Source organism: Lactuca sativa, chromosome 7, assembly GCF_002870075.4.
Source record: "Lactuca sativa cultivar Salinas chromosome 7, Lsat_Salinas_v11, whole genome shotgun sequence".
In the NCBI taxonomy this organism is placed as follows: Eukaryota; Viridiplantae; Streptophyta; class Magnoliopsida; order Asterales; family Asteraceae; genus Lactuca; species Lactuca sativa.
The window spans coordinates 50,682,513-50,746,474 of NC_056629.2; the positions used below are offsets into that span (position 1 = coordinate 50,682,513).

At 36.5% G+C, this 63,962-nt stretch overlaps 3 protein-coding genes and 1 pseudogene across 5 annotated transcripts in view; 3 read left to right on the forward strand and 1 right to left on the reverse strand.

The window, feature by feature from the left end:
* LOC128127236 (costunolide synthase-like) overlaps window positions 1–1,878 on the forward strand; it is a 2,040-nt gene extending 162 nt beyond the window's left edge. Inside the window, exons 2-4 of the mRNA XM_052765676.1 lie at window positions 1–157; window positions 1,285–1,362; window positions 1,618–1,878. The exon at window positions 1–157 is cut by the window's left edge and continues 30 nt beyond it. Coding sequence (XP_052621636.1) covers window positions 1–157; window positions 1,285–1,362; window positions 1,618–1,878 — 496 coding nt within the window. The remainder of the gene's footprint in view (window positions 158–1,284; window positions 1,363–1,617) is intronic.
* A 29,729-nt stretch (window positions 1,879–31,607) lies between these two features.
* Window positions 31,608–32,260, reverse strand: LOC111905859 (protein RMD5 homolog; annotated as a pseudogene).
* Window positions 32,261–32,768: 508 nt separating this feature from the next.
* LOC128127130 (uncharacterized) lies at window positions 32,769–33,673 on the forward strand. The gene has a single exon (XM_052765503.1). The coding sequence runs from the start codon at window positions 32,836–32,838 to the stop codon at window positions 33,376–33,378; it is 543 nt and encodes a 180-aa protein (XP_052621463.1). The 5' UTR covers window positions 32,769–32,835; the 3' UTR covers window positions 33,379–33,673.
* Window positions 33,674–51,751: 18,078 nt separating this feature from the next.
* On the forward strand, window positions 51,752–58,678 carry LOC111905023 (vacuolar protein sorting-associated protein 54, chloroplastic). 3 transcript variants are annotated; one of them, XM_023900722.3, is made up of 20 exons: window positions 51,754–53,026; window positions 53,611–53,673; window positions 54,752–54,831; window positions 54,910–55,027; window positions 55,100–55,174; window positions 55,253–55,409; window positions 55,537–55,625; window positions 55,717–55,958; window positions 56,046–56,217; window positions 56,295–56,378; window positions 56,455–56,631; window positions 56,702–56,790; window positions 56,877–57,030; window positions 57,111–57,192; window positions 57,326–57,405; window positions 57,506–57,667; window positions 57,757–57,824; window positions 57,933–58,013; window positions 58,147–58,357; window positions 58,458–58,678. In XM_023900722.3, the coding sequence occupies exons 1-19, from the start codon at window positions 52,232–52,234 to the stop codon at window positions 58,286–58,288; spliced, it is 2,910 nt and encodes a 969-aa protein (XP_023756490.1). In that variant the 5' UTR covers window positions 51,754–52,231; the 3' UTR covers window positions 58,289–58,357; window positions 58,458–58,678. The 3 variants fall into 3 exon arrangements, with proteins under 3 accessions (XP_023756482.1, XP_023756475.1, XP_023756490.1); XM_023900707.3 differs by having other exon boundaries at window positions 51,753–53,026; window positions 54,752–55,027; XM_023900714.3 differs by having other exon boundaries at window positions 51,752–53,026; window positions 54,752–55,027; window positions 58,147–58,678.
* The last annotated feature ends 5,284 nt before the right edge of the window (window positions 58,679–63,962 follow it).

Sequence of the window (63,962 nt, forward strand, 5' to 3'; positions counted from 1 at the left end):
TCACTCAGCAAAGCGACCACCGCTGCTTAGCCGCTTCCAAAATAACCCATCCAATCAACAACCGCCAGCAATGAAGAAAAAGTCAAGCATGAAAGCCAGATCAAAGGCGGTGATAGAGGAGGGTAAAACCAATAAAGTGGCAGTGATGACGATTGTGGTAATCGGAAGGATTGTCTTGAACTTATAAAATCAGGAGGCGGTGGAGCATAAAGAGGAGGACACATAGAGGCAGTGGAAGCGTCAAGAAGAATGGTCTGAGGTGGTGGAAACTGATGACGTAAGGTCGATAAGATGACTGTGGATGTGGTCGAGGTCGAAGTAGGGCTGCACGAAATTAGGGCCCGCTGACTTCTGCAGAGGTGGAGGCAAACTGGGCGGCGTCGGCTATGGCAGAATCATAGAAGCGAACTGAGTGATCGATCGACTGCACTCTCCGATGGTATCATTGAGGAATCGAGAACTCAGAACTCCCGTGAGTTCGATTTATGGCCTTTGAGTGTCAATTTCTTTCAAAAGAAAGAGAGGAGAAGGTTTGGAGAATTGTATGGAGCTGTGGAAGAAATAAAGTGGATCGCCAACATTCCAAGCGGTTGAAAGTTTTGTGGATTGAGAAGAAGCAGTTGATGAGAGGTTACAGTACAGTTACAGAAATATGAATATCATTGGCCGAGAAAATTTTTGTTGCAGGTGTTGTATAACACGTATCACCGACGAAACACATAGATTGGATGGAATAAGAACACGTGTCCATAAAAAATTGACACAATGACATAAATTGCCCAAAACAAATATGCTCATCAACAATTCCATAAAATAACAAACCACCATAAGCAAAGGACTGGTTTTGCCCAAATATGACGAAGTTTACTATTCCTAAGATTTGTCCCTTTTTAATATATATATATATATATATATATATATATATATATATATATATATATATATATATATATATATATATATTAGTTAGATCATCAAAAAATATCTTGTCAATATTCACATTGATGCCAAATTGATATTTTCTTTGGTTTTTAGTTTTATAAAAATAAAAAAAAATTGTTTTTCGATTTAGAAGTTATAAAAAAATATAAATAAATAATTTTTGTATAATGTAGACAAATTTATAAAGTTAAGTTTATGTATGGTCATAATACAGCCTATTAATTTTTTGTGGACTTCTAAAACTAGTTGATCATTGATGATTGGTTGCTCGAAGAATTTGAACACATCTTCATTGCTAGTCTAGTTTAACTAATATAAAAAATTGTGTTTGCATTCTCTAAGGACATGTTCGCTGCTGGAATAGACACATCATCAGCGACTATCATTTGGGCAATGGCGGAAATGATGAGAAACCAAAGAGTGCTTAGGAAAGCGCAAATAGAAATAAGGGAAACATCAAGACGAGAGACAACTAATTTCAAAGAATTTAGTACTAGTACTAACAATTATCATTACTTGAAGTTAGTGATCAAGGAAACTTAAAGGTTGCATGCACGAGTTCCACTATTAGTTCCTCGAGACTGCAGCAGCAGTGCAAGATCGATGATTATGATATACCTGCCAAAAAAAGCGGTCGATAATGCTTTTTGATGTGCCCTCGATCCCGGATATTAGAAGGACCCTGAGAGCTTCATACCAGAAAGATTTGAGAATAGTTCCATCAACTTCACTGGCAATGATTATGAGTTCATTCCATTTGGGGCGGGAAGGAGAATGTGCCCTGGGATTACTTTTGGAACTAATTCAGTTGAGTCTACCCTAGTTAATTTATTGCATCATTTCGAGTGGCAACTTCCAAATGGAATGGAACCTCAAGATATCATCAACATGGAGGAGTCTGATGGTATTACTACAACACTGAAAGCACCATTGTAGCTCATTCCTGTCACTCATAATTCATTAATAAAGATAATCAACTGAGATATGCACCATGGTGTTATCTTTCATATGCATTGTTAGACAAAGTGGAACCTTCCTCGTCAATGATGGATTAGTTCTAAACTTTTACGCTATAATTTGTTGATGTAATAAAGGGTTGTAAATGTTGGGTTTAATCTTGACAAGTTATTTTAGTTTAGTAATTGTTTGATTTATTTAGTTTGAATAAAAGGTGTTTAACTAGCTCATTGGAATGGCAAGTGGGTATACTTGGTCTCTAAAGCATCCTAGTCTTAAGGGGTAGTTAGCTAGTTTGTAGATTGTTTTTTTCGTTTGTTTCCATTGGATATTTGTAGGCTATATATAGCCCTTTTGTTTATTAATATCTAAGAAGGTTTTGAGTCCAAATTACTTCCATATCTCCATATTTTCTCTCTGCATACATATATACTTGTGAGTGTTATTTGAGAGACGACTTGAGGGCCTGTTTTCCAACATTTGGTATCAGAGCCTAGGGCTCGATTAGAAGAATTAGGTTTGAGAGTCGATGTCAAGAGAGGAGGAGCAACCCTCTGCTGCAGGGCTAGAAACAAGAAGAAAAAAAAGAATCTAGCAGCAACAACTTAGTATGTAGATATTTTTGATCGAAAGAACTACAATAGATTGACTAGAAGAAGGGCTGAAAATCAAGCAGATTTAAGAGAAAGAATCTATGTCATATGGGATCATAAAAGAAGGAAAGGCAGTCCCAAAAGTGAAAGATAGCAGCAAGAAAGAAGCATGTAGCAAGCAAACATTTTTGGTCAAGAAAGAAAGAAAAGAAGCAAGACCCGAAGCAACAGAGAAAGTAGAAATCGAAGCAAGAGACAACAAGATTCAAAGGGTGACAACAAGACCCGAAAGAGACTTTAGCAAGAATGACCGGTGGAAAGAATGTCGTAGGAGAAGAAGTATGGTAGGGGGATCAAAAGAAGTTGTGGCTCGTTAGCAAGAGCACCTAGGTTCATACTTGTTTCATAGAAAGAAAGAGAGGTCTAATTACTATGTAATTAGGTCAAAAGAAAGATAGCAAGCAGATTGTTGATCAAAAGAAAGATGCAGAAGTAGAATTTTTATTATATATTAGCAAGAATCGTAAGCAATAAATCAAGTAGCAACAAGAAAGAAGAAAAGAAAGAAGTAGCAAGAAAAGAAAGGCAAGTAGTAAGAAAAGAAAAGCTAGATGGGAAGCAAGAGGTTTGTAGCAAGTAGCAGACAATAACAAGTAGAAAGTTCCGTGTTTGTAGCAAGTAGCAAACAAGAACGATTGTAGCAAGATACAAGAAAGTTTTTTGGAACTCGAAAGTTTAGCAAGAGCAAGATATAAGAACTTTGTGTCCTTAAAGCTAGTAGCAAGATGGAATCACAATGATTTGGATAGCAAGAGAAACAAGATCAAGACTGTCAAGATTAAGGGGGTGAATGTTGGGTTTAATCTTGACAGGTTATTTTAGTTTAGTATTTGTTTGATTTATTTAGTTTGAATAAAGGGTGTTTGACTAGCTCATTGGAAGGGAACATGGGTATACTTGGTCTCTAAAGGATCCCAGTTAAGGAGTAGTTAGCTAGTTTGTAGATGGTTTTTTTCGTTTGTTTCCATTGGATATATATATATATATATATATATATATATATATATATATGTGTGTGTGTGTGTGTGTGTGTGTGTTATTTGAGAGACGACTTGAGGGCGTTTTCCAACAGTAAACCTTTATCTATGATGTAATTTTATATATATATGTAACCTCAAGTCCCATACTAGTTTAATAATTTCAGTTTTTGACAATATAATGAAGGGTTTGGTAATAATGTTATTCCTTAACCTTCCTTATTGTAGTTATTTTGTTATGATAAATTGCTAAATTAATTATCTTCGTTATCATAGTTATTGTGTTGTGATAAATTGTGATTGATTGAAAATTGCATCAAGGATATACTAAAAAAACCCTATTGTTAGGCTATCAGGGATGGGTACAACATCTCACTCCAAAAATGTTGTCACCGCATTTTCGTAGTAATCATCTCCACTTCCACACCACGTACCTAAGAAATACATTGTACTCTACCTCACTACTTTTTACATATATTAAATCTAAGAGAGGGAAAGAGATATAGGAGGAAATAAAAAGGGAAAGACGAAATAGAAAGAGAGAGAAGGCATGAAGAAGAGTGGGGCCCCCACAACCACACTTATAGGGGTGGTGTTCATTATGCTCCTAGTGTACACTTAGTTATTGATCGTTTGTAGTATCCATTTATGCCTTCCTCCATAATTTATGTATCTACATAATTAGTTTAGCTCAGATTAAACTAAACATAACAAAGTTAGAATATCACATGCATTCAATGTTCTTCATTCTTATGTAAAAATATGAAAACGTAGTTAACTAAACATAACAAAATTCACATTTTTAGGGATACAATAAATATTGATTGTTTACAAAAATGAAGACAAAGAACCACTTCTGATAATTTTGGACTTATACCGACCCAATTACGAAATCATGAAAATGAAAATGACCGATAATATGATATAAATTCGACGAATAGCTTAGACTGAGATTTACCTGATACAAGCTTGAATTTGATTTTGAGACTTGTCACTTTTAGTCACCAATCTCTCATACATTCACTCAAGTTTTTGCTAATTTTATTGGTGGATATCCTTGCTCAAATTTTCTAGAAACACAGATACATACCTACACATAAAAAGCAACATAGTTTGTAAATTATGTAAATCACTAAATGGTTTAAAGAAATCCCCTCGGGTCTAGTTTGGACGGTTTAGTGTTGTAGAGACATAGTTTGGCTTATGAAGAAGCTCTTATGATCATTTTTGTTTTTTGCTTTATCGTCTTCTAGATGCATTCTGTTAGTAATATATCTTGATGACATTGTGATTATTGGGAGTGATGAAATTGGGATCAAGAAGCTCGAAAAACATAACTCTGTCATAAATAGCGACATTCCAATCCATCTGTCAACGACTCAGCTTCCAACTGCAATCATCGAGCCAATCATAACAATCGCTTCCTTCCTGAGTCTCGTGACTCAACTGGCACAACTCGAGCAAGTCCCTATAGACCTCAAAACCATCTAACTCACCTAGGTATGCACCATTCAAACCTAAACTGACATGACCACTAAGGCCCAAATGTAACGCCCGCAGATATGGGCTAGTCAAATTAGAGGTAATAAGTGTCGAAAACGACTTTTCGACAAAAGCTTATAAATAATTTGAACCAAGTTGTGGTATATGTCACTAGGTTTCCGTACATATAAAGAACGTCGAAATCCGAGTTATAAAGAAGAAGTTATGACCCGTCGAAGTTTCGCGACAGAACCGGCTCGATATCGGGAGGCGTAAATAGTAAATTTACGATAGAGCGAGATTTAGCCTTGGCGCTCTAGATGAAAGTCGTAGAATATGTTAAACTAAGCACTTCGATAAAAAGAACGCCCAAATCTGACTTCGTATGAAAAAGTTATGATTTTTCGAAGTTTCGGATTAGTAGTGAACAGCCCGAAATTCGAATATTAGATCGAGCGATTTTTAGCCGACACGACCTGAACAAGAAGCGAAGATCTCGTTAAAAGTAGCATAACAAGAAAAAGATGGGCGAAAACGGACGTCGGATGAAGAAGTTATGAGAACTTAACGGACCAATCCTGTCCCGGCCAGTTAAAAATATAACTTTAAAAATAAAGTCAAAATTAGCCGACAGATTCTAAATGAAAGTTGTAGAGTACGTCTCCACCTACGCGTGGATATAAAGAACGTCAAAAATGGAGTTCGTATGAACGAGTTACAAATTATAATAGCATATTTACATATTAAAATAAAGTATAAATCATATATACGTACACATATATATACATATGTATATATCATTAGAAAGGTATCGACGATGCGGTCATTATAAGACTAATGTTGAGTTCTTTCGACATTAGTTTAGTGCAAATATCGTTAAATCTATTTAAAATAGTATTATAAAGGGGTGTTTAGTTGTTTATATAACTATAAGGTCATTAAGTAATTATGGATGGTAGTTTTTGTAAATTCAATTACTATAAATAAGAGGCTTGGGCTCTCATATTTCTTGCACCATTCTCTTGATTCAATAGTCTTTCTCTCCTTCTCCCTCAAGCATTTCGGTCCCTCGTGATTCGACTTCTCTTTCTGTAGTTTTAGTATAGTAAGGTGAGCGTTGAAGCGTTGCACGAATCTTTCTTAGAAAGATTCAGCGATAAAGTTCTGCCCCTACAGAGCCCGACTCCTAGCTAAAATCCCCTTGTAAGTAAGTTATGCTTACCCTATTTTAAATATAGTTTATATTTAAAATTAGTATTGTTATTATAAATTTATAATAAATATTTGAGCTATTATTATGACTTATATAAGTGTCGTTATAATATTCTTTTAACTACTCGCGGTACGGGGAATCTGGTTTAAAGGGCCACATAGGGTTGTTGGATTTCAGAAGTGCTATATGCCAAAATGGTCCTGCCCTCCGGTGTTTTATGTCTGGCCCCTGTCTTTACATAGTGGTTGGAAAGTATTGTTTAAACGCTTATATAATAATAATAATAATAATAATAATAATAATAATAACAATAATAAGACTAATAATTAGTCATGGTAAATATTAGACTAAAATCTAGTGGTAATAATACTAGGTTTCGTCGAAGGAAATTATTTTAAAGTAAACGAAGCGCTGTCTGAGTACCGAGTCACCACCTTCTCAGGTGAGTGCATAGTCTCTTTCATCTTACACATAGATATGAAGTATTTTAATATAAATTACGTGTTGTGTGTGCATATTGTTTGAATACTTGTTGTCTATGCTGGGTGAAAGATTTTTATACATGTTTTAAATGATTTAAACTGTATATGTATTTTATATCTACAAAATGTGTTGGGTAAAACATGGGTAGATGAAATAGTTGTTTTGTGATAACACGATGGGAGACATCAATGTTGTCAGTAATCCAGTCATCTAGTGGAGTATAGATGATGACCATGGGCGATACTAGACGGTCCGGTGGAACGCTAGTAAGCTCGTAACCTGTAGGTGCTTTTGAACTAGGTACTCATTAGGTATTTTGAACTGAGTGTGTTCACTACGTATCTTTGAACTGAGTGTGTTCACTAGGTATTTTGAACTAAGTGTGTTCACTAGTTACTTTTGAACTAAGTGTTTACCAGATGTTTTGGACTACGTGTTCACCAGTTGTAATCTATAAGCTTTGGTAACGATGGACTTCGTGCCGATTCCTTAGGATAATCCTTAGGAATGAATGAACGAGAAATAGTTGATTCTTAGGGTAGATCCTTAAGAGTAAAGAAGATAATGGGGATGGGTAATTGGGTTTAATTGTTTGATTGTTTAAACATAATAATTATATTATTGTGGGTTGAAAACCCTATGTACTCACCAGGTTTCCCAACCTGACCCACTTAGTTTATTTATATCACATGTGTTGATATGAAGTCACATTACACTGAGAGATTAAAGAGATGTAGATCAGTAGTGTAAATAAATGTAAGTTCTGTTTATGCTTATGTTTCTGTATTGACAATGACATCACAAATGTTTTAAAATGAATAAAATACATTTCTTCAAAAATGTTTTAATAACGTATTTATCGTGTTTTTTTGGGAACAAATTCCGCAACATTTTTATGAAAAGAAGTACTCTGACTTTTATAAAGCATAAACAAAATCGGTCTTTTATGTCCGTGAAAATGGGGATGTCATAGTTGGTATCAGAGCATTAGTTTAAGCGAACTAGGAATATGGATTTATTTCTAGACATAAACTTAGAATGCTAAGCGATGATTGTGAGGTGTGAGCACCAGCTTATTTTAGGAATGATGCCTAAATTGCTTTTATGTGCTAAATGATTTGTTATGCTATAGTTTGATCGGTTCTATGGTCTATTGCCGACCGGATCTGGAAACCTTATGTGTTTAGGATTCTAAACATTTCGGAGTGATAAGGATGATTTAAATGTCAATCCTAAATAAAGATCTAGATTCACCTTATTCGGTGTATATATCAAGATGGCAAGGACCCGTAGCGGAAACGTGAATGCAAATGAGAATAGGAACCAACCCCCAGTGGTTCAGCAAATACCTGTTGTAGAAGAAGTTGCACCTGAGCCAGTCACCATGGATGGAGTTCAAGCCATGATTCGGGCTATGTTAGCTGAACAAAGGGAAGAAATGAGGAAGATGTTGAATAGGGACGAACCTACTATGCCCATTAAGCAACCGAACTGATTCCCGAGCAATCGGAGGAAGGGAACTACAGCCACCAAGTGAGTCAAGTGGAGACTCAAGGTGAACGAAGGGATGGCTCGGAGAGGAGAAACGACAAGGATGGGTGAATGTACAAGAATTTCTTGGGTGCGAAACCACCAAGTCTCTTAGGAATCCCAAAGCCTGTTGATATTATGGATTGGATCTCCGAGATGGAGATGGTGTTTGAGAGCTGCGACTGTAGCGAGAAACAGAAGACCGTCTTCGCTATAAGACAAATGAAAACAGGAGTCTTGAGCTGGTGGAAGCTACTGGCAGATATGATGCCACGAGGAGAAGCCCTAAGGATGTCATGGGAAGAGTTTTTAGAACAGTTGAAAATGCAGTACTGCTCAGAGATAGATCAGATAGACCTGAACAACGAGTTTCAGAACCTGAAGAAAGGGAAGATGAGTGTTGATGAGTACGCCACCGCATTCACCAAGAGGATGAAGCTATTTCCCTACTTGGTTTCTACTGAACTCTCCAAGATTGATAGGTTTGCTAACGGATTACCCACTGACTTTGGCCCAATGGTCAAAATGGCAACTACCTTGAAAACAGCTGTTAGGGTAGCTAAGAACGTAGAGGCCCAGATAAGAGAAAAGGGTCTAGAAAAAGATAAGGCAAGAGAGAAGCGGAAGTTTGAAGGATCTTCAAGGTCCAACAAGGAGAGAAAATTCTCAAAGCCTGGAGGAGGAGGTGAAGCAAGATGGTGTGATAAATGCAAGAAGAAACACCTTGGAAAATGTGGCGAAGAGGTGACATGTTTCAAGTGTGGAAAGTCTGGGCATTACGCCAATGAGTGTACATCCAACAAGAGGTTGTGTTATGAATGTAAAGAAGGGTACATCTTTCAAAGAATTGCCCAAAGAAGAATGAAGCAGAAAGGCCAAACACGTCACCACGGCCAAGGGCATTTCACATGATCCTCGACGAAGCAGAAAACCATGCAAAGAATCAAGGATGAGGACTTCATATCCGAAGATCAAGTTATGCAGTAGCCATAGTATCGTATGATGTAGCCTATTAGAGGAATAGTCTAGGGTAAACTTGAACACTTATGTAATAGTTTCAAGAAATAATAAAACCTTTGTTTTGTTATCTGATGTGTTAAACTGTTATGTGATTTTCTTGTATGGTGACTTGGAAAACTGCGAGACAATACTTGGGACGAATATGAGTAGGTGTGAAAGGTAGTAGATGCATATACTACCAGAAGCACAGGACTCACGCTTGGATCAGGGAAAGTCACAAAGTTACCAAGAAGCTAGTAACTGATTTCGTTTGATTCAAGTATGTCATTACCATCGTTTCGGTAATGACTAAAACAACTGTTGATATTCTGACCCTAGTGGTCATATCAAATCGAATCCGACTACGATGAATATGTTACGTTGTTCAGAGAACCAAGTTCGATGTAGCACCGACTCAAGCCAGAAGAATTAATCAAAGCAACCAGTAGAGGTATCACGAAAAGTTGCTTGTAGCTAGAAATGCTACATTTAAAAAAATGTGATTATATCACATTAGAACATGAAGGAAGGTATAGCCTGTTTTGGAATTTAACTCTAAGAGACCTGAGTCTAAACGAGCATCACATGACGATAGGTCATGGTTTGGAGTCTAACCTGAGATAGAAAGCAGGTGCACAATCAAGTACTGCTTACAGTCAATAAGTCTAAGAGATAGACTTGAAGGAATATAGAAGTTATAACTATTACCTAGGATGAAGAGATGACGTATGGAGTCATTATACGAGCCGTGTTTCGTTGATGATTCTGGGACGTAATCATCCTAAGGGGGAGATAATTGTAACGCCCGCAGATCCGGGCTAGTCAAATTAGAGGCAATAAGTGTCGAAAACGACTTTTCGACAGAAGCTTATAAATAATTTGAACCAAGTTTTAGTATATGTCACTAGGTTTCCGTACATATAAAGAACGCCGAAATCCGAGTTATAACGAAGAAGTTATGATCCGTCGAAGTTTCGCGACAGAACCGGCTCGATACCGGGAGGCGTAAATAGTAAATTTACGATAGAGCGAGATTTCGCCTTGACGCTCTAAACGAAAGTCATAGAATATGTTAAACTAAGAACTTCGATAAAAAGAACGCCCAAATCTGACTTCGTATGAAGAAGTTATGATTTTTCGAAGTTTCGGATTAGCAGTGAACAGCCCGAAATTCGAATATTAAATCGAGCAATTTTTAGCCGACACGACCTGAACAAGAATCGAAGATCTCGTTAAAAGTAGCATAACGAGAAAAAGATGGGCGAAAACGGACGTCGGATGAAGAAGTTATGAGGATTTAATGGACCAATCCTGTCCCGGCCAGTTAAAAATAAAGTCAAAATTAGCGGACAGAGTCTAAACGAAAGTTGTAGAGTACGTCTCCGCCTACGCGTGGATATAAAGAACGTCAAAAACGGAGTTCGTATGAACGAGTTACAAATTATAATAGCATATTTACGTATTAAAATAAAGTATAAATCATATATACGTACACATATATATACATATGTATATATCATTAGAAAGGTATCGACGATGCGGTCATTATAAGACTAATGTTGAGTTCTTTCGACATTAGTTTAGTGCAAATATCGTTAAATCTATTTAAAATAGTATTATAAAGGGGTGTTTAATTGTTTATATAACTATAAGGTCATTAAGTAATTATGGAGGGTAGTTTTTGTAAATTCAATTACTATAAATAAGAGGCTTGGGCTCTCATATTTCTTGCACCATTCTCTTGATTCAATAGTCTTTCTCTCCTTATCCCCCGAGCATTTCGGTCCCTCGTGATTCGACTTCTCTTTCTGTAGTTTTAGTATAGTAAGGTGAGCGTTGAAGCGCTATCTTTCTTAGAAAGATTCAGCGACGAAGTTCTGCCCCTACAGAGCCCGACTCCTAGCTAAACTCCCCTTGTAAGTAAGTTATGCTTACCCTATTTTAAATATAGTTTATATTTAAAATTAGTATTGTTATTATAAATTTATAATAAATATTTGAGCTATTATTATGACTTATATAAGTGTCGTTATAATATCTTTTTAACTACTCGCGGTACGGGGAATCTGGTTTAAAGGGCCGCATAGGGTTGTTGGATTTCAGAAGTGTTATATGCCAAAATGGTCTTGCCCTCAGGTGTTTTATGTCTGGCCCCTGTCTGTACATAGTGATTGGAAAGTATTGTTTAAACGCTTATATAATAATAATAAGAAGACTAATAATTAGTCACGGTAAATATTAGACTAAAATCTAGTGGTAATAATATTAGGTTTCGTCGAAGGAAATTATTTTAAAGTAAACGAAGCGCTGTCTGAGTACCGAGTCACCACCTTCTCAGGTGAGTGCATAGTCTCTTTCATCTTACACATAGATATGAAGTATTTTAATATAAATTACGTGTTGTGTGTGCATATTGTCTGAATACTTGCTGTCTATGCTGGGTGAAAGATTTTTATACATGTTTTAAATGATTTAAACTGTATATGTATTTTATATCTACAAAATGTGTTGGGTAAAACATGGGTAGATGAAATAGTTGTTTTGTGATAACACGATGGGAGACATCAATGTTGTCAGTGATCCAGTCATCTAGTGGAGTATAGATGATGACCATGGGCGATACTAGACGGTCCGGTGGAACGCTAGTAAGCTCGTAACCTGTAGGTGTTTTTAAACTAGGTGCTCATTAGGTATTTTGAACTGAGTGTGTTCACTACGTATCTTTGAACTGAGTGTGTTCACTAGGTATTTTGAACTAAGTGTGTTCACTAGTTACTTTTGAACTAAGTGTTTACCAGATGTTTTGGACTACGTGTTCACCAGTTGTAATCTATAAGCTTTGGTAACGATGGACTTCGTGCCGATTCCTTAGGATAATCCTTAGGAATGAATGAACGAGAAATAGGTGATTCTTAGGGTAGATCCTTAAGAGTAAAGAAGATAATGGGGATGGGTAATTGGGTTTAATTGCTTGATTGTTTAAACATAATAATTATATTATTGTGGGTTGAAAACCCTATGTACTCACCAGGTTTCCCAACCTGACCCACTCAGTTTATTTATATCACAGGTGTTGATATGAAATCACATTACACTGAGAGATTAAAGAGATGTAGATCACTAGTGTACATAAATGTAAGTTCTATTTATGCTTATGTTTCTGTATTAACAATGACATCCCAAATGTTTTAAAATGAATAAAATACATTTCTTCGAAAATGTTTTAATAACGTATTTATCGTGTTTTTCTGGGAACAAATTCCGCAACATTTTTATGAAAAGAAGTACTCTGACTTTTATAAAGCATAAACAAAATCGGTCTTTTCTGGCCGTGAAAATGGGGATGTCACACCAAACAATCACCAGATCTAGTCTTATGCATAAACAACCATAACCAAAGACCGAAAATATGGAAACACTACCGCGAATCATGGTTTAAAACCATGTTATCTTCCCCAGTAGTTGATGGGTTTTGAGCATTCTAACACTTCCTAAGTGTACATGCAACCCTAATAACGTTAGATCTATGTTTGTCTAATTCTCATGCAAAGTTGATTTCCAAGGTTATGATCCTATCTAGCATACATGGGGAACAATTTTAACTTAAATGAATGATAGAACTACATACCTTTTTGTAGATTTTGATCCTTGAAACCTTGTGAGCTTAGCACCCCAAGTTTGATGCCTCAAATGCTTCACACAACACCAAATGCTATGGAGTAAACTTGGAGAGAAAGTGTAACACTCAAAAATCGGCTCTAGCCCTCAAACATGCATGTCATCGCCGATTTTGGGAGAAACATGAGCTTTATATAGTGTTGACACATTTAGGGTTACACCATGTAAACCCTAATGTGTCATGACTCTTCATTTCCATGACCCATGGGTTTGTAACTCCCATGGAGCCTCCATGGAGCATCCAATGGGTTCAACCCAACTTGATTATCCATGGAGCCTCTTAGCCCACTATATAAGTTATGGATGATTTACATAATCAACCCATATATTTAATTAGTTATCTTTTGATCACTTAATTAATTCTAAAATTAATTCTTGATCAAACTAATTAAATAATATTATTAATATATTAGAACTTATAATATATTAATAAACCACAAGTGTTATTTCCCTCATTTAGTCTATCCAATTGCATGGTGCCATGCAACCCAAATGGACCATGCCGGGTCGGGTCAAGTACATACCAGAAATAGTTATGGACTTAGACACCTTATCCATCAGTCTCCCACTTGGATAAGTCTAATAACTATAACTGCAAGTATGACTTCAGGAACCGATCGGCAATCGTAGCTCTTTTCAAGCTTTCTCGGAACTGAGAAGATGATGGTACACCATTTCAGATAAGGGATCATATAATCCTCTATTCTAGATATCAGCCGGAAAAACACATGGAACTTGGTCTTGCTTATTGTCCAGCAGTTTGTTTCCCAGTTTCCGATTTGTTTGACATAGAACTTAATTGAACACATCAACTTAGTTCTGACCAGGCCCGGTACATAGGTCAAAACAAAATCATCGAGGGGCCCAGATATCAGCTTCTAATCCAAGAAGGAACAGATAAACTTCGACTCATATGTTTGTTCTACCACTCATTGTATTATACACAAAAGCACGTTTTATAACATCAAGTTACCAATGCGTTTTCATACAATCAATGCATAACCAACTCGTAAGTAACAAATCATATCTCTAGGTTTGAAGACTTATATGATATTATTGTCTCGCGATCACTCAAGATAAATTCCATGAAGTGATACCAGTGAGCGTGGGTTGAATCCAATACTCAGAACTTATGAGCACTCATGAGTGTTGAGGCCATGTCCAACACCTTAGACCTCTACAACCAACTCATGACAGTCTTAATTCATATCTACTCCCGACATATGACCGACTGTGGATAATTTGAATAGTATGTAAAACCACAACATAAATATTCGGGAAGTCAAAACATGCAAAAGAAATAATAGTAAACGATTGACAAAAGATAGCAACACTTTACTCATGAATAAACACAACTTTTATTCATCATCAAATGTCAAATACATTTTACATATTTCAGAATTATCTAACTACTAAAACTTATATCATCCTTCAGCCCTATGCTCCTAGCATGTTGGAGATGCTTAACCCTACCTAGTCCCTTCGTGAGGGGATCTGCCAGGTTCTTATCTGATGATACCCTCTTTGCCACGAGGAGTCGTTCTTCTATACGATGTCTGATGAAATGATATTTTCTGTCAATGTGTCTGGATCTCCCATGATCCCTTGGTTCCTTTTCTAAGGCAACTGCACTTTCACTATCATAGAAAATCTCTATGGGCTTCGATATAGCTGGTACAACTCCAAGGTCTCCAATGAAGTTCTTTAGCCATATAGCCTCTTTTGCCACCTCGCTTGCCGCTATATACTCTGATTCGCAAGTTGAATAAGCCACTGTCTCCTGCTTGGAACTTTTCCAAGAGATTGCTCCTCCATTTAAGGTAAAGACCCAGCTCGACTGAGAGCGGAAATTATCCCTATCAGTATGGAAGCTAGCATCACTATACCCTACAACTCTCAAGTCATCACTCCCACCAAGGGTAAGGACCCAGTCCTTAGTCCTCCGTAGGTACTTGAGAATATTCTTTACCGCTGTCCAGTGAGCCTTACCAGGGTTCCCCTGATACCTGCTAACCATGCTTAAAGCAAAGGCTACATCAGGACGAGTACAGCTCATAGCATACATGATCGAGCCTACTACCGAAGCATAAGGTATACGACTCATTTCAGCTATCTCTACCTCAGTACTCGGGCTCTGAGTCTTACTCAGTCTAGTGTTACTCTGGATGGGTAACTCTCCTTTCTTGGAATCTTGCATGTTGAATCTCTTCAACACCTTATCCAAGTATGTAATCTGACTAAGTCCAATTAGTCTTTTACTCCGGTCTCTCAAGATCCTTATCCCTAGAATATAGGCAGCTTCTCCTAGATCCTTCATAGCAAAACACTTCCCAAGCCAGGACTTAACTTCCTGCAGAGTTGGGATGTCATTTCCTATGAGTAGTATGTCATCCACATACAGTTCCAAAAAGCTAACTATACTCCCACTAGCCTTAACATATAGGCAAGATTCATCTTCACTTCTCGAAAAGCCAAACTCTTTGACTTTCTCATCAAAGTAGAGATTCCATCTGTGAGGTGCTTGTTTTAATCCATAAATGGATTTTTCAAGCTTACACACTCTATTAGGGTAGTATGTGCTGACAAAACCCTCTGGCTGATTCATGTAAACATCCTCAGCCAACTTTCCATTAAGGAAAGCGGTTTTGACATCTATTTTCCATATTTCATAGTCATGAAATGCAGATATGGATAACAATACCCTAATAGACTTAATCTTGGCTACTGGTGAAAAGGTCTCATCATAATCAACTCCTGGAGTTTGAGAAAAGCCCTTTGCAACCAGTCGTGCCTTATAGGTGTGTACATTACCATCCATGTCGGTCTTCTTCTTGAAGATCCATTTGCACCCAACTGTCTTACGACCTGGTGCATTGTCAACCAAGTCCCAGACCTGATTGTCATACATGGACTGTATCTCGCTATCCATTGCCTCTTTTTATTTAGCAGACTTGGGGCCTGCCATGGCTTCCGCATAGCTATTAGGTTCATCCAGACCTATCAGTGTCTCATCACTGATAAGTGTATCACCTTCCACAGTAATATGGAATCCATAGTAATGCTCAGGTACATTCCTAACCTTGTGGAACGCCTCAGAGGTACAATTGGAGGTACAACAGGAGTTTCCTCCTCAAGTTAGATGCTACGGTTTGAGGTTCCTTCACCATTTGACTGTTGAAGTTCTTCAAGGTCAATTAGCCTCCTACTGTTTCCTTGGCTTATGAACTCTCTCTCTCTCTCTCTCTCTCTCTCTCTCTCTCTCTCTCAAGACAGCCCTCCTTGCTACAAAGACCACATTCTCACTAGGTCTGTAGAAGAGGTAACCAAAGGATTTTTGTGGGTAGCCGATGAAAATACACCTCTCACTTCGAGGTTCGAGCTTTTCATGAGTCTCGCGTCTCACGAAAGCCTCGCAGCCCCAAACCTTGATGTGGGCTAGACTAGGAACCTTTCCAGTCCACATCTCGTGAGGTGTTTTGGCAACCTTCTTTATAGGGACCGAATTAAGGATATGTGTGGTAGTCTCTAAGGCATACCCCCAAAATGAGATTGGTAGCGAAGCTCGACTCATCATGGAACGAACCATATCCAACAAGGTTCGATTATGCCTCTCAGCCACACCATTCAACTGCGGTGTCCTGGGAGGTGTCAATTGTGAGACAATCCCACATTCCCTAAGATAGTCGAGGAACTCGGTACTAAGATACTCACCACCACGATCGGATCGAAGCATCTTAATGTTCCTGCCCAATTGATTCTCGACTTCCTGTTTAAACTCTTTAAACCTTTCAAAAGTCTCTGACTTATGCTTGATTAAGTAGACATATCCATATCTATTGTAATCATCAGTAAAAGTCACATAATAACGATTAGCATCTCTTGTGGCATGTTTGAAGGGTCCACACACATCCATGTGTACAAGATCCAAAAAACCTTCACCCCTAGCACAAGAACCTGTGAAGGGTGACTTTGTTATTTTTCCAAGTAAGCATGATTCACAACTATCATCTGACTTTAGGTCAAATGATTCCAAGACTTCATCCTTTTGGAGTTGGCCTATGCGTTTCTTGCTTATATGTCCAAGACGACAATGCCATAATGATGCTTTATCCAAGTTATTATCATTAGTAGAATCAATACACAATACATTATTTCCTACATTATCTACAACAGACACAACTTCATACACACCATCACAAGGTAATGCTTTAAAATAAAACACATTATTAAAGAAAGCATTTATTCCACCAATTTCATTATCAAAAGAAAAGGTAAAACCTTGTTTATACAAAGCATGAAAGGAAATAACATTTCTTGCCATTTCTGGCGAATAACAACACTTATTCAAATCTAAAGTAAATCCACTACTAAGCAACAAAGTATAAACTCAAATCTCGGTGACAGGTGAAACTTTCCTATTCCCCATGATCAAGTTTATCTTTCCATGCTCCACATTCTTACTTCTTCTTAGTCCCTGTAATTCAGAACAAATATGAATACCGCAACCGGTATCAAGGACCCAAGAGTTAGAATAGAGTGAATTATTAGATGATATAGTGTAAATACCTGCATGGTTGGGTTTCACTTTCCCATCCTTCAAATCTTGCTGGTACTTTGGGCAGTTTCGCTTCCAGTGCGACTTTTCATGGCAATATAAGCATTCAACCTCTTTGAGAGCAGAAGAAGGTGTAATGACACCTTTCTTGGTTCCGCTAGAAGAGGAGCCATCAAGGGTCTTCCCCTTGGTACCCTTCGAGGGGTTCTTCCTCTTCTTCCCTTTCCTTTTCCCGATTGCCAGGACAGTTGAGGAGTTTGGAGTAGGAGTAGGAGTGGTCACAACCGACTTACCTTTAAGACATGATTCTGCGGTCTTTAGGAGTCCCTTAAGTTTGCAAAGTGTAACTTCCTCCTTATTCATGTGGTATGTCATGCGGAATTGATCATAACATGAAGGTAAGGAATGCAAAATAATATCTATTGCCAACTCCTCAGGGAAGTTCACATTCAACTTCATCAATCGATCCACATACCTTTGCATTTTCTGCATGTGGCTCGTGATGGGTTCACCATCTTTCATTCGGGTTGTGATCATAGAGGAGATGATTTCATATCGCTCTTGACGAGCACTCTGATGGTAGTGGTCCATCAAATCCTGGTGCATCTCAAAAGGATAGTAGTCCTCATAGGACTTTTGGAGCTTGGCTGTCATGGTGGCCATCATGATGCATGCCACTTTTGTAGCATCTCTTTCATGAACCTCATATTCAGCAAGCTCCTCAGGAGTAGCAGTTGGCTCAGGCACCTTAAGCTCCTTGTCAAGAACATATTCCTTGTTCTCGTAACGAGTGACCATCCTGATGTTTCTGATCCAGTCAGTAAAGTTGGATCCATCAAAGATGACTCTTACACAAAGGTTCATGAGAGAGAAGGAGCCAGTAGGGTTTGAGCTAGGACTAGAATTATTGGAAGACATCTGAAGAGAAGAAAGATAAGTTTAGTTTAGATATAGGGATAGTCCTTAATAAAACACCCAAATGTAATATTAAGGCTAGGATCCAATCACAATATATTATAACCTAGAAGAGGGATGTCGTAATCCAAGTTATAACATATTTGAAAGGTAGGTGAATGACGATTCAACAATTTCCACCATTAAAACGAAATATAAATTATTAGGTTTTATTTGGATTTTAGAAATTCCTAGATTCTTTGAGATTCATTGAACTTTTCAATGGCATGTTTCAATCTCGAGTGTGCCCTTCATGTTTTGTGACTGGGATACCGAGGATCACAAAACAAGGTGTGAAGTAACCATGCAAATTACTTGGTACCCTTAATGTGTTTCACTTAATCGTTGTGCCGGTAAACCACACGTGCTCCTTCCGACCTCATGAAAAACCTTAAGTCACCCTTTGCCTCCTTTGTTAAGTCCAAGTTAGTGTGTCGGTAAACCACACACGCTCCACCAACGACTTAAACAAGGTGCAAAGTGTAATTTCAGGGATTAGCACCTTATTCACATTTTCCTAAAGTAACTAAGATTGGGAATTTATAAAACATTTAGTTACTTTATAATAATCATTATACTTTTAATGAGAATTTTTAAGTCATTGTCCTGCCCATTTGGCTAACGACCCTCCACCAGTCTAGCAAGCGGTAGGTGAGAGTGGACACCCATTAAGTTGCCATTTTATAGGCAACAACCTTATACCCACCTTATAGACTGGCTTCGTGAATGAGGCGTACTAGCGGTAAGACGACTTTGATCTTATATATATATATATATATATATATATATATATATATATATATATATATATATATATATATATATATTAACTTATAATATTATAATTATAAGGGTTGAATTTTAACTTTTAAAATTCTAAGGGTTGGAACTAAAGTTTTAATATGACTTTACTTGTTCCAAAACTTGAGGGTAAGTTTTGTAAACTTTCAAAAACATTTCATTTCTCATAATTTATGAATTTAATTGAGTATTAAAATGAATACTTTTCATTTTTCTAACTCTTGTGTTCTTTTAATGGTTTTAATTCAAGTGTGACTCTTGGTTTTCCATAACTTGAGGACAAGTTATGGACTCCATTAAAACACATTATGACCAAGAAATAAACTACCAGGTAGGTTACAAGTAATTCCTATGATCATCTAAATTCATAAGATCAAGAACATGAATATCCATATCAAAGTTTCAAGACCATATGAACACATATAATCATGAAAAATTGATATTAGCCATTGTAAATGGATTAGAACAAACATTACACCATCTAAAACAAGTTTAATAACACCAAAACAGTTTAGGGTAATGTTTCTAGTCCATTTCCAGTAGCAAAAGTCGAAAAACTACATTCTGAGGCTCATACTCGTCGAGTGCACGAACCTACTCGGCGAGTAGGATGAAGATACACATGAACTCGGCGAGTCCCCCCATGGACTCGGCGATTTCATCAGGCAGATTGCACAAAATCGACTTTTTTCAACAATTTTGCATCAAGTATCAAACAAACAAGCCTAGGCTCTGATACCACTGATGGGTTTTGAGCATTCTAACACTTCCTAAGTGTACATGCAACCCTAATAACGTTGGATCTATGTTTGTCTAATTCTCATGCAAAGTTGATTTCCAAGGTTATGATCCTATCTAGCATACATGGGGAACAATTTTAACTTAAATGAAAGATAGAACTACATACCTTTTTGTAGATTTTGATCCTTGAAACCTTGTGAGCCTAGCACCCCAAGTTTGATGCCTCAAATGCTTCACACAACACCAAATGCTATGGAGTAAACTTGGAGAGAAAGTGTAACACTCAAAAATCAGCTCTAGCCCTCAAACATGCATGTCATCGCCGATTTTGGGAGAAACATGAGCTTTATATAGTGTTGACACATTTAGGGTTACACCATGTAAACCCTAATGTGTCATGACTCTTCATTTCCATGACCCATGGGTTTGTAACTCCCATGGAGCCTCCATGGAGCATCCAATGGGTTCAACCCAACTTGATTATCCATGGAGCCTCTTAGCCCACTATATAAGTTATGGATGATTTACATAATCAACCCATATATTTAATTAGTTATCTTTTGATCACTTAATTAATTCTAAAATTAATTCTTGATCAAACTAATTAAATAATCTACCCTAATAAATAAGAATGATTTTGCCACATGTCCTTCTCTCATTCAATTTGCCACATGTCATTTTGTCATAATTTAAAGATATATTTATTTTCCACTTGTCATTTATTTCATTTTCCATATCTGATATATTATTAATTAGTTTCTATAAATTAAACCTACCATAATGATATTAATTTCAAATTTTAAATTTTAAATTTCAATTTCAATTTCAAATAAATTTACAGTTTAAACCTTTGTTTTTAACATTTTGTTATAATTAACCTGTTTAGTATACGGGTCTGATAACTAAACAATAATTTTAATTTATTTATTTTTTGCATGTTTTTTTCTCATAATTTTTATTTATTTCAAATTTCGAATTCAAATAAACTTCTCATTTAATTGTTTCCATTTAATATTTTGTTTTAATCAACCCGTATAATATACGGGTTTCACAACTAGTATTATTAATATATTAGAACTTATAATATATTAATAAACCACAAGTGTTATTTCTCTCATTTAGTCTATCCAATTGCATGGTGCCATGCAACCCAAATGGACCATGCCGGGTCGGGTCAAATACATACCAGAAATAGTTATGGATTTAGACACCTTATCCAACAGTAGTGATCTCAACAGTCCCCCCTTACAGTCTGCAAAGCTGCAGTTCGCTCCTCGAACTTGTTAATTAGCCTGCCAGTGATCTGATCCATGATATCGGACAATTCTTCCTGTAATATTTGTGAAACCTCAATGGTAATCATCTCCCACGGCTCCAGATCCTAAATCGAACCAAAATCAAATCCCCTTGAGAGCTCCATACTAAATCGAACCCCGACCTATCATGGCCCTTAGCTCCAGATCCTAAATCAAATCCCCTTGAGAGCTCCATACTAAATCGAACCAAAATGCATCAGAATGCCACAATACACATTACTACAACCACACGACGAGACTACGCCTCAGGGTTCATGACTTCCTTGTGACACATACGGGTCTTATGCTTTCAGTAGTACGGGACAATACTACCATCCACACATACCCATATTTCTCTCAAGGATCATCACAACCACCTAAAACAAATACAACAACTAGTATATGCATACATCTTATCCACGCTTCCTAGAGAATGGTTAACGTTCCTCAACTGGCCATATGCTCACACATAAACTCATCCATGAAACTTCCACTAACCCTGCAACACTCGTGTATGCTAATCATACATAACATTAGATCCTATAGACAGTTGAATACTTGATTCAAACTTAAGCCCTTCATCAAGCAAGAACAGGTAAGGCTAAACCAAACATTCTCAGGCTATAGAATCTTAGTTATGTATAAATATGATGCATACACTAAGAAACTACAGTAATTATGTCAATTCCATACAAGAAGTAACCTTAGGCTATTAGGCATCATATATCTGGCAATTCTATCATGCAATTCCTAAAGATCCCTAGCCTATCACTAGCATGTTGTTCTATCATAAATAATATATCAGATAACAACGTGGGTAACTTGGGGTATACTTTCTTGCTCTGGTTAATCGTACACATCGCATCCTTCCTTAGGTACTTTTGAAAACAATTTTGAAAACCATTTTAAAATATTTTGTAGTTCCCTAGTTTGATTCTGGATTCACACAGATGATCATCCAATTCTCTCAAACCAAGGCTCTGATACCAACTTCTAACGTCCCAAGAATCATAAAAATAATTTTTTTTCAAAAACAACCCAATTCATTAATAAAGTGTTTACAAAACAATTGATTCAAAAGTATTATTCAAAATTAGAGTTTTCCCAAGACCCAATAACACAAAACAGGAAGATGTGCACGATCACGTTGTCGCTTTCCTACGATCATCAGAAGTACCTGAAACAATAAACTAAAACTGTAAGCCAAAGCTTAGTGAGGTTCCCTAAGGTACCATCACACAACATAACAAACAAAGCATGCAAATATGAGCCTTCAGCCTAACTGGACCGCCTTTGTACCACTCCAAAAATCACAACAAATTTAAAATTTTCAAAACCAACCATGAATCAATATTGTTTACAAAAAGAGTCATTGTTACAAAAGCATTATTTCAAATTAGAGTTTTGCCAAGACCTGGTGACATAAAACTGGAAGTTATGTACAGTCATGCATTTGCCTTCCCATGATCCTCTGAAGTACCTGAAACGATAAACTAAAACCTATAATTCAAAGCTTAGTGAGTTCCCCCAAAGTACCATCACACCATATAACAAACAAGCATACAGTATGAGCATCCAACCTAACTGGACCATCTTGCAGAGCCTACAGCCTATATGGACCGCTCTACGAGCCTTCGACATGACTGGATCGCCTTGTAGGTCCTACAGCCTATTCGGACCTCTCCACGGGCTGTCGTCCTAACTGGACCACCTTGTAGGGCCTACAGCCTATCTGGTCGTCCCTGGGTGTCTTGACCTACAGCACAAAGTAGAATCGCCTCAATCCAACACAACATGTTGACATATGCAACAAATAAACATAAACATAGAGCCAACAAATATAGATAATCATACAGATCTACTAAACAACTACAAACTATCATATCACAATCCTGACTAGGATAAATAATCTAGTAGGCCAGCATTGGTGCCTTCGACCTAAAGGTACAGTGAGGAAACAATTCCCGGACTCCTACATATCAAAACAATTCCCATTCTAAATTAATAACAATTTTCCTAAAATACCCTTGGTCAAAACTGGTCAAAATCAACAAAGTCCACCAAGTCAACCCAGCCGAGTCAACTCAAGCCTCATACGTGGGGCGTAATTTCGTGTGACATCCCCAATTTCACGGCCAGAAAAGACCGATTTGTCTATGCTTATTTAAAAATCATAGAATCCTTTTTGAAGGATAATATTGCGGAACTTGCTCCTAGAAAACATGATAATGATATTATCAAAGCATTTCCGAAGAAATGTATTTTATTTATGTTAAAACATTGAGATGTCATCGTCAATACAATAATCATAAAGAAATATTACAATCCTTACAATAATTAAACTAATGGCCTAATACTCCTTGAATCTTTCAGTAGAATGTATCTTTCATATAGCCACCTGTGATACAATAAACTGAGTGGGCCAGGTTGGGAAACCTGGTGAGTACATAGGGATTTCAATCCCACAATGTGATAATAATGTATATCTCAAACCTTCAAAACCAATTATTATCATTAACACAGATATATCATATCTCTAAAACAATTTATCCCATCTCGTCGATTCCCACGTACAAACCCTATACAACAATCTTGCAAGATCTAGCCTAAAGGATCAATATGAACAAAAAACTGACGACGTTGCTTCGGAAATTCCCTGGAAGCAAACGAGGATAATAAGTACATCAAATGAGGGGAATGGAATAAGTTTCACCACGAACCTCCGTTCGTAAAAACAACAAGACAATTAAGTCAAGGGTGGTTATCTAGATAACTGTGCCTAGCAGTGGTCTGACACCGTGAGGTATTTTACCCCCAGACTCAGCCTATCCGGCAATACAACATCAGATATACCTAGTAGTGGTCTATTACACACACACTTTATTAGACAGTCTACGAAGTTCCCGTAATTACTTCGTGAAAGGAAACGCTGACACAAAAAGCTCATCAAAAGAAAAAGTATGGGGAAATACTAATAAAGTACTCTCTTACGCTCCCGTACTCTGACACATAATAGTGTCAAAAGGACTTTGTACATGATATTACTTCTGGCATATTATAGTACCCTGGTATGAGTAGGACTTGTACCCCAGAACATAATAATACCCCAGCACAAGCAACACCTGAGATACAGAGCTTTGAAAAAGACTTGGTACATAGAAAGTACCTTTGTACGTAGGACATACTCCATCGATCATCAATCTCCTCGAATAGAGTTTCTACTCTCTATTCCTATCACACACATACCCTTAATAAGATGCTTACCAATATTCAAACTTAATTGAACTAAGCGTCTCTTTTAAGTCTTATTTCATCACTAGGCAAGCCTACAATGCTTATAATCAACTTTCAATACTAACTCTGTTTTGGAAACACTATCATAATTTAGTGTAATATTTTATACAGAGTATTAAGTATTAACATACATTTATCTTCTCATTTATAATACTTCTATTATTATTATTATCATGTAAATACATCTTAACACATATATAACGATGTCTGGTTCGCATAGTGTATATCATCAAATATACATATAATACATATTTCCATATAAAAAGCATATAACTCACATATAAACTTTCACATATATTTAATACCATCATTAATACTTGTATTAAAATCATGTTCATGAAAGGGACTGTGCACTCACATGTTAAAGTGATGACTCGAAATTCGGGCAATGCTTCGCTTCTAGCAATTGTCTTTTCCTTTGACGAAACCTAGTATCATTATCACTAAGTTTTAGTCTAACATTTATTGCGACTAATTATTAGTCTAGAGTCATCATTAACTCAAAGTCTACTTTCATGATCTATCAAGTAAGGAACAACAAAGTAGGATCATATTGAAGGTTGGGTCCGTTTGGTATACGAAGTATACTGTTTGGAAATCTCACTTTAAACACCTCTCTAAATCACAACCTAGACATCATCCCCGTAAGTATATCGATCAGTATAACAACTTGGAATCAATGATAAATCTTGTTTATATGTTCATAATAATGATAATGAACTTAAACATAAGTTATACTTAAAGTATCGTAAGCATAACTCACTTACAAGGGGATTTAGCGAGGAACCGGGCCCTGCGTGGGCAGAACTTATGAGCTGAAAACTCTTCTTCTCGGGGCCTTCTGGCACTCCATGACTCACTACTAACACCTATGAGGTGCTAGAGAAAGGCTTAGAGTGTGTGGGGGTGTTTGGGAGAGAAATGGGTGAAGAGGTGTGAAGAAATGAGTAATTTGTGCCTTCTATTTATAGGTTGTGAAGAGGCTATACGGTGGGCATACTCCATATGCTGGGCGTAATGTGGCCATGTGTCACCATCTGGTGGTAAGCCGTGAGGAAGAAGGTGCAGCCCAGATCGCGTCGCGTGTTACTCGTTGGTTACCCAAAACTAATTATCTTCTAAAATCTGTAACTTTCGCATACAAGTTTCGTTTTTGACGTTCTTTATATCCACGTGTAGGTATCGACGGGATCTAAAACTTTTATTTAGACTCCGTCGGCTAATTTTTAATTTATTTTTAAAGTTATATTTTAACAAGCTTAGACAGTTAAAGTCCGTTGAAAATTCATAACTTTGTCATCTGACATCCGTTTTCGACTGTGTATATATTGTTGAGCTCCTATTAGGAGATCTTCAATTCTCATTTAGGTTGTGTCGGCTAATAATTGATCGATCTAAAATTCGATTTCTAGGTTGTGTACTGCTACACTAAATCTTAGAAAATTCATAACTTCCTCAAACGAAGTCAGATTTGGACGTTCTCTACATGCACGCTCTCGGTTTAACGTATACTAAAACTTCTGTTTAAATTTCTAACGCTAAAAAGTATTTTGTCCAAAATTTACTTTTTACGATACGCGGAGCCATGTCGGTTTAATCGCAAAACTTCAACGGGTCATAACTTCTTCGTTATAAGTCGGATTTCCACGTCCTTTATATGTACATAATCCTTGTGACATATAATATAACTTTGGTTAAGATTATTTACTCTAAATAATCTTCTATCAAAAACGCTTATTGTCTCTAAATTGACTAGCCTGAATCTGCGAGCGTTACATTCGGTGTATTCAGGGCGTACTCGAGTACAAGGCATCAGGGCTCAACCTGCATATGCGCAACGTACCCTTCAATACATCGAGCATGCGTACAGGTTGCGTCTTAAGCCCTTAAGAGCTTTCTACTACGACTTTTTACATCCAAATGCAGATCCAAGGCTAAAATACCACTGAGAGTCATAAAGTTTCCAACTTTATTACTTTGCATGCCCATTAAGTGCTTAATACACCAAAATCCAAACTTATTAACACCTTAAGACCTTCTAGAGCATGCATGGGGAAGAACTAAGAATCAAGACCATATTTTTATGATTCAAGACCCCTCATTGGGTCTGAAAGGACAAATTATTTGATCAAGAGCATGCCATGCTCAAGAATCACAAAGGTTGGGACAAAAAATGCCCTAAATGGATGAATATCTAGATCTACATGAAAGGATGATCAAGCTAGGAGTTTTTTTACCTCCTGGAGGTTGCTAGCACGTAGGGAATCCCATATCAAAGCTTCTTCCAAGCTCCAAAGTCCTTATACCACCTTATTCTTCCTTAAGGACACCACCAAAACACACAAATGAGCTCAAAATGCACTCTTCTCACTTAGGGTTAGCTAGAGGGATGAACTTTGGATGAATGCTTATTAGGGTGAAGGTATTGGGGCCATAAAGATTTTTAAATATGGTCTGAACCCTAAATTTTAGGGTATGAAACCCTCGCACATATGACCCATGTACGCGATGTACGCCCATCATACACGGCCCCATGTAGGTACGCCTGACGTACGAAGCGTACGCCCAACGTACTAAGGCTTCTGTCAAAAATACCAAAATGTCACTTTGGGCCATTTGCACTCCTTCTCATGCACAAGGGAAAAAATTGCAATATTCTTCACATAAAGGGTTTAATTCGAAGTTACCTCATCATCGGGATGTTACAGCCTCACAGAGCCTACAGCCTATTTGGACCGCTCTACGAGCCTTCGGCATGGCTGGACCACCTCGCAAGGCCTACATCCTATCCAAACCGCTCTCTGGGACTTCGTATCTGAATCAATATGATGTTTAGATGGATAAAGTTTCAAACTTTATCCATAACAAGGTTACAAATTTTCAAGATCTAAACTTTATGCACTTAAAGTGACCAAAAGCTCATAACACCCAAAGCTAGCTAGATCTAACAATTTCATCATCAAGATTCAAACATTGTACCTCCAGAAGAAAGATCAAGGTGAACAAGGTCTGGATATACAAGCTCCATTGGAACCAATGCTTCTTCAATGAGTTCTTTCTTCTCCAAGGTACACCAGGAACACTCCCAAAGAACTTTAAAATGCCTTCTTTTTTCTCACAAGGCTCAGACTAGGGTTAGGGTTTCAAGAAAGGGTGTTGGAGAGGTGGAGGCTGAGAATGGAAAGGGTTTGGGGAAGTTAAGGAGCTTAAATTGGGCTCAAACCACGAAAATAAGGTTTGGGCACTGATCGCGTACGCCTAACATACTCCTGGTACGCCCAGTGTACTCAGAGATGCCCTAGTACACCCACCGTACTTCCCCCGTACACCCAGCATACACGACTTAACCCAAAACCACCTTAACTTCAAACGGTCATAACTTCTTCATTTCACCTCCGATTTCGACCATCTTTATATCCATGGAAAGGTGTTGAGGATCCCATTTGGCTACAACAAAAACCAAGGGCTTGGATCGCATAATCAATATTATCAACATCCAATAGGGTTTAGATCCTATTCCCTTGAAGCCCAAGGCCTTTCCTTGATCCATTTATTGTTCATAATTCTGAAATAAGAAACTTCTCTAAACAAGATGTTACAGTATTGTATCGCCTCCTTGTAGAGCACATAATCAATAAGGTATGTTCACCATCAATCTAGTCTTGTATACAATATACATTTTATAAAATATGTGTTTGTATACATTTTCTGTTATAAAAACAGATTTGTATACAAATGTATTTATTATAAAATAGGTATTTGTATATATTTCTTTATAAAATACGTTTTTTATACATTTTTTTTTTATAAAAATGGGTTTGTAGAAATTTATGTATTTATATGTACACAAAATGTTTTTATGTACTTAATAAATACATATTTTATAAAACTTTTTAGAGTATATATGGGTATAATAACATATTTTACATATGTGTATTTCACGCATTTTCACATAACTATGTTTTTATAAATAGGTATTTAAAATAAAAATATATTTTTATAAATACGTATGCACACAAAAATATATTTAAAAAAAATTATATAGGTATTTTGCATGCAAAAATGTTTCAAAAAAAGGCTTTATATAGAAAAAATGTTTTTATGTGAAAATATGTTTTTTATATAAATATGATTTTATACAACAAAAAATATATTCAAAACAAAATTTAAAAAAAAAGATGTAAAAAGACTAAATTCATTATGAATTTGTAAGAAAATTTAGAAATTTGTGCCAAAAATGTAAATTTTTTACCATATTTGTAATAAAATTTAAAACATGGGCCAAAAGTATAAAATTTGAAAGTAGGATATCTTGTTGAAGGGGTAAACGGGTCAAATAAGTACAATTGTCGTTTTTAAAGACTTAACTGAATAAAAAAAATATATAAGGACTAGATCGATTATAATGCCAAAACATAAAAACATTTATGGAGTTTTTCCTTGTTTTTATAACACATCGACTTATCATAGTAATAACGAATTATGCTTATATATAAAAGAATTATATTTAGGTGCCCATTTTTATTTTTCGCACGAGACCATCAAAATAGCCGAGACATCCCTGAGTGGCGATGGGTTATTAGTGGCAACAATTGTCTTTAGCGGTGTAACGTCTCATTGCCCAGAACCAAAAAATTTGTTTTTATTTTAAATGAAATATCAACCAAACGTGTTTATCAAAACCATAAGGAAATCATAGTGTATCAGTAATCATCCAAAATATATCAAAGTCGATAAAGCGGAAAATCATGGTGTGTGTGATGCTATCATCCCGAGCTCTCCCTCTTCGAATCGGTAGTATCTGAAACATAGACTGAAAACTGTAAGCACAAAGCTTAGTGAGTTCCCCAAAATACATCATACCATACATATAATGGGCCTTGCCAAACAACCATTGGGCCCCGCCCGAAACAGATTTGTCAGTAACATGCGATGGGCCCCGCCCAACACACTCACCAGGCCTCTCTTGGCATCGGGCCCCGCCCGGTATACGTACAAACACATACAGCTAACATACAAATAACAATAATCCATGGGTCGACATTGGTGCCTTCGACCCATCAAGCACTGCGAGTAGACTCGCCTCTCAGTCTGAACAAATAGTAGAACAGGTCCCGACTCCGAATATCAGCTCTACTCATCACTTATTCATCAAATAGTGACCAATCTAAAAAAACAACTCATAATACTCTTAGGTAAAACTTAATCAAAGTCAAAAAGTCAAAGTCAATAGTTAAAGGGTGACCTTCCACGTCGTGGCCTTCAAACGACAAAACATACGAGTTTTCCCCAATTGCTACGCCATGGCAGACTAGGCCATGCCATGGGAACTGGATCCAAAATGTCCTAATGAGTTAAGTCAAATCCTCCAATTCCAAAGGTTCCAAGGTCCAGATATGATCATTTCTAATGTCCAAAAAGGGGTAAAGTTTCCACCTTTATCCCTTGAGAGCCACTAAGAGGTCTAGATCTCAAGTCTTAGATCCAAAAGGCTAAAGAATGGCAAGGAATTAATCAAGAAGCACTTAATCCCTTGAGTATGAAGCTCATTTACTCCAGAAGAGCTTATAGCACCAAAACCATCCTAAAGATTGATGCTTTTTAGACTTGCATGTCCAATGCAAGTCTTGGACTCAACTTAGGTCAAAAATGGGATTTTATGACCAAAATCTTATGCATGGCACAAACCAACCACCAAACTTCATATCCAACCCATGAAATACTCCAAATGATCCAAAGATTCATAAAGTTGCAACCTTTATGAAATCTCTCCATCACATCTAACAAGATCAAGAAGAAATGGGGCAAAATACAAGATCTAGCACTTTGTAATCACAAAGCTTGAAACTTGGAGACTTAAAAGAGTCCAGAAGATTGTTGAATCCAAGTCTAGAAGTCACCTCCTTCTTCTTCTAAACCCCAAAAATCAACATAAAAAGCTTAGAGAGCAATAATGGAGGTTAGGGTTTGCTTGGAGGCTGAGAGAGTGTGATGGATGTTGAGGGTGAGAAACCTTAGCCATCACATTCTCTTAAATAGGGCGCAAACCATAGGAATTAGGGTTTCGCATTAAACAGATTTCACACTGTGGCCATAGGCTGTCACATCGTGGCAGTCATTTAAAATCCTCGACACATCAACCATCACCACGTCGTGGGATGCCTTCACCATGATGTGGTACCACCCAAAATCCAAAATTTATTTATTTAAATACCTCCAAGAGTTCGGACGTTACAAATGGCTAAGCTATAGAGTTATTAGCAGCGACAAAGTGAGCAATCAAGGACCAACGTAAGAATTTACAGTTCTAGGGGCACCAAAAAATTTCACTCAACATATACTAGTAGTTGCATATATTTTTTTAGTGGCTGCACCTTAATAAAAAAAAATACATTTTTTATAATTATAAGTTGAAATCGAGTAGTGGTCCGAAACCTCGGGGAATCCTTAGGATCCGTCACTGTAAGCAATAACGACGAGTTATCATCGATGACATGTGGAATTAACTGTTACTCTCTTTTCTTGTTGTGATTATGCTTTTACCAATTTTGGCATTCATAATTTAGTAAATTATTTAGAACATTTTGTTAGATAAATGGTTAAAAACGTGATATATATATATATATATATATATATATATATATATATATATATATATATATATATATATATATATATATATATATATATATATATATATATGGTTGTATAAATATGTAATTAACGTCTTACATAAGATTACAGGACAAATCCACCCTATATTTACATAATGGGGGAAATGACACAATTGTCCTATGAACTTTCTAAGGTTGACATTTTTAGTCTCTAAACTATTTTCGTGGTTTTATGAGGGAACCAACTCGTGCGCAACCTATCTTTTTAGCCCCTCTAACTTAGAATAACCAGTTTTATATGCAATATTAAAAATTTAAGATGATGTGGACAGTAAAGTTCATAATTTCCTCTTCTAGTCAAAATTAAGATAATAAAGTCGACATCCCTTATAGAAAGGAACACATAAACACACACACACACACAACTACATCTTCACCACTAGTCACTCCCCGTCATCACATTCATCTGTTTTTATAAAGTCGACAACCCTTGAATGTTGGCAGCACCGTCACTCTCAAAGGGCTTCCATACGATTCACCTAAGATATTACATAATTGATGAGCGAGTTCGTCGACAAGTTTCGCCCACGGAGTTACAGTGGCGAGTCAGTATTTTTGACCCATCGAAGACACAATATGATCTTTTGGATTTCATGAAGGTGTTGGGCCGCGAAAGGGGCGAAATGAGTTCTTCCATATGTTAAAGCTTCATCTCAATTGTCATTTTGAAGAATGTCCATGAATTGTAAACGATGAAACTTTAATTTGATGTCGGGTCAGTTTTTTTGGAGCTTGTCGTGCTTAATTATGACCCACTTCAAAGCAGGAGTTAGGTCATGCGACTTCATGGATTTAAGATTTGGGTTTTTTGTCAACCATGGTTTTTTTTTCGTGTGCTTCATTTATGAAACAATCGTTGATTTCAAACATGCGTTCGTGATATAAATTACTAGTGATTATATGGTTAATTGTGTAGGAATTGAAGTCGACGGTTCTGTAAGGTTTTCATATGTTTGGATATAATTGTTTCTCGAGGAGTTTAGTGTATTTGTGCATGGCGATGTTGAGTTCCTTTTGTGTATCTTCGAGGTGATTAAGTGGATTTTAGTTCAACTGGGATTAACGTGGGTTAAGAGGAAGGCTTATTAATGGCGAATTTCTTGGGAGATTTTTAAAGGATATGTGGCATTTCATTAAATAAGGTGGCAAAAATGTCACCGACTTACCCCTCCCAATCTTCCAAAAGAACTTAATAGACCCAACAAAAACGATTTTATTCTTTCATAAAGCCACGAATATAGTTTAAAGACTAAAATGACCAACCCTAGAAAGTTCGTATGGTATTTATGTCATTTACCCTTATATAACGTGTAACAAGATATTATAGCATCTTGCAGAGTATTTAAAAAGATTTAATTTAGCTGGGTTGGAATTTAATTTTACTTAATTTTCTTTTAAACAATGAAAGGCTGCGAGGCAAAAATATAGGAGATTTCCCTTATAGAAGCCCTATATTTTTTCCAACATGCATGGTGGGTAAATAGACAAGTTTAACAAACATCGGAGAAAACCCTAAAACAGGAAGTTAAGGAGAGAGAAAGAGAAGGTAAATACACGAAGAGAACAAATGAAATTATGTTGATAGAACGAGACAAGGATTTAAAACAATGGAGGATGTAAGGGATGGAGATTTGAGGGTACCTTTAATCTCCTCTCTCTTCTTCGTTTTGGTAATCATCGGTGGTATTTTCCTCACTTTCTACGTTTTTCTACCCAGCATCGCCCAACCATGGTTTCCTGTAGTTGCATTTCTTCTGATAGGCTCTCCTTGGGCCTTTTGGATGTTGACCTATTTGTATACGTGCTTCAAGGGTACTTGTTGTCCTAGAGAAACTTCCTACCCTTACGACGTCCATCAGAATTATTCAAGGCGAGGGGGTCCTGTTTATCCAATGCCACCTCGTCAGAATGCTATGATCTCAAGCCAAGACCAAGCCACGGGTAGGCCCTTATCCAAGGATAAACCCCCAAAGCCACAGCCACAGCCACAGCCACAGCCACAGCCATCAGGTGTTGGTTCAAGGCATGTCCACTTTGGAGAGGTGGTGGTGGTAGAAAGTGACGGAAGCAAGGTTATCCATGAAATGGATTCTTGGACAAATCCATCCAAGTTAGTCGTAATGGCACCACCGAAAGCTAGATCATCTTGACATGTAAACTGATTCATGTTTGTTGTTACTTCCTATCTAATTATCCATATATTGATGTAGAATTATGTTCAATTAAAATGTGAATTATAGATTCATAAAAAGAATCAAAATGCATGCCCACGAATTTCAGAACTGGGAGGGGAGAAGCTCAGACGATATATAGCTTGTTAGAAACAAGGATGATAGGTTTGCTATTTTCTCTACTGTCTAAAAAGATGTATGTGAAGCTTTCTGTTGACAAAAATCATATGCACCACGATATATTGATAATTAATTATCCATGCATTGTTGAATCTTTGACACTAAGAATGGTCGAAAATAGCATATTCAGTGACATGATGCAAGATAACTACAAACTCCATTCGTTACAGCTTCAGGAACACAAATATTTAATTAGCAGTTTTGGTTCTCAAATTGGACTCCTGTCAAAAAAATGCAGCATAGGTTTAATAGTTTATTGGTCTAAATATGAGCATCGATCTTTATTTGTGTGGCATAGGAGCATCGATCTTTATTTCTGTTAATACTTCATTTTGTCAAGTTGTAAACTTTTTAAGTGTGGCATATGCTTATTAGTAAATTAATAAGGGCAACATATTTAATCCTTACTTTTATAGCATATTAATTAAATTTTTTTCTTTATCATTACGGTAGATTGAGAAACAAGACATTGGATAATTCATGGAGTTAAATTTGACAACTCAAGTTTGTTAATGCTCAAGTTATGTATATTTTTATAATCTTTGGTTTTTAAAAATTGAATTGTAAAATCGATGGGAACGAATTGCAAAATTTAGTTTATTTGGACTAGATTTGAATATAATTTGAAATATTTTGATCATGTTTAAACACTAAAACCAATTTGTATTTAGTTGATCGGATCTAACCAATCCATCTAAACAAATACTCATAATTTCTTCCAAACTTACGATCTTGTCATGGACGTTGTTGACAAATGTCTCAAATAAAACTTCTAAAAATCCTTTCAAATGTGAGTTGTAAATTAAAGTACCATAAAAATGGTTAACAAAATAAAATAAAGAAATATTGTGAAATATGACAACTATGTGGCTCCAACGAGGGCAATCCTTAAGCTTTTACCTTTGGATACCATATGACTATCAAATATTAAACAAATGTCATCACGATTCTTTCACCATATGTCTCTTGATATTATTAGGGATAATGACTTCAAAGGGTAACGAATTTTCGATTTTGTTCACATTTAGTCATTAAACTTTTTTCGTTATCTATTTGCCATTGAACTATTGAAATTGTTCACATTTTACCCTTATGACTAGTTGTTACCGGTCATAAGGGTAAAATGTGAACAGTTTCAATAGTTTAGTGGCAAATAGATAATGAAAAAAAGTTTAGTGACTAAATGTGAAAAAAATCGAAAGTTCGTTTCTCTCTAAAAAGTTCAATGACTAAATTGATTATTCATGACTAAATGTGAACAAACTTCCTATTGTATTATGTTTTAGCAAATTATTTATTTTTGTTTAATTGTAGCAACATTTGTTGATGAAGAAATCTATGAAATAAAAAAAAAACAAAATGTAACATCCGGATTTCCAGGTATCATAATTTAAGTATTTTTCTTTTGAGTTAAGAAGAGAGACTCGACGAGTTGACGCCTCAACTCGTCAAGTAAGGTCGCGACTGATGACTCGGATTAATGAATTGACTCGACGAGTCCACGCTGTTGGCAGAAACCCTAAATCTTTGGGCCCGAGCCATATTTAAAGGCACTTATGGCCTTCAATTGCGACTACCTTTCCCATAAGTGAGAACCCTAGCGAGCTTGAGTGTGTAGAGTGAGAGGAAGAGCTATCTTGAGCTTTTTGGTGTGATTTTACAAGAAAGGATAGGAGTTCCAGCAAGAGGGACCAAGGAAGGTTATTGTTCTAAGTTATTCAAGCAAGAAGCTTCATTCTGAGGTACAAAAATGAACCTCTTTCCTTCCCTATTGTGTAGATTCTGTTTTGGGGTTAGGGCTTGAATCACTTCATCTTTGGGGTTTTGAATGCCTCAAACCCCTTTTGCAAGTTTGTGTTATAGATATGGACCCTTCTAGGTCCAGAGAGCCGAGAATATGAAGCTTTAGTAGAGTAAAACTTGGGGTTTGAAGTTAGGAAGCATTTCTGGGATTTTTATGGTATATATAGTTACTTTCATCTTACACATAGATATGAAATATTTTATATAAATTACATGTTATGTGTGCATATTATTTGAATACTTGTTGTCTATGTTGGATGAACGATTTTATACATGTTTTAAAAGATTTAAATGGTATATTTATTTTATATATACAAATATGTTGCGGATGAAACATGGGTAGATGAAATAGTTGGTGTGTGATGAAATAAAATGATGAGAGATAGGTGATGATAGAAAGGTGATGATAATTAGGTAAATAGATGATGGTGAATAGGTGATGTAGGATAAAAGGAGATACCATAACCTTAATCGGCAATGTGGCGATGTAGTCATCTACCAGAGTATTGATGGCGACCACGGACTATTCTAGACAACCCAGTGGAAACACCAGCAGGCCCATAACCTGTAGGTGATGAATTACGAGTTCAGGCGATGTTGTAACTATGTATTCATGCGATGATACTCTAACCCCTTACTATGAATTACGAGTTCAGACGATGTTGTAACTACGTATTCATGGGATGTCACAAATTCCGCATGCCAAACCAATGGTCATAATTCACATTAGTGAGAATGGTTCATTTTTTTGTAAAACCAAAATCGGATTAGAAATTTTGATTTTTTATTTTGGAAAATGTCAAACCATTGATTTTTTATTTCGGTTTCCATTTTTTGTTTTTTTTTAAAAATATATTTTCAGGGTTTTGTTTTTTTTTTTTTTTTATTTCATAGATTTCTTCATCAACAAAGAGGAAGTTTGTTCACCTTTAGTTATTGAACTTTTTACAGAGAATTTTCGATTTTGCTCATATTTAGTCACTAAATTTTTTTTCGTTATCTATTTGCCACTAAACTATTGAAACTGTTTACATTTTACCCTTATGACCGGTAACAGTCGATCATAAGGGTAAAATGTGAACAGTTTCAATAGTTCAATGGCAAATAGATAACGAAAAAAAGTTTAGTGACTAAATGTGAAAAAAGTCGAAAGTTCGTTACCCTTTCAAGTCATTATCCCATATTATTAAGAAACCATTACCAACTACTATATGATCCATTCTCTATATATCAAGCTTTTACCTTTGGATACCATATCAAATATTAAACAAATGTCATCACGATTCTTTCACCATATGTCTCTTGATTTTATTAAGAAACCATTACCAACTACTATATGATCCATTCTCTATATATCAAGGTTATGTTTGGCGTTCCACATCTAGCTTGATAAGTTAACTTATTTTTTGAGTTTTTTTAAGTTGTCATGTTTGGCAAACCAAAAAGTAGCTTATAAACTAAGCTTTTTTAAAAAGCTACTTAGATTAGATTTTTAGGAGCTTTTTAAATTTTTTCCAAATATATCCCTTAATTAATTATAAAAACACATTTTTTTAAATGTCTTTTTATATCTTTCAGCTATTATTATCAAATGTTATTTTTATCAGCTAACTTTTTATTTAATAGCTAGCTTTTCAGCTATCAGCTAGTTTTTCAGCTAATATGCCAAATATAGCCCAAATAAAAGTGTAAAATTTTGAAAATTAATGTATAATATGAGTTTTAATAAATGGGTTTATATATATATATATATATATATGTGTGTGTGTGTGTGTGTGTATGTGTGTGATTTTTATTGTCATTGTCTTGGATATCTAAAAATTACTTTAATATGATATTATTGCTTACCACTTTACCAGTCATGCCGCAATATGGATTTGGTTGATCGTTTCATTGAACTGTATTCCACATTGAACCATGATAGTTTTACTCAAATACTTGTTTTAAGTTATACCTTCTTTTATATCACAAATTTTTCTATTTCGGTAGTGCAACAATGTAACAAATTTTGATGTCATATCGTTGAAAATCTATAGAGAAACAAATATTAAATATATAATAATGTGAAACATTAATATATATATATATATATATATATATATATATATATATATATATATATATAACTGCGTTGATTACAAAATATCTAAAGTATATAAAAAATATGAAAAAAATAACGCAGCCATATATTGGTAGGGACTAAAAGTAAAGATTTGAGGTGATGTCATATAGTGGTACAAGTGATATCGTGTATTAGTGAAAACGACTCGGAAACAAAGAAATTAATACATAAACAAGAAGCGTGTATTGTAAAGCCTAAATATGCAATTTAATCCAAGAAAATCTAACACATACTATAAACCAAGAAGCCAATGTGAAGAAGGGCTTGTTGATAGTGGGCGTAGGGTGTTATACACAATTTTGGTAATGAAATAGAGGATGTAGGCGGTTTAACTGTTGGAAACATGCATATAGAAGATGAAGGACGTGTGGTGAACAAATAGGGAAAGAATACATGGGAATCAATGAAGCCATGAGATTGTTTCATGTAAATTGTGTCTTATAAGTCACTATATAGAAATGTGTTTTTCACATCCAATTGTCGTAGTTCCATTTTTTGGTCACAACAAGAGACAGAATGGCCTAAAAGATAGTTGATTTGATGACAGGGTTGAATATCTCATGATAGTCAACTCCCGGTTGTTGATGGAAACCCTTGGCAAAAAGGCATGCTTTGTAACAAGTGTCATTGCCCTGTGGATCCGTCTTTAGCCTGTACACCCAATTACAATAAACGAGGTTAGTATTTTTAACATAAGATACTAGAGACCACGTTCCATTATTTTGAAGTGCTTGAAACTCCTCATCCATTGCAAGATGTCACTCCAAAGATTTTTTAGCAACGGTAAACGAAGTGGGTTCACTTAATGAAGGAGAAGCGTGAGTGGAGGTGTAAGCAAATGTATCAAATGGAGTTTACGTTTGGAATTTTGACGTAGATTAGGGGACCGTGTAACACCCTGATTCGAGTCATTTCTTAATTCAGGGACACGGCCCGAAGATCAATTATCATAAGGTTACACGCTTTGAGGAAAAAGAGATATAGACCCATTGGATGTGGGTAATGTAGATTATGTGATCCAAGAGTTTGATTTGTGCTTTGGAGCCCAAGGGTATAATGGTAAAAGTGATGGTTGAGATCTTTCTTGAAGTGAGGATTTACGTTCGGAAGGTTTTGAGGCAAATGAGATTTGATAGGAGTGTGGGGCTTCTCATTACCTTTCTGGGCATATAAAGACTGTTGAAAACAAAGTCGGGACAAAGAAGTTATGGCTTTTGGAAGATAGGAAGAATATGTGTCTAGTCTAGTACGTTGAGCGTACTAGGCCTAAGTGATGGTGGATGACCAGCCTGGTACATTGGGCGTACCAGGAGTACGCTGGGCATACGACCGCCAGAATCAAACCTTAATTTTTAGGGTTTAGGCCCTATTTAAACATCTTAACTCATGGAAACCCTCTCCTTATTCAACCTCCTTCCCCCCTCAACTTGTTATTTAGAAACCCTAGCCCATTTAAGAGCTTTTTTGACCTTTTTTGGGTGATTTGGTGGACTTTGGAGAAGCTACTAGACTAGATTTGGGTTTTGGTTTTCTTGGAGCCATGCAAAGGCATCAAGTTGATGAATGTATTGATTAAGACACTCATTAGTATTGTATATGAGCCTTGGATGTAAAGTCTTAAAGGATTAATCACTTTTTAGTGAGCCCTTGGTCATTTTGTTATGTTAGGAAGCTTAATTTTGATGTTGAGCTCTAATGAGTAATGATATGTCATAAAGTTAGGAACTTTATGACTTTAGACGTCCATTAGGCTTGAACATGAGGATTTAGACATTTTGTCTTAAAGGAATAAGACATAAAAATGGAGTTTTTGGATTTCAGTACCGTATGCCAAGTGTATGGAGATAGTACATGGGGCGTACACACCAAGGTGCCATAATGGGCCATTTTTGGGTCTTGGGTCTTTTGGGAGTTGGGCCATGAGTTGGTGGGTCAGATGTGGGAAGGGTAAAATAGTATTTTACCCATTTATATGATAGAGTATGAATCGGACCTTGGACTATAGGAAATTGACTTAATTATTAATTAACGATAATTTGGATGTGTTTAGTATGAGGAGCCCTGTAGCAGCAGTGTGTGTGTGTGTGTGTGTGATTCGGTTGTCTTCGGATTGAGGTGAGTCTTCACATAGTTTTTGGAGGGTCGAAGGCACCAATGTCGGTCCATTGATTATGTTTATAGGATGCTAGTTTTTTATGTGACTCTTGCATGTATTATATATGTTTGTATGTATACCGGGCGGGGCCTGATGAATGTGTTGGGTGGGGCCCATGGTATGTTACGGCCAGATCTGTACCGGGCGAGACCTGATCGATGTCAAGCGAGACCCATTGTATGTATGGTATGTGGTATTTTGAGGAACTCACTAAGCATTTTGCTTACAAATTTATGGTTATGGTTTTAGGTACTTTCGGTTTGATAGGGAAGGGCTCGGTGTGACTGCACAACATCCCCTGAAGTTTTATTTCTTCAATTGGCTAAGTATGGTTTTCTTACTCTGATGTTTAATTGATTTAATCACTTTGGTTGGTTTTGGAACAACTTAATTGTATGACTTATTGTTTTGAAAATGAAAATTTTACTCTTAATTTTTGGGACGTTACAAGTTGGGATCAGAGCCTTGGTTTGAGAGATTCGGGCACACTCTCGGGTATGACTGAACTCAAACTGAGGAATTGGTAATCTTTTGAAAGAAACAAAATTCTAAAAGATTTTTATAAGGAAGAAGGGGGTGCGATGCATACAATCAGCCAAGCTTAAGTAAGTATTTCCCAAAATACCCATACATGTTTTATGTTTGATGTTTGATATGAGTATATGAGAATTGCATGCTAGATTAAGCAAAGGATCTGCTCAGGATTACACGATAGTATGCTAAGAGAGATGCATGTGTATGCCTATTGATTGAGCTTTTAGAACTGCATGCTAGTATGGATTTAGATATTGGATAGGATGACCTGATTAGGTTATGCTTTGGTTTGGGTAACTCGAACCTCGAATGATGCTTGCTTTGTACTTTTAGAGACCTCATCCATTAATATCAACTTACTATTAGGTGAATACGCAGGGTTACATGTTATAGGGATTAGATAATTAATATCAGCTAATTATTAACTATTTGTGCTTTTAGAGACCTCCATTAGGTTTAACTCTATTTCGCAGATATTGTCTGAGTCCAACCGTTGTAGGGTGAGACTTTGCAGTCGAAGAATTATCTAGTGCTTGTGGCATGTAATTATATTTGTGAGGTAGTTAGTATGTAACAGAGGGAATTTTTTCTACATCTGATGGCGGAGAGAGGTGTGAAGATAATCCTAGGAAATCCTAGGGAGTATTTTTTAACTCAATGCTTGCACTGTTTAGCGATTTGTATTTTTTTGAGAACGGGTGTATGGGATTGGATAGGACGAATGTGGACATGATTAGTTACTCAGAGGACCCGAGATGATTCTCGAGGAAAGTATGGATATGTGTGGAAGGTAGTATTGGGCCCGTACTACTAGAAGCATAGGATCCGTACTCGACTCGAGGAAAATTTAAGGGATTCTAAAGAACTAGTTAAGGGAGATAGCATAATTTGGCACTATGATTCGTTGCAGTGTGTTTCCTCTTTATCGGTTTATCGGTTATGATCGTTCAGGCTGAGGATAGGTCTGGTGATTGCTTGGACCTTAGTGACCATGTCTGTTTGGGTTTCAATATTGGTGCAGACCCATGTGAGTTAGTTGATTTCGAGGTCTGGAGGGCCTTGCTCAAGGTAGTGTCGATTGAGTCGCGGGACTCAAGAAGGAAGCGATTGTGATGATTGGCTTGAGGATTGCAGTCGGAGGCTAAGTGAATGGCAGATGGATTGAGAGGTCACTATTTTCAACTGAGGTTGTGTTTTTCTAGCTTTTCGTGTTCGGAGGAAAGAGATAGAAGTCATGTGATTTTCAGATTTGGGGTGTAGACCCAACATGGGGCTAGATAGTACGGTTTTGGCGGCAAGTGTGGGAATGTGGAAATGCACAAGAGGGTTCTTGTAGTATTGTTGCCTTGAGATGAGATCAAGGGTCTGCTTTATTCAAATATAGTTAGGTCAGGTGCTAGATGATTATTTCATGTGATTAAGGGAGGTGAATTGGGAATGACAACTTTTGCTGTCTCTGATGTATCCCGACTATTAGATTGATGCCTCTTGCATATATGAATGATTCTCGTGACGCGCTGATGATTAGAGATTTATAGAAGAGGTGTGTGGTAGTTCCTTTTTAAGATAGAGAATCGGTGTTATGAATGGACTATCAAAAGTATTGTTTGTGCATCTACATGGGATTCTTGATGTTAGAGGCAATTATGATTAGGAAGTTTATGAGGTCTCCATCTGAGATTTGGAATTTTCTTGATTTTTCTTAGTTTTCATCTAGAAGAATCATCTTACGGTGTGTTATACATTCCAAAGGTATGGGATGTTATGTATTTGGTTGAGCCGATTTGGAGATTTGGCCTGGTTGGAATGCCATTTGGTGGTAGTTCGAACCCTAGGTGGGAGAAAACTGGGTATTCTATTTGGAGAATCATCAATCTATTAGAGTTCATGGTTTTAGAAGAATAGGTCACAGGTATCTATGGTTCGGGTATGCGAGACTTTAGTTCAAGACTTGGTTAAGATGAGGACCCATAGTAGGTTGCTATTAGATATATGTGCTCAGAAATGCATGGGTTGTCTTCATGGAAGGGATTTATAGACAAGAAGCTTGTTGTAGACAGTGGTTCATTTTGGGAACACCGATGTTTAGATCATGAGGTGATTGGGTCGCTCAAGTTGAGTATTGATTGTTGAGGGATTTGTTAGCTCGTTGTATAGATTGATATCTAAAGTCCAAGCTGAACAGTTGTTGATTGGTAAATTGGCTTCAGAGTTTGGTATGTGTTGTTTCACATGGGTTTTGTTCAGTAGTGTATTAGGTCATTGGATTGGTTGTCAATGCATTCTTGATCATTGGTCATTTCGTTCAACGTCAATAATTGAGGTTCTTCAGAAGCCTCGACCTTATCGGTTCAAGTCAATGGATGCATCAACCTATCATCAAAATATGTAGATTGTACATTTTGGTTTTTGGATATAGGTACCCTCAATTGTTGGTTATGGAAGTGTTGTTCATAGCAAGCTCGGGTTGGCAGCTGTCCTTGGTTATTGGGAGTTCAGACGTCGGAGCGACATTGTTTAGTTTTTTTCAAGTGTAGCTTAGGATATGCATAGAATCCAATTTTGGCATGTCATGTTGACAAGGTTGGTGTTTGAATTGGTCTAACCAGGGTGTTAGCAATGTTTCTGAATAAATTTGGAAGTTATTGAGCTAGTAACGTATAGGTAGGATTTGTTCAGTTTCAATCGAGGTGTGGGATCTTACATCGATCGTTCATGAGGCTTTTTTTTATTAATGGTTGAGGTTCATTATTTCGTTAGATTTGTTGGTACTTCATCCTTTCGGTAAGGTTGTGAGGAAGAAATAATGTAGTAGATCGAGGGCTGGTTATGTGTCTCCCCTCAGGGTGTACATTGTGGTAGTTCCTCGATTATAGTCATGAGGGGCACATATGAATTGAATAAGATAACATGGGAATGCTTGGTTTGGTGTTATTAGCATGGTTATTATTTAGGTTATACCCTTCGAATTGGAACAAGAGTATGACCGTCTATCCCATTCTCTGGTTGTGTGTGACCATGTTTTCGTCTGGTTTTGCATTGATATCAGCTTGTGCTGTGAAAGGAATTATGTGTGATAAAGGGTATGACCCTTGTTGTGTTCGGTTAGCATTGAGAGGGATGTTGGTTGGGTTCCTGCAAGTTGGTGGATTGATGGTTGAGTATCTTTAGGCCCTGAGGTACTTATTATGAGTCTTTAGAACAGTGATAGGATAGCGACAAGATTAGCATAGTACTATGAGCCTATCGTCTTACTGATTAGAATGTATCACAATGCATCGTGAACCAGCAGTTGTATGATTCATATGGGCGGGACCCAATAGTCACTTGATTAAGACTCTTAGGTTTCGGATTGTTGGTCTTATTGGCATGTTCGGGTGTTAATGCATTGATTGGGAGTCAGGTGACTTAATGACCAACTAATTTGGATCATGGGGACAGTAAACATTTGTTGGAAGTATTAGTTGTGAATCTGAAGTCTCTTGTTGAATGTTTGCATTATGAATCTCGTTTTCTTGTGGGCCTCCTATTAGGAACTTGGTTACAAATGTTGGATATCGGTCCTGAAATCTCGAGTCATGGAGTTTGTTGTAATGTCGTGTCTTGGCAGGTGGAGGTACACCTGAGCTGATGAGGGGTTTGGATGCAACGAGAGATTCTTGGATTGACCATCACTATAATAGTGGCATCATCAGGTTGTTGATGACTTGCTAAGAATTCAAGTATGTATTTAAGGTTGTTGGGTACAATCTTTGGATTGGGATTGGGTGAAATTCACGATCGGTATATTTTGAGTATTCCCTCTGCATGGTTGAGTGGTGCTCCTAGTCGGTAACTAGGGGTGGATACGACAAATGAATGATCAATAGTCTTAGGGAATAATTTCTAAGGTTTTAAATTTATGGGTTCCAGTCTTCGAGAAGTTTTTCTGCTTTGAGTGGTTGACGTTGTGATTTGAGGTCTTCCAGTTGGGAAGAGTAAGGTAGTTGTTTCAGTTCTCAAGCAGAGCAATTGGGTTTCTATCATTAGTTGAGGGCGGAATGTTAAGGTTCAGTCTTTCAAAGGGATAAGTGATTTTTCTTGAAATGTGGTTTGGATAGTAGGGTTGGAAGGCAGTTGTATGTATGGGATGAATCTTCAATCTTAAATGAAATTCAGAAAGTGTGGGCAAGATCGATTATGATAGCTGAGTAAGTAATAAGGAATGATTTCGACGACAAAATATAATTTAAGTAGGGGAGAGTTGTAACACCCTGTTTCGAGTCATTTATTAATTCGGGGCCACAACCCAAAGATCAATTATGATAAGGCTATTAGCTTTAAGTAAATAGAGGTTTAGACCCATTTGATGTGGTTAATGTAGATTATGTGATCCAAGAGTTCAGTTTGTGCTTTGGAGCCCAGGGGTATAATGGTAAAGGTGATGGTTCAGACCTTTCATGAATTAAGGATTTAAGTTTGGAAGGTTTTGAGGCAAATGAGAGTTGATAGGAGTGTAGGGCTTCTCATTACCTTTCGGAGCATATAAAGAACGCTGAAAATGGAGTCGAGATGAAGAAGTTATGGCTTTTAGAAGATAGGAAGAATATGGGTCTAGACTAGTACGTTGGGCGTACAAGGCTCATGTGATTACGGATAATCAGTGTGGTATGCTGGGCGTACCAGGAGTATGTTGGGCGTACAGCTACCAGACTCAAACCCTAATTTTATGGTTTAGGCATTATTTAAACATCTTAACTCATGGAAACCCTCCCCTTATTTAGCCTCCATCCCCCTCAACCTGTGATTTCGAAACCTTGCCCCCTTTGATAACTTTCTTGACCTTTTTTGGGTGTTTTGGTGCACTTTGGAGTAGGGAGAACTCTTTGGAAGAAGAGTTGGATTACTTAGATCTTGTAAATCCTAGCTTGGTTTTCCTTGTTGCATCTTATGGAGGTAAAAAGTCTCAAACTTGATGGCTTATTTGGTAAATCTTGCTTGTGAGTGGGTTTCTGTGCTTTTTGGTCCCATGAGTTGATTCTTGAGAGTAAATGCCACTCCAGAAGTTTTATTTTGTTCATTTTTATGTTGTGAGGTTCCTTGTTCATAAAGTTTGCATCTTGATGGTTATGGACCAACCATGCATGAGTTGTTGACCTCTTGGTGAAGCTAGTAGACTAGATTTGGGTTTTAGGTTTCTTAGAGCCATGTAAAGGCATCAAGCTGATGAATTTATTGATTAAGACACCCATTAGTATTGGATTTGAGCCTTGGATGTAAAGTCGTAAAGGATTAAGCACTTTTGAGTGAGTCCTTAGTCATTTTGTTATGTTAGGAAGCTTAAGTTTGGTGTTGGGCTCTACTAAGTCATGCTAGGTTATAAAGTTAAGAACTTTATGACTCTAGATGTCTATTAGGCTTGAACGTGAGGATTTAGACATTTTGTCTCAAAGTAATATGACATAAAAATGGAGTTTTTGGATTTCAACATTGTACGTCGAGCGTACTGAGTTAGTATGCGGGGCGTACGCACCAAGGTGCCATAATGGGCCATTTATGGGCCTTGGGTCTTTTGGGAGTGGGGCCATGAGTTGTTAGGTCATATGTGGGAAGGGTAAAATATTCTTTTACCCATTGATATGATAGAATATGAATTGGACCTTGGACAATGGGAAATCGACTTAATTATTAATTAACGATAATTTGGATTTGTTCAGTGTGAGGAGCCCTCTAGCAGCAATCCGTGTGTGATTTGAATATCTTCGGATTGAGGTGAGTCTTCTCATAGTGTTTGGCGGGTCTAAGGCACTAATGTCGGCCCATTGATTATGTTCATAGGATGTTAGTTGTCTGTGTGACTCTTGCATGTATTGTATATGTTTGTATGTATACCGGGGCGGGGCCCAATACTAGGCGGGGCCTGATAAATATGTTGGACGGGGCCCATGGCATGTTACGGTTAGATCTATACTGGGTGGTGCCCAATGGATGTTTAGAGAGGCCCATTGTATGTATGGTATGTGGTATTTTGGGGGACTCATAAGCTTTTTGCTTACACTTTTATGGTTATGGTTTCAGGTACTTTCAGTTTGATAGGGACAGGCCCGATGTGACTACACAACATCCCCCAAAAGTTTTATTTTTGTAATTGGCTAATTGTGGTTTTCTTACTCTGATGTTTAATTGATTTAATTACTTAGGTTGGTTTTGGAACAACTTAATTGTATGATTTGTTGTTTTGAAAATGAAAATTTTACCCTTAATTTTTGGGACGTTACAAGTTGGTATCAGAGCCTTGCTTTGAGGGATTCAGGCACGCTCTCGGGTGTGACTGAACTCAAACTAAGGAATTGGTAATCTTTTGAAAGAAAAAAATTTCTAAAATTACTTTATAAGGAATTCGTCTAGAATATTTGATTTTAAATCGTTGTATAAGGGATTCAGGACGCAACAGACTTTGAGGACGAAGTCTAAGACAAGTGGGGGAGAATTGTAATGCCTGGTTCCTGGTACGCATTTAATTATCATTTATTCACTTTTGTAGAGCTATTCGACGATTTGGGAGCCCCAAACTCGTCGAGTAGAAACCAGAATGGACGCGGGATTTTAAGTTACCTACTCAATGAGTTGAGAGCCTCAACTCGATGAGTAGGGCTGCCAGGATGAAACCCTAATTTTGGGGTTTTGCACCCTATTTAAGCATCCTAATCCCCACTTACTGGCCTCATTTCCAGCCTCCAAGTCCCAAACCCTAGTTTCAGAAACCCTAATGTATTTATGAGCTTGTGAGCCATTTTTGAGTGATCTTTGTGTGTTTTGAAGCTTGTGAGAGAAGAAGAAGCTAGAGGATTCAAGGAGAAGTTAGTAGATCCAAAGACTCCCTTCCATCCTCATCATTTTCTGGTAACCAAGTCTCGAACTTGCCTAATAGTTTCTTAGATCTCCTTATTTTCTCTTTATTGGGTTTTTGGTCTAAGAAGCTTGATCCTTGGGATATGGACGTCCCAAGTGCGAATACCTTCAGATCTGGAATCATTAAGGGTTGTTATGGCATAAAGGTGCAAACTTTATGCCATTGGAACCCCCATGCAATCTCTAAGATGTCATCTTGTCCTTTTGAGCACCAAAAGGCCATGCATGGAGGAAAAGACAGAAGCTTTACGTGTTCAAATGATGTCCAAGGTCTAGATCTTTGTGTGTATGCTTTAGTTGGAATATGGATGAGTCGTGAACCAAGATCTAAGTTCTAGAGAGTTAGGGTTTGATCCATACCCGTCAAATGAGAGTATTAACGGGTAAAGTTGGAAACTTTACCCTCAAAAGGACGCTTTCAGTATGTATGAGAAACAAGAAGCTTAGATCTGAAGTGTAGGGTCCTATTTATAGTTTAGATAACTTAGGAACAAATCAATATTTGAATTACTTAAATAATGGATTTAATCTCAATTTAAATCCTTTCCTTATCTGCATCCAGGAGGCTTCTGGAAACCCTAAGAAACTCCATAAAGCCGTCAATGATATGGATGTTTCTAGAATTGCCTATTTTGTTCAACTATTGAACAATTACAATTCACATATTGCACCTTCATTTAATTCCAATTAATCTCGAATTAATTCCATATTGATTCTGATTAATAATCAATTCTAATTGATTTCACATTAATCTATTAACCATATAAATTAACAAATCAATTATTTAACAAGTGATCTCACATTAATTTATTAATCACATAATAAATTAACAAATCAACTTTCTATTTTCAGTTAATATATTAATCATATAATATATCAACAATTCATTTATTACACTTTATTAATCATATAATAAACTAATAACTTTATCTTTTCTCCACAAATGTCATTCTAATCAAGTTCTAGTTATGACGGCATGCCTAAAAGGATATTGTTTCTAATTACAAGAATATATCAATTTAGTTATGAGCTTAGACACCTTAATCCAACAATAATAACCAAGAAATTGAATAAATCATGCTCACTCAATTAGCATTCCATATCAATATGTCGTTACATGGGATGAGAAGGACAAGTATTATTATTATTATTATTATTATTATTATTATTATTAAGACCACTTTGTAATATACAATCCATAAAGATTAACATTTTCTCCTTCTTTAATGTTGATCCCATAATGTAGCCTAATTGAGCGAGGAAAACCTTTTTCCTAGCCAATATGCTTCACGAGGGACGGGGTAAAACCCCAGGTAGCGTAATACTAAATTTTCTAGTAGTATTGTTGAATATATTGACTTGTATTTATGAAAAGACAGGCACATGCACTCAAGACATGATACATATATATATTTATTTACTCCTATTTACAATGTGTGCAAGTTTTTTCTCCAAATCAACTACTTTCACATTTGTTTTTTCTTTTTTGAATAACCGGTTTAAATATCCATTTTGCTCGGTTGAAAGATTTCAAGGTGTGTAGACTAGCTTTTGATATTGACACAACTTATTCTGTAACAACATGAAAAGAAGACACATCTCGATTTGCATGATAAGTGGGTTCTAAAAAATACATCACATCAAAGTAGTGAACCAAAATATATATATATATATATATATATATATATATATATATATATATATATATATATATATATATATAATGTAAGTTTGAGTTTGGTAAAAAAAATCAAGCACCTCCAAGTTGGTAACTGTAAAAATAACTAAATTAAGTGACTTAAAATGAACAAATATAATAGTTCATTTGTCAGTCATAACATTTTCCCCAAAGTTTAACCGATATTAAATACAATATCATATCAATATTTAATATGTTAAAAATTACCATGATGTAACGCCTGACTTTTGATATGAGATGGTTGTCAAGTGTGTAAATTTCTCTTTGGAACTCGACAAGTTGAGGTGCCTCAACTCGGCGAGTCAAGGTGCTTTTTAGCCACCGGTTTGATGAACAAAAACGGCAAGTTGAGGAGCCTCAACTCGGCGAGTTGACAGCTGGGAAGGAAACCCTAATTTTTAGGGTCTTGCACCATATTTAAAGGCCTTAAGTCCTTTTTTGGCCTCCTTATCAGCCTCCACTATTATCAAAGCCCTAAATCGAGTTGTAGCCTCCTTTATCAAGCATTTGAGCCTTGGAAAAGAGTTTTGTGTTCATTTAGTGCATTGGGAAGGAGTTAGAAGATCTTAAAGTTTCTAGCTTGGGAAGGAAGTCTTGGATCCAAAACCACTCCATTTCTTGTAGTCACTTTGAGGTATCAAGTTCATACCTTGATTTGTAGATGATTAGATCTCCTCATTTTGGGTCTTGTGTTTTTGGCCTTTTTTTGAGATGATGATGGAGTGAAGTCATTTAAGGGGTTTGTTCTTTCAGATCTGAGTTGGTTTTGGTACCCTTGAGCTTAAATGTGCAAACTTTATGAGCATTTTGGTGTCATGCATGCATTAAGTCAACTATTAAGTCCATTTTAAGCTTAAGAGCTTCATTTAGACATGCATGAACGTAAAGTTGGCAACTTTACGTGGTTTTCCAGCTCAAGGAAGTCAGATCTATGTTTTGGGGTCAGGTCCTTATGGATTAAGTGCTTATTGTATTAAGTTGTTGGGTTTTGAGCGAACTCGACGAGTTGGCTTGGTTTTTCCCGACTTTGCAGTTAAATGGAAAAACACAACGAGTTAAAGGAACAACTCGACGAGTTGGGTCAACTCGGGCCGTTGACCTTGACTTTTTGACTTTTGTCTTTGACCAAGTTTGTCCTAAGGGGTACTTGAGGTAATCTAAATTGTAACTAAGGAAATTATGGGCTTTGGATAAGACCCATATGAGGTTGGGACCAGTTTGGAAAATTGGGCCATTAGTGGGCCTTTGTGGATCTTTTGGTTAATGGAATTGGGCCTCAGTTTTGGTTCATGATGGGTAAGGGGTAAAATGGTCATTTTACCCCAAGTATGGATGATGGGCCTTACAATGGAACCCAATTGCTAATTGGGTGATTTTGATTTGATAACCCGAAGGTGTCGTCAGGCCAACAACTAATTATGTCTTTCTGTGAGCTTCTACATTCGAGGTGAGTTTCCTCATTGTTCTATGGGTCGAAGGAACCAATGCCGGTCCATTTGGTTTATGTATTATAGGAAGACCCAAGGGTAACCCTTGACAATTTGTATGAAAGACCATTAGGTGACTCCTGCCAAACTGTATGCAAGACCAGAGTCTGAACTCTGACAGTTAATTAGTTAAGTAGTGTAGATTGTATGCTAGTTGTCTTTGTGATGCTTGCATGGAAGACTCGGAGGTGGCTCCTGGAACTTGTATGTAAGACCTAGGGCTTTGGCCCCCGGCCTGGCAAGGAAGAGCATGAGGTGGCCCATGGCATAATGACAAGACTATGGATGACACATAACACCTTTATTGATTGTGCTATATGTATACTAAGTATGGCTCATTAATATGAATGTTATTTATGGTTCGATTGGTATGTGTGGTATGTGGTATTTGGGGGAACTCACTAAACTTTGTGCTTACAAATTGTGGTTTATGGTTTCATGTACTTTCGTTTCGAAAGGAAAGGGCCAGGCTTGATCGCATCGCATATACCTGTGTTTTCCGCAATGTGTGATCTTTGGGAATGAACTCTGATAATTGTCTTATTTGGAAATACTTTTAAATGTTTGGATAAAGTTACAATGGTGTTTTGATTATAATAAAAATGAAATTTTTACCCTTAATTTTCAGGATGTTACAAAGGAAAACAGACAAGCTACACTGCTATCCCTTTTTGGATTGCAAAACTAACTCTTTTAAAAACTACGTCCATGGATCTAGGGGTCATGTCATTATATTTAATGCATGACTTGTTGCACTCGTTTGAGGAGCTTCGTCGCTTCTGGTGCTAGGATATCAACTGTATAAAAAACAAATGGTATAAACACATGTTGATTAGCAATACAAACTTTTTCGTGTTTGGCCACTTTACTTGAGACGACTTTTAAAGCAGTTTGACCTACAACGAAACCATTATTCCTCAAGCCCACTAGTGGAGAAACTCCTGGTAGATCCACACAAACATGCTTCCCTCATATCCACCCAAAAACCAAAATATATGTCACTCTAAGTGTTGATCTTCCCCCAACAGATCAGTCAGAAAGTTCACGTGTGCTTCTTTCCTAGCCGAAACCTCGACCCTCCTAGATACGTCAAAAAGAACATCTCTAGCCACATCATGGTCTCCAACTGAGTCTAAGTAACCTTTACGGGTAGACTGTACATATCTTGTCAACGGAAAATAAATGGATCATGAGGCGATACTTAAGGATAATCTGATACTCCACGAACTACGTATGTTAACCAAAACCATCTATATGGATGACAAAAAGAAAATACTTTTAGTACTTTTAGACACTAAAAAACTATGAACATTCTATGTAAGTGACATATGTAAGTGACATATGAAGGTCTAATTCCATATTATCGAAAACTATAAAAAGACAATTTAGAAAAAAAAAAAAACATTTTTTTAAAAATAGACAAAAATAAAAAGAAATATTTGTTGGTTATTTTTAACTTTTTCTCTTAATCAAAATCTGAATCCAATTATGAAATAACACATCCAGTTAACCCGAATAAAACTTTAGGTTTTCAGATCTGGTAACAATTGCAAGACCAAATTCATATTGGATCTTGGGTTGATTACTGATCAGCCAAATCTCGAACAAACCGATCCAAAATTCAAAACCAGCCGTGTGCAAATTTGGCTATTTGCTTTGAATTTTTGTCGACTCGGAGAACGCTAGAAAATACACCGGAGATATTGACGATCGGTATAATTCATTGGATTGAATTGATGATGGTAACATGAGACCCACGCACCAGAGTGTATAATCACAGCTTGTCTCGTCTGGCCCCTCACCCCTACTTTCGATCTGACAATGCAAGTTGATTTCTTAGGGTTTCTATCTACGAATACTGATTCCAGCAAATCCAAGTGAAACAACGGTATATGTGATTTGATTGAGATTGGAAGTGTAAAGACTGGATTGATTGATGCTGTACAAATCGTGAAAAAGAAATGGATCCAAAGCCTTCCCCCAGATCGGGAAGGTTCGCCCCTATTAATCGACATAATTCTACCCCTTCCTCCTTGCTATCGAAATCACTTTCCGATGCAAGTACCCAAAACTTATCCTCCATCCTCAACAACCCACATGTCTCCGACGGCTCTTGGGTCGGTTGGTGGTCGTCTTCAACTGCTGTACAAGTCGCTGAATTTGCTCCTCCTTCCGCCAACAAAACCCCTGGTTTAGAAATAACTAGATCCGATTTCACATCATATTTATCCTCAATCTCCGATCACCATAGCCGTTTCGAAGACATTCGGAACCATTCAAACAAGGAGAGCAGGGATGCGGATGCCATTGATCACCATGAGAGGGCAGGGGAAGCTCTCGTTGCGTGTTTGCGGGAAGTTCCTTCATTGTATTTCAAGGAGGATTTTGCACTCGAAGATGGAGCAACTTTCAGGGCGGCTAGCCCGTTCTCTACTATCGCTGAGAACACCGTGTTACAAGAAAAGTTGTCTCAGTACTTGGATGTGGTCGAGCTTCATTTGGTTAAGGAGATCTCGCTGCGTTCCAATTCGTTTTTTGAAGCACAGGGTCAGTTAGAAGATTTGAATCTTAAGATTGTTGAAGGGTGTAGTCGGATCCGGGAATTGAAGGAGACGATTAGGCTTTTGGATGTAGATTTAGTGGATTCAGCTCGCCAAATTCAGGAGTTAAATCATACCCGGAGCGATATGTTGGCACTGCAGGAGAAGCTTAGGCTAATATTATACGTTAACCAATCTCTTGCTGCTCTTAAGTTGGTAACCCTTCTGTTTGTTTATCTTGTGTTTCTGTCTGTGTGTGCTTATTTGGAAATCCTCGACTGAACCACATTGTTATCAATTGACATTTAACAACAATTTAGATGCAAGCAATAACAACTTACTGTATCATCCTACTTTCATTCCTTCCTACTTCCATTTTTCAAATTATAATATGCACTAATCAGAAAAATGTAGAAAGTAAAGTACAACCTATGGAACTCTATACTCGTATTTAAGGGAAACTATTAGCACTTCTGTCTCTAAAGTATGAACAGGTTATAGTAGAGATAGGTGTAAATGAAAACTAAGAAACTCAAGTGAATCCCAATTAGCTGTTAAAGAAAAGGAATCGAATTTGAAATCATGCTTTTTAGCTTTTTATTGTACGTGCAATGCTATAATACAAAGAAATGAAAGTAGCATGCGTACACAAATAATATAAGTAAGTTGCTATATCTTGCCTGTAACCCTTAATTTAATCGCTTTCTTGTTTGTTTATTCATTATTTATCATAAAATATGCTACACATGATGCTTGAGCCTATGAAATGACTGTAATTCTCTTGTTATTTTGTTTTATAGCTTGTTGCATCTGCTGATTGTGCGGGAGCTTTAGACGTGACTGATGATTTGAAGCATTTTCTGGTACATGAATGCCATACTGTTTTACACTTGATAACATTTTTCCTTCTTGTGTTTTATTTGCTATAATTAAGGAGTTCATCAGTTATCATTATTTAGGCGAATAGCATTGACATAATATGTTTCTTTTTATGTCTGAAAGAAATTATATGTCAATCCATAATGCTTCTAGGTGTTAGTCTTAATATGTTTCTTAAGTTCTATGTATATTACACAACTAGTTGGATACTTGTTATAGCTTCACTATACCTAAACCTTAACATTGCCATAAAGAACTACTTTTACCAGAAAATTACAAATTTAAATTCTGCTATATGTCAACATACAAATATAACAGTATTTATCATTTTTAATGTGAAAAGAGTTGGGAGGTAATAAAAAGAAGGGAAACTAGATGAAGAATTGGTGCCTGAATACATTAACAAGCCAGGTTTTTTGGCTTAACACATTAAGTTAATCTGTCCAGATTAAGTCAAAAAGAAACAGCTAGATTAATTGCTTAACCCATTAAGCTCTAACTTAATGAAGATTACCATTTCATTACCATATTTTGTTGAACTTTTGAAATGAATCTATTCAAGTTCATTGTTTTTTATGTATGAACAGATGGCCAAAATTAAGTTACAAACAATGACAAAGATACCCTTTTTAAAAGATAAATTCCAACAGCTATTTTACCTATATAACCCTGGACTTAATATGTCATATAAATGCATAGGGTTTAAACGAATGCTTTTTTACAAGGGTGACTCTACATTTGCTTCTTTTTCTTAACTCATAATATATTGTAGGGTTGAATGGAAGAAATAACAACACACTTTCATTTATTTATTTATCATAGAATACCACTTCCATTTTCTTCCTTTTACAACATCATGCTTCAAAAAGTCTACCATATTATATCAATGTCACTCCTATAGCTGAGAAAATTTTCAAAGTATAATTTATATAAATATGAAAACACAAAGTACAATGTTATAATTTGGTAGAAATTTCAAAGTAAACAAATAAATAGAAGGACATTGCTATTTCTTGCATTTCACCTTGTAAGTTATATATATCTAATCATCTTTAATTACAGGATGGGGATCAATTAACTGGCCTACATTGTTTTCGTCACCTTGAGGATCATGTAGCTGCTGCAATAGATTCTGTAAATAGGTTAGTATCCACATCATTTATTTATTTATTTATTCTTTTAGAATTCTCTGTTGTGACTTGTATTATTTATTTTTGTAGCATTCTTTCAACAGAGTTTTTGCGTGCATCTATCAATGATTCTGGAGATAAGGATGTGGTTATATTAACTAAAGCAAAAGCAAAGATGACCCCACTGGGAAATGGAGAAGATAATGAAGTATGAACAGATTATATCATCAAATGATGTATTTACAACTACAAGACTAAATGATTTAATTGTGTGATACAGGTAAACTTGCATGAAGAAGACACCTCAAGCTTCCATGATCGACTTTTACCTCTTATTATTGGCTTACTTAGAACTGTAAGTACTAAATATACATTTAATATATTTCAGAAATCTTTTTATTTCAAATTTCTTATCTATTTTGTTAATTTTCAGGCAAAACTTCCAACTGTTTTGAGAATATATCGCGATACAGTTACATCTGACATGAAAACTGCTATAAAATCGGTTGTTGCAGAGCTGCTTCCTGTTCTTCTTGCAAGACCTTTAGACTCTGATTTTAAATCAAACGATCGAATTGTTGATTCAGATGGTGTGCATATATTCTTCACTACTTTTTATCTTTCAGAAGACCTATTATTCACCCTTATTTACTCAAAACACTGAAAGAGAAAAGAAAAAGTATGGAATTTGTGTAAATATTAGTTTTTGGTGCACAGGTGGAGGCTCATCACTTGCAAGTAAGTTAAGAAGCTTGTCTTCTGAAAGCTTTGTTCAACTTCTTGGCACCATTTTCAAGATTGTACAGGTAATGTGTGATGTGATTGGAGATTTAGACTCTTTTTAAATTAATTCATCAATAAAATGTAACTTGATTTATATTCTATTAGTGAATGCAGGCACACTTACTTCGAGCTGCTGAAGTTAAAAAAGCCATTGAATGGATAATGTCCAATCTTGATGGTCATTATGCTGCTGATTCAGTTGCTGCTGCAATTGCTCATGGTGCTTTAAATTCCGAAAATGCCCCTCTGGGTGATTCTCAGTCTGGATCCTTTCCTAGGAATTCTATCAAGGTGTCCCCAATCCAACCAAAATCAAACGATGCCACAAGTCCCTCAAATTTATCAAAAAATTTCAGGTGATCTGATTCTGTTATACTATATAGATATGTTGCTTGCTTATTTGTTAGAAAGTTTCTAACAAGGGTAAATTTGTCATTTAACAGAGCTGATGTATTGAGAGAAAACACAGAAGCAGTGTTTGCAGCTTGTGATGCAGCTCATGGAAGATGGGCAAAACTTCTTGGTGTGCGTGCTCTTTTGCATCCAAGGCTAAGGCTTCAAGAGTTTTTACAAATATATAACGTGTCACAAGAATTTGTTACTGCAACAGAGAAGGTAAAATTTAATAGTTTCAAGATTTGAATTACATGTTTAAAATTTTAATCTTTAATGTTTTTTTAAATCATATACAGATTGGTGGAAGGTTGGGATATAGCATCCGTGGAACATTACAGTCTCAAGCCAAAGCTTTTGTTGATTTCCAACATGAATCTCGGGTAATTTTTTATTTATCAAATATAATATCTAAATAATAGGAATGCTAACAAGTAACAACAATTTGTTTGATTATAGATGACAAAACTGAAAGCAGTGCTTGATCAAGAAACATGGGTTGAAGTAGATGTGCCTAATGAATTCCAGGGAATTGTGGATTCCCTTTTCAGCTTGGAATCTATAGGAGTTGGTGATTCCGATGATAAAAGCTACAATGAACAGGCTGTTGATGGAATTGTGGATACCACTGGACAGGTGGAATTTATTTATTAATAGAATGAAGTTGATTATAACTTTTTATTTATTTGAATTCTGTGTGTTTCAGGTTAATAATGTTAAAACAAAGAATGAACATGGAAAATCTGGTGCTCATTTGATCTCATTCAGAGGTGTTGGGTACCACATGGTAAACTGGTTAGTAATCGTGTAAACTAAGCTAATTTATATATGAATTTGATGTAGAATTATAGAATATTGATATTTTTATTCTTATTTTTCAGTGGGTTAATCTTGTTGAAGATGTTATCAGAGTACATTGATATGAATGCTGTTTTGCCAGCACTTTCATCTGAAGTTATTCATCGTGTTCTTGAAATGTTGAAATTTTTCAACACAAGGGCTTGTCAGCTTGTTCTTGGTGCTGGTGCCATGCAGGTAACCTTTTTTTTTTTTTTTTTTTTTTGTTAAAAAAAATATATATATTTTTTAAATCCTGTTTAATTGGGATTTTCCAGGTGTCTGGTTTAAAGTCGATTACATCAAAACATCTGGCATTGGCAAGTCAGGTTGTGAGTTTTGTGCATGCTATTATCCCTGGTAGGTGCTTTTTGCTTTTATTTATAGACTTAATAAAACGTCTGAATGAAACTAAATCACCATTTTATCCTTACATTCCACATAATAATAACTTGTTCATCTGTGTGTATGTGTTTGTATGTATGTATGTAAGAAATTAGGAGGATTCTTTTCCTGAAAGTACCTGAGACACGAAAAGTAATGCTGTTATCAGAAATTGAACGCGTATCACAGGTAATAAATAGACTCTTTTACAAAGTTTTCTCCCATTCTTGGGTGTTATAAAGTGAGTATAAATATTAAATTAAAAGTTGTGAAATAATAAATTTTTTAGGATTATAAAGTGCATAGAGATGAGATACATACAAAACTGGTGCAAATAATGAGGGAAAGGCTGTTAGTTCATCTTCGTGGATTACCTCAAATTATTGAAACATGGAATCGATCAGATGAAACTGATGTACAACCCAGTCAGTTTGCTAAATCCCTCACCAAGGTAATAAATAAATAATTTTATATATTAATTTAATAAATTATAATATTTTTCTACTCTTCTTTATTGGTGAATATGTAATTAATTTTTAGGAAGTTGGATATCTTCAACGTGTGCTTTCACGAACTTTGCATGAAGCTGATGTTCAAGAAATATTCAAGTGAGCCTTTTTTTCTTTTTCTTTTTCTTTTAATCATGATATAAAATTCTTTTTCTTTTTTGACTTGATTTAATTGAGTACATGCCATATGATTAATGTTTCTTGCAGAGAAGTGACAATCATCTTTGACATACAAATATCTGATGCTTTTTCACACGTGGATATTACCAATCAACAAATAAAGACCAGGTTCTTGCATTTTTATATATAAATTATGACTTACCTCAAGTTTACATGACAAGGGCGTTTATGTCATTTGTGCAAAATTCTTTAAAACGATTCAGCATTTTAATTATGTTTTTTTTTTTGTTGTTGTTTATAGGCTGAATTGTGATATCCAGCATATCCTTGGATGCATAAGATCATTGCCATCAGCCAAGTTAAGTAGTGAGTCGGGGGCCCCACTTGCAGGTCAACTTGAGTCTTTGGTCCAAAAAATATCTGCTGAAGCTGCTGATCAATAATAGTATATTATTATTATTATGGGTAGTAGTTAATTCATTACACAAACAAACAGCAAAAGCCAATTGGAGGTAAAAAAAAAAAAAAAGACGTAAACGCCCTTGTAATTTGTATCTCTCAGATGATTTGTTTATAGGGAGAGGGTAGTAATTGTGAGATATTGGTTGGCAGGTGCTTGATGATGATATGATGCAATTTTCAAAAATACAAATTTTGAGGACTACTTTTGGTAACGGGAATGTATAACTTAATGGGTACAGATAAGAGAGATGTAAGATTGAAGTTGATTGATATTTTTCTTTTTTCTTTTCTTTTTTTTTCATTTTGTGTTTGATTTTGTTTTGTTACTTTTCGTGGTTATATATATTCTTGGCAGATTGTAGTTATTGCAATTCGTGTATCCAAACCGTACAATACAATACAATGATTTAACCCATCTATAAAACTGATGATAAATAACAAATGTTATAAATCATTGTTGGAAAGAAAGGATGAGAATACATTGATGGGTGAAAATGAGGGGAAGCATGTGAATGGGTTTGGTGGGAGTAGACATGGTAAATGTGTTGTATAAATTAAAATGAAACTAGAAAGCTTAAACCATAAAAATGCCAAAAAGAACACACACACACACACACATATATATATATATATATATATATATATATATATATATATATATATATATATATATATATATATATATATATATATATCTACCATATATATCTCATTTAGTTAGTTTTACATTGTATTATATAATAGGGCTATATTCGTTACTCTACAAGTGAAATCAAGAAATCAATTCTTCTTCATTTTTTATTCTCTTTATATATATATATATATATATATATATATATATATATATATATATATATATATATATATATATATATATATAAAAAGAGAATAAAAAATGAAGAAGAATTGATTTCTTGATTTCACTTGTAGAGTAACGAATATAGCCCTATTATCTAATACAATGTAAAACTAACTAAATGAGATATATATGGTAGATATTTGTGGAGGAATACAACAACTTTTGACAAGGTAAATACACACATGGGTGTTATATCTTTGATATGCTCCCGCAAGATGGGCGATCCGGAGATGAGGCCAATCTTGGAAATAAGATAGTGGAAACGTGAGCTTGGAAGAGGTTTAGTGAGGGCATCTGCTAATTGATCATCACCTGCAATATGTTGGACTTGAAAAGAGCCATGTTGAACCTTTTCTCGGACAAAGTGGAAATCTAAAGCAAGGTGCTTCATCCTTGAGTGAAAAACTGGATTGGCAGAATAGGATGTCGCACTGAGATTATCATAGTAAATGGTTGGTGTTGTAACAGATTGGAAACCAAGTTCGCTTAATAGAGAGATGAGCCATTGGACTTCAGTGGTTGTGGAAGCCACAACACAAAATTCTGCTTCTGTGGAGCTCCTTGCAAGGGTGGTTTGACGCTTTGAGCTCCAAGAGATTGGATTAGAGCCAAGGTATACAATATAGCCAGTAGTGCTTCTGTAATTATCTTTGTCACCTGCCCAATCAGCATCAGTAAAAGCATGAAGTGTAAGAGGAGATGTTTTATGTAAAATGATTCCATGATGTAAGGTTCAATGTCTGTATCGGAGCCATCGTTTTAGGGCTGCCCAGTGAAGAGATGTTGGTGCATTCATAAATTGGGATAAACGATTTACTGCAAAGGATATGTTAGGTCTTGTTAAGGATAGGTATTGAAGTGCTCCAACAAGTGTTCGATAATTAGTAGGTGATGCCAAGGGTGTACCGCCAGTGAGTCGAAGGGGTTCAATATTGATCATCGGTGTTGAAAGCGGTTTGCAATCACTCATATTTGCTCTTTTGAGTATATCAAGTATATACGTGCGTTGGGAGAGAATAATACCAGAAGGATGTGGAAGGACTTCGACGCCCAAAAAATATGACAGGGAGCCAAGATCTTTTAGAGATGATTTGGTGGCAAGATTTGTGATAAAACGAGATAGATGGTTGGGAGAGGGACCAGTGACGATGATATCATCGACATAAACAAGAACAAGAATGAAGGTTGAATGTGTTTTGAGGAGAAAAAGGGAGGAGTCTAAGATGGTTGGTTTGAAACCGAGGGAGATGAGATATGTTTTGAGCTCATTATACTAAGCTCGTGATGCTTGTTTTAGGCCATATAGGGCTTTGTGGAGTTTGCATACATGGTTAGGAAAGGATGGATTCACAAATCCTGGGGGTTGGGACATGAAGACATCTTCTTGAAGATGACCTTGCAGAAAAGCATTATTAATGTCTAATTGTCTCAAGGGCCAGTTTTGGGATATAGCAAGAGAGAGAATAAGACGAAGGGTGGCTGGTTTGAGAACAGGGCTGAAAGTTTCTCTATAATCAATGTCGGGCCTTTGATTGAAGCCTTTAGCTACAAGTTGTGCTTTTAGGCGATCAATACAACCATCAGGTTTATATTTTGTTTGATAAACTCATTTGCAACCGACCAGATTAGGAGCTTGGGAGGAAGGGACGAGAGACCATGTTTGATTTTAGGCCATATAGGGCTTTGTGGAGTTTGCATACATGGTTAGGAAAGGATGGATTCACAAATCTTGGGGGTTGGGACATGAAGACATCTTCTTGAAGATGACCTTGCAGAAAAGTATTATTAATGTCTAATTGTCTCAAGGGCCAGTTTTGGGATATAGCAAGAGAGAGAATAAGACGAAGGGTGGCTGGTTTGAGAACAGGGCTGAAAGTTTCTCTATAATCAATGTCGGGGCTTTGATTGAAGCCTTTAGCTACAAGTTGTGCTTTTAGGCGATCAATACAACCATCAGGTTTATATTTTGTTTGATAAACCCATTTGCAACCGACCAGATTAGGAGCTTGGGAGGAAGGGACGAGAGACCATGTTTGATTTCTTGCAAGTGCATCATACTCTTCTTGCATGGAATTACGCCATGAGGGATGTTTAAGGGCTTGAGATATGGGAGAAGGTTCGGATGGATAAGAGGAAGAGGCCGTATAGAGTTGAAAATTTGAGTTGTAGTATTTTGTGTTGGGTTTAGAATTGGGTCGTGTATGCATTCTGAATGAAGGGGGAGAGGGAGGAGGTGGGGGAGAAGGAGGGGAGAGTTATTTTATGGAGGAGAAGGAGAGGGAGAATTATTTGGTGGAGGTGAAGGAGAGGGAGAATTATTTGGTGGAGGTGAAGGAGGGGGATAATTATTTTGTGGAGGAGAAGGAGGTGTATCAGGTTGTGATGGTGTTGTATGAGTGATAGGAATTGATAATGATACCCAATGATCAGGATTGATTGGAGGAGTGGATGTAGATGAGTTTGTGAGTTTATGAAAAGGAAAGTCATCTTCAATGAAAACAACATGTCTGGAGGTGTAGAGCTTAGTGGTTACGGGGTCATATGCATAGTAGACACTTTGTGTTGGAGAATAGCCAACAAAGATACAGGGAGTGGAGCGAGGGTGCAGTTTGTGGGGGGAGTAGGGTCTTAACCATGGGTAGCATAGGCAGCCAAAACATTTTAATTTTGAGTAGTTGGGTTCATTTTTAAAGAGACAATAGAAGGGTGAGAGGTTGTTGAGGTTAGGAGTAGGCATTCTACTAATGAGATATGCTGCAATGGTGAAAGCAAGAGGCCAAAAGGTTGCTGGAATATTTGAGTGAGAGAGAAGAGCTAGGCCTGTTTCGACTATGTGCCGATGTCGACGTTCAGCGTGCCCATTATGTTCAGGAGTATGTGGAGGAGAAGTAAGGTGAGAGATGCCATGAGATACAAGATGAGTGGCAAGTTTTATATATTCGCCACCATTGTCTGAAAATAATTGTTTTATTTTGGTTTGAAAATAGTTTTCAACCAAGGATTGGAAACGGGTAAATATGTTGAGTGATTCGGATTTCTTTTTCATGGGATAAAGCCATGTGTATTTGGTGAAGTGATCAACAAAAATGATGTAATATTTATAGTGATCAAAAGATTCTATGGGAGAGCACCATACATCCGAAAAAATTAGTTATAAAGGCTTTGAAGAAGTAAGGGATGAGTTGTGAAATGGCAAACAATGACTTTTATTAATACAACATGAATTACAATTTTCTAATGAACTAGATTGAAAAGAAAGAGAGGAAGACAATTGTTGAAAAACTTTATTTTAGGGGTGGCCTAATCGATGATGCCACATGGATAAAGTTGTTCGGTGCATGGTAAAAATGGTAGGCTTCAGAGATGATTTGAGCTCATACATTTCCTTTGTTGTTGTGCCCTTGAACAGGGGGGTTTTGGTTGCCAAGTCCTTGATGAAAAAAACAAAAGAATAGAATTCAATTAGAAAGTGATTATCAATACATAATCTAGATATATAGAGATGATATTACGAGACAAAGAGGGTACATAGAGGACATTTTTAAGGATTAAAGGAGTATGAGGTGTGTGAAGAATTAGAGAGCCAATATGAGAGATTTTTAAACACGAACCATCACCGATGACCAATTCTTCAGTTCCATCATATGGAGCATGAATGAAGAGGTTATTTAGGTCATTTGTAGCATGGAAGCTTGCCCCACTGTCAAACAGCCAATTTGTTGTTCCTGGATTATGTGTTGGACTCATGAGATAAGCTTGAGGACTTGTAGCCTGCACAGAACGATTAGAGGGAGATGACACAGAAACAGTTGGAAAAAGCTTTTTGAAGGTAAAACAGTTGCTCAGTGAATGCCCTTTTTGATGACACCATTGACATTTTCCCAAAAAGGGTCGTTGTCCAGTTGCTGGAGATGTCTGTTTGGTGGGAGTGGGAAGAAGACCTGCATTGTTGTCTTGGCGAGGGGGCCATTGCTTCTTGGTGTTTTGAGTGTAGAAAACTGAGGCGGGTTGGTGTATCCCTGTGGTTTGAGTTTGTTGGGCAAGAGCAAGTTCTTAATTGATGAGCTTTTCATGGAGTTCATTGAAGGGGATGGTGGAATCTTGTGCATGGATGGCGTCCAGAATGGGTTTATAAGCAGTTTGATCCAATCCATTGATAATAGCATCAATGACATCTTCTTGATCAAGTTTCTTTCCCAGAATTGCAAGTTCATCAACAATTGTTTTGATGTTCTGCATATATTCTGTGATTGTTTGACTTGGGATCTTGGTGGTTTGTTTTAGGCGATATTGGAGCTGTTTGATATGGCCTCGTGAGGGAGATGCATATGTGGCGGCTAGGGTTTTCCATGCTTCAAAAGAGGATGTAGCATTTGTGATTAAAGGAACAATTTATGGAGAAAGGCTTCCAACCAAAGCACCAAATAAGAGGCGATCCTGCCTGCACCACTTCTGGTAATCAGGATGAGGGGTGATTGTGCAGTCGGCAGCAGTTGTTGGTGATGGGGCTGGGCAAGTGCCATCTATGTATCGGAAGAGATCAAGGCCGTATAGAAGGGCTTCGATTTGCGTTTTCCATCCAAGATAATTTGTGGATGTCAATTTTAGGGTTGTAGGAAAATTGACAACCGTGATATCTTTGAGGATGGTGTTGACAGTGAGAGAAGATCCAGTTCCGTCTCCCATCTCAGATACGTGTTTAGGAGAGATGATCGTGATGAAGAGTTTTGGGTGTGATTTCTTTAGAGCCGAGCTCTGATACCATAAAGAGAAAAAAATTGAAGAATTGATTTCTT

Coding starts and splice junctions, on each gene's coding strand:
- LOC128127130 (XM_052765503.1), top strand. CDS start 32,836: ATGGAGGATGTAAGGGATGGAGATTTGAGGGTACCTTTAATCTCCTCT.
- LOC111905023 (XM_023900714.3), top strand. CDS start 52,232: ATGGATCCAAAGCCTTCCCCCAGATCGGGAAGGTTCGCCCCTATTAAT. Junction 55,959..56,045: donor AATTTATCAAAAAATTTCAG/GTGATCTGATTC, acceptor GTCATTTAACAG/AGCTGATGTATTGAGAGAAA. Junction 57,193..57,325: donor TGTGCATGCTATTATCCCTG/GTAGGTGCTTTT, acceptor TATGTATGTAAG/AAATTAGGAGGATTCTTTTC.